Source organism: Hypomesus nipponensis, chromosome 19 (assembly GCF_054491055.1).
Source record: "Hypomesus nipponensis isolate SF chromosome 19, ASM5449105v1, whole genome shotgun sequence".
Lineage (NCBI taxonomy): Eukaryota > Metazoa > Chordata > Actinopteri > Osmeriformes > Osmeridae > Hypomesus > Hypomesus nipponensis.
The window spans coordinates 10,312,041-10,374,970 of NC_140379.1; the positions used below are offsets into that span (position 1 = coordinate 10,312,041).

Below are 62,930 nucleotides of genomic sequence, written 5' to 3' on the forward strand. Positions count from 1 at the left end.
GACAGACTTTCGCAACAAAGCGATTCTATTTCACAGTCATGATAGCCTGCCATTGAAAAACGTTACATATGTAGTGAAATATAAAATCATAAATGTATCAACTTTGAAGTTAGATTAGCCAACACTATTGGACAGGCAAATTCTACGTGGATGTCCAAGTTCCTTCTTCAGTTTATTGTTATGATTAAATTACCAAGTAGGCCTTATTTTTGGAAAGACAGTCAACTATGATGGTAGTGTGTGCTACAGATGTTTTATGCCTTATTCTGTGCAAGTACAAGCGAGTACCCAGGGCTAATATCAGTTCCTCTTTGTTTGTGATGGTACAGCATAGAAGCAAGCAACCAACTAAAACCGAGAGAGATCCAGGGATTGGGTCGACGTGCACTCTCCATCGCCGTGGACTAGGCTTTGTCTGACTGCTTGGGTTTTACAGGGAGGGGTGGCGGACAACCGCTACTACACTCGGATTACTCAACCCCCCACCCCCCGTCCCCCACCCCCCGTCCCCCCATTTCCCACTGAAAAAGGATACACACAACATGTATCCACAGGGCCGGCATCCGGTAAGATGAAGCACTTGTTATAATGGTGTTTGTAAATCGTATGCTAATGAACCGCTTTTAGAGTAATTAGCTTGTCAGCAAGGAGCTCGCGATCTCCTGCACCTTAACCTAGTATTTATGGTTCCCATGTCGACTGAACTGGAGATGATGCAAGCAATTGACAAAAGGTTTCGACTGGATATAAACTGAAAACACCTAGGCTATTCACTTCTTCGAATTGTGGTAACAGATTAAAACTCGAGCAGAATAGACATGGTGTAAGAAAATAATCTCCCCTGTCATACATTACTCTCAATTATCAGAGTAGTTTCCGTTTAAGCAAGCGGATGTTGTAATAATTGCGGTACATGCATAGAATTCTTCCAAGCGCAGGTTGTGACCCCCTCCAACGTGTTCTTTTGAGGACGCATGCAATGATCCGCTTCTGTCAGCGCGCTCTGAGTGATAATGGGTTCTCCCAACAATTATGAAAGCAGCCACCAGGAAGGGCTCAAGGGAACGAAAGCTTGGGCAACGTAGCTGACAAACCAACTTTCAACTCGAGCGAAAATCATTTTAACATGAAAGCGGCAACAATAGAAAACGAGATGTCGTATTTGTTAGGGATGTTATTCTAGATATGGCACAGATTAATTATGGGTGTGGTGGTATTGCCGTTTTGTGATAGTCTTATTTGGATCTTTGTTCGTAGGCACCTCATCAACCGGGGCAGCCTGGATTCAAGTTTACCGTGGCAGAGTCATGCGACAGGATCAAAGACGAGTTTCAGTTCCTTCAAGCTCAATACCACAGGTAATGACAAGTGCACTACTCTTGCACTTGTTCTTTTCCGGGGCAAACAATTAGTCCATACCGTGTGAATGTGTGTGGGGATATATATGGATGTCTGCTTTGTACATAACACCTGCAGTATGCAGGTTCCATTGACAAACACATTCTGATAACTTATTAAGAGCATCTTGGCATGTTTAGAAAGTGTGTAATTATTGAAATGAAAAATAATGTAAAATAATCTCTCCCAGTTTGAAAGTGGAATATGACAAATTGGCCAATGAGAAGACGGAGATGCAGCGTCACTATGTCATGGTAAGAACACAACCTTCATGCCTCATAACATTTACATTGTCATTTAGCAGACGCTCTTATCCAGAGCGACTTACAGTTCGTACAGGGACATTCTCCCAGAGGAACGTAGGGTGAAGTGCCTTGCCCAAGGACACATGATTCGGCATACTATGGCATGGACGGGAATCGAACTAGCAACCTTCCGATTAATAGCCCGACTCCCTAACTGCTCAGCCATCTGACCCCCATAATTAGTCTCATCTTTGTGCTTAAGCACATTGGCACATTTAGCAGTGTTGGCTGTTGCAATGTTAAACTCCACTCAAGATGGTCAACTTGGTGCAAGTGATTACATGAGGACAAGTCTGACTAACAAGGTGATTGAAGAAAATGGTGTGTGGTGTAGGACTCCAGCCAATGGCTGGTTGATTGCAGGGTGTGATGAGGCCCACATTATTGAGAAGGGAGGATGGCTCCAGTGCCAAATTTACGAGCCCCACCCCTCCCCCTTACACACACCCTTCCCCTGACCCCCTAGGGGTTAATGACTGAGCTGCTGGCTTTGTGTGTGAATCATATTATTTAGGGCTTATTTTACTCTCCTGGACTGATCTGCAGTGCTCTCTGGCTCCTCCCTGCTTTATTTAGAGTGAAGTGGGGCGGGTAGAGAACACACACACACACACACACACACTTAACATGGTCCCATGACAGGTTCGTGAAAACACTACATGGTGTGAAATATTTATTCAACATCATTTAACTAAATTGACTTGCCAGTACAAAGTATTCAAAGTGTACATGTTTACTTTACACCTCAATCTAACAGTGTTGAAGAAAGGGGAGGGGCAAGGGGCAATTGTCTCTTGTTTTGAAAAGCACTGCACATTGTTGTCATACTGACAGTGTTAGCATTTCGATGTCTTATGTGAGGTCCTACCTTTCTGTCCCCCAACTCCCAAGTCATGTTTCCTGTCTGTACCTATGCTAGCCCAATACTTTCTATACTTACCTAAAGAGTTTAATATCTTCACATACATGCAGACACATTTTATTTGTGCAAAGTCATTTTAATGACATTTTCAACCAAAAGAGGGAGGAAAAACTGGATGAAAAGTGATGAAAGAAGGAGAACTAAAGAGCAGAGTAGAAGATTGTGTCAATCAGGAACATTCCAGCTGAGACAGCCTGCCCTTGTGAACCTGACATCACTGACATATAGCAAGTCATGAAGGAACTAGGAACTTTTTTTTTTTTATATATCAAATGTGCATATTCATCTCACTGTTCATATGTTGAATTAACATGTCAAATATATATTTTTTTTTTCATAGTACTACGAGATGTCCTATGGGCTTAACATTGAGATGCATAAACAGGTATGTACTTTAAAGCAAATATTTCTAAATGCTCTTTTTTCAAAGCAGGGTTTTGGGACTGGGGTTGTCATCAGCGGCCTTGGGGCTCCTTTGTGAATGACGTATGTTTGACCTGTTTGTCTGTGTTCGTGTGTGCATTTACGTGCGTACATGTGTCTGTCTTTAGGTTAGGACTGGATAGCAGTAGCAAGGACCTTTTCTGTTTGTTCAAGAGAAGGCTTTCTTTCAAACACACCTCTGACCTTAGTCTATAACCATATCCCTAAATGCCTTACACACACACACACACACACACACACACACACACACACACACACACACACACGCACACAACCACACGCACACAACCACACGCACACACACACGACTCCCTCCTGTCTATGAAAACGCTGACAGGCTAAATAGTGTGCAGAGCAGGCAGCTTGATGGGGCTGCTTTGATAAGATTAAAGTGAAGTCTTTGGCAGGGAGTCTGAGGGGATGTGTGCGCGCGTGCACAAACACCTGACCTGTCTGAGCCGCGCGTGTATAAATTCCTGAAATAAAGTGCTGCTAGTTTACTAGGCTAACACTTTAGCACAACCACCAGGCCTCGCAGGAGGTGTTCATCAGTATTGATAGGTTAGTATCAATAGGTTAATGAGAGGGCCTGTCAGGTAAGAGTTCACATCATCCCACCTGTTCTACCAAAGAAGCCATTTTGATAGAACATCTGTATAAAGGGATACGGTCACAGCAATTTCTTCTGGCTAATCATGTTCTCTCTGTGTCTTTCTCTGTGTCTCTCGCCAGCTCACCCCCTCTTTCATGCTTCCTCATTTCTACATCTTTCTTTCCCACTTCCCCTCAACCCCCCCCTCCCCCCTTTACCCCCTCTCTCTGACTACGTGATGAGAATGAAAGCCTGCACGTCGTTAGTGGTGTGATGGTGATTCATGGGTGTGCATGAACGATGGGGGGTAGTATGTGTTGGTGAGGACTGGCTGGCCTTATGATTCTCACTCTCAGGGGGGTCCTGCAAGGTTAATGGCATCTGTTTGTAGATAGAGAATTGGAATAGCCACTGCCCGATTTACCAGATGAGGACTGTGTGTGCAGTGTTGAGTGTGATTTTGCGAATGTGTGTACATCCAAACTAGCATCTCCACTCCCCACAGTAAGGGATTCTTTCACCATTTATCGGGTGTACAAAGTATGATGGTGGGGGGGGGGGGGGGGGGAGGAAGGAAGGAAGGAGAAGGGAAGGAGAACAGGTTAATCGACTGGCTGGGTCCCAAGCTTTGCCTTTTGTTTATCAATAAGCCCCACGGAGTGGAGTGAGCCATCTGAATAATGCATGATCCCACTCCTTCCCCTTCATCCCTCCAGCCTAGTGTTTGTGATGACATCAGCGAGGGGTAAACAGACAAGCCCTCGACTCTCCCCATTATCTCGGGCTGCTGAGGAGGAAAGGGGGGAAGGGAGGCTAGGAGGAAGGGATAGAGGGGAGGGAAGGGGGTCGGATTATTGGATGCAGGCAGGCATATTATTTCCCAGCTAGAGGGATTTAGTTTGTAAAGGAGAAAACACGGCTATCCATCAACACCATCCCCCCCTCCCTATCAAAACCTCCATGCTCATTTCCTTTGAGATTTGAGTGGAGCTGTGTAGAAGCTATGTAGTGCAGGTGTTAATAGTGCGCTAACAAACACACTTTGACAGATGTGTGTGGATATATACAATGCTGCATATCCCTTGCCACCACTGATCAGATAGCTTCCCCCCTTCCCCATGCATTGTCTTTTACACACTCCCAGCCCCACCTCAGCACCCTCCCGTGCGGCTGGTAGCAGAGCACAGGGCTCTCTGGAAGCCAGGGGGGTGATTTGTTTTGACAGCGTCTTGTATTATGCTGGAGCATCAGGCGGAGGTAATCACCCTCGCTCGCTGTCAATAAATGATTTTAATTAGAGCAGCTCATTAGGCTTCTCCTGTAACATGCCCTGTGTGTGCAAGTGTACAGCTGTTTTTTTTCTTCTCTCTCCAGTTATGTGCATTTTCTTTTAATTTTTTTGCTCTTCATTAATCCAGTTGTGTCTCAGCCAGTTTGGGTACAGTTCATTGAGAACCTGTGCCTTTTCTCATCATAAGACCATTTTCTTTGTGTGTGTTTCCTTCCTCTGCCAGTCGATAAACTAGGTTTTCCGAAGCTCAGAGTGCTTATTAAGGGAAGTCCTGTCTGTGTCCGTCCTGTCGGTGGGTGGGGGGGGGGGGGGGTTGGGGGGGGGGGGTTGGGGGGGGGGGGATATAGATGGAAGGAGAGAGGTGTGTGAGCGTATATGTGTAAGAGAGAGATGGGGGAGGCTTGTTCAAATGAATAATTTATACAGGATTCCAGGAATTGTTTGCCAAGGTGATGATGGTTGACTTGTCAGTAAGCCAAAACAAACTTACTGGGTGAACACACATTCCCCAGTCTAGCTACAAGGAGGGTAGAGTGGTTACCAGTGGTTGTGAAACTTCATTAATAGCCAAGAATGATCAGATTGAAGAGTACAATACAATCATAGCATTGTTGAAAATGTGTGTGTTCACTCAAGCATGTAGTGCTCTTTGGTGCCTGATGTAGACCTATGGAAGAAAAGGCTGTCTGGTTTCAAAAAACAATTCTGGGTCCTATCCTGCCTTAATGGAATTGGAGAGGGATTTTTTTTTAATGACAAGGGTTTCTATAATACCTAGAGAAGGGAGGGAGGTGTGTGTGTGCATACACATATGTGTGCTGCCTGTCAGGGCCTGGTAGTGTGACCCGGACCATTAGAAGGTTCTGGTCTTTACTCTGCACAGATCTATAGACTAGGTGAATTCATATTTTTAATTTAGCAGACGCTCTTATCCAGAGCGACTTACAGTAAGTACAGGGATATTCCCCCCGAGGCAAGTAGGGTGAGTTGCCTTGCCCAAGGACACAACGTCATTTTGCACGGCCGGGAATCAAACTGGCAACCTTCAGATTACTAGCCCAATTCCCTAACCGCTCAGCCACCTGACTCCCCTATATGAATAAATAGGCTACTTTATTCCTGGATCTGCACAATTAGGTTGTCAGCAGAAATGCCAGGTAGCATATCTGAGTTGATGGTTACTGGCAAGATTTGGCTTCAATAAACAAGAGTGGGTATTTGACTCTAATTGTCTAAATATCTGAGCACTTCCTGCAAATACAGAGTGTGTTTGCTTTTTCATGCTAAACAGATGTTTCCTCTGCCCCCTCAGCTTCTGCTCCCCCAGTATTAACACCAGGTCTCTGGGCAATGATGGGAAAGGGGTAGAGGTTGGGCATCAGAGCAGCCAAAGCCCAGGACCGCCAAAACCTCTGACCCCCATTCCATCAATGCCTTGTTTTCCCGCCAATTGAATCCTCATCAGTCCCACCTCCCTCCTTACCTCCACTCCCCAGTATGCTAATGCCCACAGCGACAAACAGCCAAATGGCTTTCAACACTTGCCACTGACGGGGCTGTGGCATAGAGGGCCTCTCCAAGCGAGCGCTCAGCAGCTCTGAGTACTCTGTAATTATGGAAGCCCGGTGAAAAGCCTCAGACAGCTCAAGGGCTCTGTTTTCATTGGCTTTAAGCGACAACAACCCTATTTTTAGCGGCGGTGGCTAGCAGAGGCTAAAGGCGCCCTTTCTGCCACCGCGTTGTCATCAGGTCTCCTACTAGGGACGCTTACATTGTAAACTGAGAGCCGTTCAGGTGCTCTTTCACACGTTTGTTTCCTATTCCACTTTTTAACTTGTGAAAGGTTTGACTGTTTCCAAAATAAGTCTTTGTCACTTGTCAAATTGTCAGAATATATGACTGCACCAGACTATTTTTTGTAACTTTATGAAGTTGCAAGATTACCGTAGAGCTTGATACGGACGCTTTTTGGGGCAAAAAGTTGATGCTCTTTTCTTGTGAAGTCATTTATTCAGTCCCACTAGCAAGCCAAAGTTTTCAGGGAAGCCCTGGGGACCACCGAATGCAACCTCTGGGAAAGGGTCAAAGTCTCGGCTGTCCGAGCACCTGGCGTTCCAGCTCGCTTTTCACAGACAAAGCCGACCAGCCGTGAAGAGCGAGTGCTGTGTATACGCTACTCCTGCCGGGGGCAGGTCTCATGGCCCCAAACACACTGAGAAACCCACCTGGATTTCATGCATGGCTTTAAACCCTCTCCAAGACCTGTTGATAGGAGGGGGAGTAGCATTTAGTGTCATGGCAAAATAACTGACTTACTGAGTATCTATGGTTAGTGTTTAGTGTAGTTTGAACGGTGAGAGTATTTTGAATGTGAAGATTGGAGTGGTCAATCGATTGACTAACTGTTCAAAACTTCCCAAACAAATAACAGGTGGGGGATGTGTGTGTGTGTGCGCCGCCTCAAATCCACCCTCCCATCATGTCTAGACATGGAGCCAAGCAGCCTCGCTCCCATGTACCCCCCTTTTAATCCCCCATAAATTTCCTGTGCCGATCTGATCGACAGGCCCAAAATTCAATTTAATGACCTGCCTCTGTGTGCCTAATATGATTTTACAGGCAGTTATGGTCAATCCCAGACCCAATTTACATAATGATCAGCCCCAGATAGGGCCTGCCACTGTTGCCCAGGCAACACGGGGAAAGGGGCTCTGGAATGAGACATGGGGGGGGGGGGGCACTACAAGGAAATAGGGTTGGGGTTATGTCTATGGAAAATAAATACATGGTGGATAGGTTAGGAAGAAGGGAAGAGATGATGGAGGAGACAGATTTGGCTTTTTGGTTCTATGATCCAATAAGTTTCATATATTATCCCAATAACATAATAAATCTAGTTTTGATAGTATGAGGGATCAGAAATTGTGTCAAAATGTATAACGGTCACAATCATGTAGAAACATCCTAACATGAAATATTTGCTGTATGCAAGATGATCTATTTCTGAATGGAATGATTTTTGTGGATTTTCACAATTTGCTGATTTACTTTTTGTTAATTAAGGTTTTGTCTATTTTCTCCCTTTCCATTTCAATTGTCTCAGACCATTACTCAGAACACTCACTCTCAAACAAGGTTAATGCCAAACCAAAGAAAAAAAAGTGCCAACTGGTTAAACCTCCCCTCCCCCAGACCTGTAGGGCTATGTCTGCACCCACCATACACACTCACATACATCCAGTACTTCTCACCCCCAGCACAGTCAAATCAGATGACCTTAGTGTCAGATCAAGACGGAGCGCTCTCCTCCACATCATCCTTATTTGTTCATGTATTTTTTCTTCTTTTTTTTGTCCTCTTCTCTCTCATTGACCCTCTTGTCCTGGGATGGATCATCTTAGTCTTCTGCTAAAACCGCTCCATCCACTCGATACAAATGATGTTCATGATGGATACTAGTAGTCAGCCAGCCATCCTGTCTCTCCGTCTCCCTCTCTATCTTGGTGCTAATTGTGAAGAATTACCCTCATTTGGCTTCTTCTGCCCAGCTGCTATTAGCATATTTCAGTCTCCTAATGAAATCAGGGGGGGAGCCTAATGGATCTCGGGGATGGGGAGGAGGGACCAAATTTGGTTTGTGTTTAGGTGGTGCCCATTTAGCTAGGAAATGGATGGGCCTCCAGACAAACTGGAGGGGGGGTCATTACCATTAGAAACGTTCAGGTGTTTAAGTGTGTTTCGGATGTGCATGCTCTTGAGTGAATGACACCCTGTTTTGTTTATGTTGGCGGTGAGATGAATACACTGTCTGGTAACAGCGATTTTACAAGGACACCTTGAGAGACAAATCTGCATCTGGAAATCTAAAAGGATTATCGGTCTCTCTTTTTTCCCCCTATCAGACTGAGATTGCAAAGCGGCTTAATGCGATACTCGCCCAGATCATGCCTTTCTTGTCACAAGAGGTGAGTGTTTGGAACAACTTCGTGAGACTGCTGGTCAGAGTTATGTCTGGCCAGCAGAGCTAAACTGATATCATTACTATATCCAAGAATATCAACTGTAAGATTAAACTCAAATACACAATCTTCTACAGTGCAGTGTATTGTAAACAAATGCACACACCCGCCTCTACTCTCTGCTACATTCATTGTGTTTGTTTGTGTTCCCTCAGCACCAACAGCAGGTGGCCCAGGCTGTTGAGCGTGCCAAGCAGGTGACTATGACCGAGTTGAATGCCATCATCGGGGTACGTGGACTTCCAAATCTGCCCCTCACCGTGTGTATACCCCTCTTCTACCTCCATCTGACCTCAGGCCAGGGGCAAACCTGCACGCACAGTGGGAGGTTGTCAGACTACTCCTCATAGAATGTAGACCTTTATGCTCTAAAGCTGGGGTTAGGCACTTTATAGTGCTAGTCTGTAGTCCTACGTATCATATCTATACGACATGCCGCGGGAAATGGTGAATAGGCATAATTATGTTGGAGGTTCCATTGTTCCTCCTTTAAACTATAACATACACTCATATCAAAGTTATGTTTTCTAAAAACTCATGTTCTTGTGTCGCTTACCCCATCCCGTGTGCAGATTTGCCCTTGCCAGTGATGGTCTTTATGATTTGAGTTTGTGATTTGAGTATGTGATGCATTATTGATAGGATTTATCTACTGTTTTTGTTTGTTTTTTTTTACACTTGACATTAAGATTACAATAACTACCATGTGACTAGCAATACCTATAAGAACAACGTTTTAGTTATATAGGAAGTGCTGTGTAGGTGCACATCTTTACGATTTAGCAGTAAGTTATGACACAAGTAAAACTTGGTGGGACAGAGGTTGGGCTTTTCAGAGAGGGCTTTTCCACTTGACACCCTTACTCCTAACCCCATACTGTGCCTTCCTACACTTTTATAACAATCTTGACCGGTAATACATATTTCCATTTGATTACATAGTAAACATTGTAGGTATATAGAAATTGCTATGTAGTCACATGGTACATAATGTGTCCTAATGTAAAGTGTTGCTGAATATTTTGATCATCATTATTGATGTGACATTCTTAGTGGTAAACATCCAGTCTTTAAGAGGGCCTGAAATGGATGTTATGAACAAAGTGGTTGTAGACAGAAGGGTTAATCCCAAGTCCAAGTCCATCAGGCCATTATCAGAACCTTGGCTTTTTTGCTCCAATTACACCTAACTTTAATTGTATAAGGTGCTACAGCAGGTAGACCCAAACTACTGCCTCTGATCCACATATCATGGCAAATATGTGAAAAGCATAAGATATGTGGCCTTGTCTATATTCAAAATGTGTGTGTACTGGTCACACATTAAGAAAGGGATGGGCCAGTGAGCTTGGTCAGGGCGTGGACACACACGCAAACACTACACACCTGGAGAAGTGTGTTTTGTCAGGATGTTGATGAGAGCCTGGCTGGCAGGCTGTGTACACACACACACACTATGAAAAGGAGGTTTTATTAGTTGGCGGGAGCAAGGGCAAGAGATCAATCCCTATGCTTCTCCTCTGTAAGGGAGAGAGGGTGTGGGCAGACAGGGAGAAAGGGGTGGAGAGATGGCTGCCAGGGGGATCGGTGGAGGAAGGCCAAGGCCAGGGGGGGGTCATTATCCAATGATAATCTGAGACGGTCAGTATTTGGCATCCTGCTGCTTTAGTTAATAACAGAGATGGATGAGTGTGGGACATTTGACACACACACACACACCCTTAAAATAAAAGGGACACATAAAACACCCAAACAAGAATACCAAGAAAAGTACTGACTGTGCCTGATGGCAGGCAGTAAGCACAGTATTACTACGTTGTGGTCTGGGACAGCAAAAACACAGACTCACTCACTCTCTCACACACACACACACACCTTGACCTCTGTCCCAAGTCCCAAAGCCCCCTCAGCTGTTTCCAGGTGTTCCTGGAGACCTAATCAGTCTTATCTAGGGATATCTACAACCTGCTAATCTGTCCTTCAGACAGAGGTTATCATTGACCAATAAATACTAAATACTAACTGAGACTAGCGGTGCTAATGGCACCGCCAGTCAGTGTACTGGACTGTATTTACACTGGGGGCTTTCCACCATGGCTAAGGATGATCAATCTCCAAAAGCAAGTTTATCTATGGTGATAAAAACCAGAGCCCAATCCCATTGAGACTATGCACTTAGTCAATCTCTTCATTGTGCGATGTGATAAACGCGTTATGGATTTTGACTTAATTGCTTTAGCACACACCCAAAATGGTATCTTGAATGTACAAAGCCTGTAAGGCCGTCATAGGATGCAAAGGGATGCTCTGGAATATGGCGTTAAGTTACTCACAATGTCCAGCTTATGAGTCACAGTGACTAGGTTTCAGCACATGGTTCCTGCTTAGATAATGGTTAACAGACTGCTGGAACGTTACTTATCTAACACAGTAAACTCCTTTGTAAACGCTAATCTGCAAGAGGCGCAAATCGTGTTCTTGTCAAACATTAGTGTCTGGTTTGTTATTGGTCTTCCTCAGACATGTGCTCGAAGTCCATTTTGAATTTCTGTTTTAAATTCATAATACTATTCACTGACTGCCATTTGCCCTCCTACTGCGTAGGGGCCTTACAGAAGACAAAGTAACAGTATTGATTTGTTTGCCACGTTAACGTTTTAATTTACAGCCATTACAGGTCCTCTTTCGTTTTTGTAGGTCTCATTTCTATCCAATAAGTGTTGACTGAGTGAGTACATTTCACTCTGTCATCTGCTGCCATTTGGGTACAGTACTTATTGTTTAGCATTAGTAGTACATGTTTTAGCTTAGCATTAGCAGCGGCTGTGGTTATCCTATCATAATTATGTGTTTAGCCTAGCTAGCATGACTTTCACTAATAGCCTAGCTATATCAGTACCTGTGGTAGTACCTGTTGAGCTATGTTGGGCTTTTTCTTACCTTCCTCTCTTTAACTCATCAGCAGCAACATGCTGTCTACCCAGCCTTGATGGTCAGTGTTTGGGAGAGGGTGGGAATGTAAAGATGTGTGGATGTGTTGACATTTGTTATAACTGCTGCCTACTAAAGCATGCCAAGGGCTTTGCAACAAGAGATGATATAGTACAGTTGGAGTGAAAGCATGCAATGAATGACACTCAAAACAGGCAACCCCATTTTTGGGGGTTAAGAGGCTGGACTTTGATGACGCCTGAACGTTCAGTCAAAGCCAATCAAGAAAAAGAGAGGAAGAAAGATTAAAAGAATTTGGTTGCATCCCAGTCAGTTGTTGCCATGTTTGTTTGGTTGTCTGCCAGTGAGCTTTGCTAGTGTAGTGTACTAGGACGTTAGTTCCACCTGACAGTAATGATGTGTGGGAGCTTAGTTCGCTTTAATGGCCTGTTTCCTGTGGCTCCCACAGCAAGGGGCCACAAGCTTTGGTAGACATTTACGCAAATATAAAAAGATAAATGGCAAAGAGAAAACCTTTTTTTTATCCAGGAATATTGCATTAGAAGTCATTTATTTTGTTCTTTTTTGTTAGCCCCCCTCCCTTGGCTTGTTAATGAGGCTTCTTGATGTTCTCTGCATGCCTCCTCATTAAGCATGCTCAACAGAGACATCCATGCTCTATCTATACACCCCTCCTTCTCTCTCATTTCTGTACACTCCCTATTCTTCCTTATTGCTTTCACTGCAGTCACATTTGGGTAATAATTTTTTTCCCTTCCATCACACAAATGGGCTTTTACTTCACAGAAGACCAGTATAATATTGATTAACGACCCCTTGTCCATGTTGGTTGTGTTTGTTATATGATTTTACGTCCCTGCCTCAAGCTAATGAGCAATACTAGGTAATAGGCCTGTCCTTAATGGCAAGGCTAAATTAACTCTGTTCTTTAAGGCCCAAGCCCTATGCACCTTACATGTCTGCTTTCCTGATTGGACAAAATGGACAAAGGCAATGCTAGCATAGAGGAGAGGGATTTTTGGGGGACTGTGGAGTAGGGTGGCAGTTGATGGATGTGCTAAGTGTTATTTAACCTTGTTTTAAAGCACTTGCTTCCCTTTTGGCTGGAGGCCATTTGACTCCCTCCATAGTCTCTCAGACACTGACAGGCTCCTGGGAGGGCTGAGTGTGTGTGTTTGTGTGGGTATGTGGGGGGTGGGTGCTGCGTTGCTTTGTCAGGGTGTTGAATGATTTTCATATGCCTTTAGAATAGCATATACATGTGGGGAGCATTTTACAAGAGGCCTTTAACCAAAGTGAGTTTTGTTGTGGTTGCTTTACTAATTATTAATGTGTAGTAGTTAAAAAAGAGAATTCTGCATGAAAGCCATGATACTGTTTCTGAGTTGGTGTCTTTTGTGCCTTTTGAACATTTGTGTTTTAGTTTTAGGAAGTTTGTATTGCTGTAGTCAATGGGGTGCTAGTGTGATAGTTGACATACATTCCTCAATAGACATTACATCTTGAATACATGTGTAGAATATTTCTGATATCAGTACAGATAAATAACAGTTACTCACAATGTTGCACTCAACTTAATAATCACCCCCTGAAAGTTCTGAAGCCCAATATTAGCCGGTCCTGGATCCTTTTCCCAGCCAACCCACTGTTGTTTTCTCCAAACAGCAGCAGCAGCTCCAGGCACAGCACCTCTCTCACGCTGCCCACGGCCCTCCCATCCAGCTGCCACCCCACCCATCAGGTCTCCAGCCCCCGGGCATTCCCCCAGTACCAGGAGCGGGCGCAGGCCTACTGGCACTAGGCGCCCTGGGCAGCCAGGCCCACCTCCCTGTGAAGGACGAGAAGAACCACCACGACCTGGAGCACAGAGGTGAGAATTGTGAGAATTGTGTGGTGGCCATTTTGGTTATGCCACATAATGGTATTGTCATGTTGATTCTGCATAAAGGGATTTTCTTGTTCACAACTGCCCATCACTGTGTCTCTACAGTGGACATAATGTATAGTGGCTTATATGATATGTCTCTTTATGTTCCATAAGATGTAGAGTGAACTGATGAAAAACCGAATACATCAGAGTGAATTTCTGCTTTTAAATGAGATATTTAACAAGCATTCTAATCCTCTGTTTTGTCTTTTCTCTCCCATGGCCCATCATCCGTTCCCTCCCTCCTGGATATTCCTCTGGTGACAGAGCGGGAGTCAAGCACGGTAAGTTTCCACCTGACATCTGTCAACCTCCAGTCTTTTCCCAGCAACACATAACTTGACATTGGTTTTGGATCTGTTTGATGATTAGGTACATATTGCATAGACTTTGAGCTCAGACCCCTTGTTAGCGATTTGCACTCGGTGAGTCAAAAGCACAGTCATTTTTTTTTGTTGCAGCGTTAAGCCTCCTTGAAATCAACCGATGAATGGAAAATGAAGTCTTGATTTAAGCTGGTGGCGTCTAATCCTGGTGGATAATGACTTGAACCACAGGGTGTGGATTAGTATCTCTCATTTCATCACAATTAAAAAATACTTATTCTTTCCTTCCAACTTAAAGGATTTACCGTAGCCCTGTCTTTTCTTCTACTATTTCAATCACTCCTTTTCTTATAACATGCATTTAGTTTTTCCATCTCTACCTTTTAAGTAAATACCTCTTTTTTGTTTCCTTGTGCATTCAGCCCACGTTCTCTACGCCTCTTTTATATCTCTTTTTTCATCTCTATCCCCTCTCTCTGCCCCCTTTCCACTACATATTTATGGAGGCAGAGAGAAAATCGTCCCCGCTGCCTGCCTTGTTAAAGCTCCTGTTTATTAGACTGGCTTAAATCTCTCTGATAGCCCGGAGGCGAGGGGTGTGTGGTGGTGTTGGGAGAAGGGGGTGGGGGTAGCGAGGGGCACGGCTCTGTCCGATTGAGTTCCCATTGACTGGCCAGCCTGAATGGGTGCAGTCATGTCTGAAGGGAACTGAACCCTCCGCCCCACACCCCCAAAGCAACCTAGCGGTTAGCAGCACTAGCACTAACTAGGCCCAGCCAACCTTCACTCCACCCCTGCTCGTCTCGGGTCACCTGATAGGGGCCGTCTGAGGCGAGCGCAGGTTATTGAGTCGCTGGTAAGCACGCCTTAAAAGGTCACAGGATTAGACAGGCTGGGTGGCTTTTTTTGTAGACAAAGGCAACATTAATGTATATATTTAGAGCCCGATTAAGGGAGGGAAAGAAAGAAAAAGGGGAGGTCTGGTTTGGCTTCAAGAGTTAGGAAGACTAGCATTCCACAAGAGGAGGACACACTGAGGAGGATACGCTCGCTCAACCTGACCCAACCACATCCTCCGCTTCCCTTTCCCAAATCTTAAGTTCATCCTTCTCTGTCTCGTTTTCTTCCTTCCCGTTTATTTGCACTTCCTAATACTCTCCCTCGCTCTCAGCCAAGTGGTTTCTGTCAAGAGGCAAAGGGTTGAGACGGGCCACTCCCTCTCTCTTTCTCCTGCCAATGAAAACACAGGGCTGTCAAACAGGTTGAAAGCATTGGTCTTGGCACGCATGCGCACGCGCGCACACAAACACACCAGCTCTGGCCTCAGGGACTATCAGGCTGGCAGTGCCACGGCTCTGCCCAGCCTAAAGCTCCACTGCCTGGCTCTGAAGGGATGCCAATCTGCCAGCCCGTCCAGGCATGCCCAGAAGTGGGGAACTCTGCTGGGCTCTCATTAGATGCCAGGTTCCTTTCCTCTCTTTCTCTGTTTCTTCTCTCTTGCTGTTTCTCTTTCACCCCTTCCCCCTCTGTAGGCACCTTTTGTATCACCCATCTCTTTCTTTTTCATCCGGTTGTTTTGCTACTTGCCCCCTCTCCCTCTGTGCCCCCTCTGTCTCAGATTTTCATTTACTCTCTCTTGTCACTCATTCTTTTTTTTTTTTTTTTTGTCGTTCAGTCACTCTCAGGCCCTTTGTTTATGTAGAACCACAGGGTTGTCCTGGCAGTGTGCCAACCTGTGTGGGGTCAGAACACACACTCACAAACTCCTTGGCAGTCGTCCGTTCAACCACAACAGCCTTTGAGAAAGGGTTAGCTTGTTAGCTTGTGTTCTTTTCTTGTGTGTGTGTGAGTGTGTGTGTGTTATGAGGAAGGAAAATAAATCAGGACATACACTCGCTAGGTTACAATCTGTATATTTCTGTTTGCCATTGTTTTTGTTAGATTGTTTGTGTCTGCTCCAACCATTTAAGTGTGTGGCTTGAGAATAGATTTGGGCCGCCTTAGCTTTTTACTTTTACGCCGACTGTATCAGACATCATGGTGATTTTTGAGGTGTGTTTTTATTGTCCTCCAAGGTTGGTTTGGGCCAGTCCAGATCTGTATATGTGTTTGAACTTGTGTGTGTGTGTGTGTGTTCAGATTGTCTCTCACAATTTGCTCAGCTGCCCCGGCTGTTTCCTCGCTCCATTGCCTTGGCGACTGAGAGGTCTTCCTAGAATCCCTGCCCTGTCCAACACACCCTCTCCCCCTCCCTCTGGGCCAGTTTGATCCTTAGTCAATATTGTGACTATTTCACCCGCCTCAAGATTTGCAGGGCATGTCTGCCCTAAGCTCGCTCTTCCATCTTCGAAAAAAGGGCATGGCACTCACTGCACTAAGCCCCATGTCGGATTCACTTTGCTTGGTAGTTTTTTTCTCTTCAGACAAATCAAGATCTGAAATGACGGGATAGGTGCAAGGCTGCCTGAGAAATCTACACAGCCATTTTATAGGCTTACCGAAGCAATCTGGAATACTCCATCAAATGATGTTACTTAAAATAATACTGCGATCATTATGCGGATAACCCAAATCACAATAGTGGGATCGTCCACAATTGTGTGAAAGGGTTCAGTCAAACTGTTGGCCTCACCAACCGTTCTGTGTGTGTTGTTGCAGAATAACTCGGTGTCGCCGTCAGACAGCCTGCGGGCAGCCAGCGAGAAGCACCGGGGCTCCTCAGACTACAGCATGGACTCCAAGAAACGCAAGGTGGAGGAGAAGGACAGCATGAGCCGATACGTGAGTGGTAGACACACACACACACACACACACACACACCATGCACTTACCTAAGTGTTCACACAGACCTGTACTACACACACTCGCAGTGTACACAGACATCGTTAAACAGTTGGGGGCGCGCGCACACACAGACTAAATCAACTGTCTGCTTCTATAGGACAGTGACGGGGACAAGAGTGATGACCTGGTTGTGGATGTATCCAATGAGGTGAGAGCAACTGTGTGTGAGTTAGTTTGTCTAGTCTATGAGGATGTGTGCATTTCTCTGTGTGAAAGTGCATGTGTCAGATTTGTAGTTTAAACTGTGGAGCCACAATCTTAACATTGTGCAGTGAATGAACGCTGCTTTTGTTGTGCATTGAGAACTGACAGAACCGATTTACAACCGCCACACCTGTTATGTCTCAACCCAAACACTGGGTGTGTGTAAACCTTTTGTTTTGCAAGTGTTTTGTTTAGCATTTTAATCAAACACTTTTGTCTGAGTAAACACCACCAAATAAACACCACCTTTTAAAAGGAACGCTGAAGCCAAGGACAGTGGTAGAATTCAAACATGGTTTACAAAATAAATACATTGGTACATGGCCCTGGCTTGTTTGACCTATATGTTACATGTGGTCTCTCTCTCTCTCTGTCTCTCTGTCTCTCTGTCTCTCTCTCTCTCTCTCTCTCTCTCTCTCTCTCTCTCTCTCTCTCTCTCTCTCTCTCTCTCTCTCTCTCTCTGTGTCTCTGTCTCTCTCTCTCTCTGTCTCTGTTTCTCTGTCTCTCTGTCTCTCTCTCTCTCTCTCTCTCTGTCTCTGTGTCTCTGTCTCTCTCTCTCTCTCTCTCTGTCTCTGTGTCTCTGTCTCTCTGTCTCTCTCTCTCTCTGTCTCTGTGTCTCTGTGTCTCTGTCTCTCTGTCTCTCTGTCTCTCTCTCTCTCTCTCTCTCTCTCTCTCTGTCTCTGTGTCTCTGTCTCTCTGTCTCTCTGTGTCTCTGTGTCTCTGTCTCTCTGTGTCTCTGTCTCACTCCTCCCTCTTTAGGACCCTGCCACACCTCGAGCCAGCCCTGCCCACTCCCCCCCAGAAAATGGCCTTGACAAATCGCGGACCCTGAAAAAGGACACGCCCAACAGCCCCGCCTCTGTGGCCTCCTCTGGGAGCACACCCTCTTCCAAAGCCAAGGACCATGCCCACGTAAGTGTCTGGTAGGACTGGAGATGACGTGTGTGTGCAGGCTAGTTGGTGCTCTATTGTGTGTGTGTGTGTGTGGGTGAAGCTTTGAAGGGAGAAAATTGACAGGCAAAAGGGGGGGGGGGGGGTTCCTTAGTAAAGTGTGTGTGTGTGTGTGTGTGTGTTTGAAGGACTAATACATGGGATTTTTTGCTGCTGACTGCTGAAAGGGGGTTAGAAGCTAGTGGGAAGGAGAGGGGGGGGGCACATATACTGAAGATCCATAACCCTGTCCTGCTCCTCTCAATCTCTTTTTATGAGTTACGAAATAAATGTCAATTGCTTTCCCAGCCAGTGCTGTATATAAACCAGGGGCTATGACAGGGAGATTGCTCCTGCCCACCCGTGTTCACCCCCCCCCCCCCCACCACCACCATCTTTGTCTTCATCCTGTCATCTCTCTCCTTCCATCCTGTCTTGCTGCCCCCAGACAGGCTCAACCCTATCTGGCTGATATGTCGCTGTGCTTAACTACAGACCTAACTAGAGGGATTTGTCACTCCACTCCTTCCCTCCATTCATCCCTCTTTTTTTGCCTGGGTCGCTTTAAGCATCAAATTCAGGGAGAGAGCCAAGTAAGGCTTCAGTTTTTCCCTGCTCTCTGGCCTGTCCTCATAATCTTCCCTCAATTTCTAACCTGCCTTCCTTCTCCTCCTCCTCCCTCCATCCGTTCTGTATCTCCCTCCTTCCCTTGACTTTCCACAATCCCTTGCCAGACTTATGCCCCATCTCTTGGCCAGATATGTCAACATGCTTAACTGGACCCGGCTCTGTCTCGAGGTCCTGGAGGCGGCCTGGGATTAAATGCTAGAAAATGAGGGATAAATGCCACTGGGGCGGCCATCTTGCTTTCCAGTTCCAGCCCTGTGATGGGGTTAGCGGATTTTGGCTCAGAGAAAGAGAGGTTTATGTACCAGCCAGGGCCCCGCAGGCTGTAATGAAGTGTCAGTGTTAGATTGGATTACCTTGAGCTTGCCACTCAAATTGTCACACTGGATTTGACCCACCCTCCTTGCATCCTGATAGTTGGGATTTAGACTCACTTCTAAGTCAGTTTCTCTCTTTTACTACTTCTGCATCACTTCTTCTGTTCTATTTTTGGTGTGGGTCTCCCAGAATGATAAGTCGTCAACACCGGGCCTGAAGTCCAACACGCCCACGCCCAGGAACGATGTCCCCACGCCGGGTACCAGCACCACTCCAGGGCTTCGGCCCATAATGGGGAAACCCCCAGGCATGGAGGCACTGAGTAAGTACACTACTCTACTACTCTAAATATGTTGGAGAAGATATCATTTGAATGAAATGAACATGTCCTCAAGGCTGAGTGTTTCCTCAAGTGTTAGGGAGAAATTAAGTTTTCCATCCCAGATTCCTAATTTCTTCCCTCTCCCTCCAGCTGCTCCCGCCCTGCGCACCCCTTTGATCGCCGGCTCCTATGCCACGCCCTTCGCAATGATGGGCCACCATGAGATGAACGGCTCCCTCACCAGCCCGGGTGTCTACGCTGGCCTCCACATCTCCCCCCAGATGAGCGCAGCAGCCGCGGCTGCTTACGGGCGCGGGCCCATGGTACAGCCCCCGAAAGAAACATTAGCCAGCACACCCTCCCCTCTTGGCTGTAAAGAGGGATCACTATGTGCAGATACATAGACAGATCCAAATGTACATGAACATGAAACTGCTTCGTCACATACTACATCTTTCTATTTGTTTCTTCCCCCTCTGTTCCTTGCAAGTACTTGTTGCGTACTGTTGTCAACTGTGTGTTAGTGCTCTGAATTAATTAACTCCGCTCATGGCTAAAATACTTTCATGTTATATTACTTGCAGCTAGCATTTATTTCCTATTTCAATAATTCACTCATTCAATATTTCTTATTTTTATGGCTTTGATGTTGGTTAGCAAGATGGCTGGAAGGGAGAGAAAAAACGAACAGTCCCTGTGTGTTTGAACATGTTTTAGGCTCTCATTTGCATTAGCAAGTGCGATGTTGTTGCTTTAGGTAAAGCCACTCTCCATTGCCATTATGCTAACACTACAAACAAAGCAAGGGAATCTGAACCTTTTGAACAAATGTACATGATCCACTGCCATGTTATGAAGACGCCAAATGTGTTCTGAATTTAAATGATGGCCAAACCTAGTTTAGCGTAGCCACACAGCTCAGCTTAGTGCCGTTTGTTACTCAACATGCTAACGGCAGGTCCTCCATGTTTCCTCAGGCGGGCTTTGATCCTCACCCTCACATGAGAGCCCCAGGCCTGCCAGCCAGCCTCACATCCATCTCTGGAGGAAAACCGTGAGTTGTGATTCATAGGTGTTTACATGTGGCGCTCTGATTAAAAGGGACATGCCTACTGCATCATCCGTGTGGGTTCTGGTTGTTCACCTCTCCATTTCTCGCAGGGCTTATTCTTTTCACGTGAGCGCGGATGGTCAGATGCAGCCGGTGCCCTTTCCACCAGACGCGCTGATTGGACCGGGTATCCCCCGGCACGCCCGCCAGATCAACACGCTGAGCCATGGCGAGGTGGTGTGTGCCGTCACCATCAGTAACCCCACACGCCATGTCTACACTGGCGGCAAGGGCTGCGTCAAGATCTGGGACATCAGTCAGCCGGGCAGCAAGAGCCCTGTGTCTCAGCTGGACTGTCTGGTAGGGAGCCTTCATACAGAGCTGCTATTACAACCTTATGAAGTGAACCCAATGAACTCTGCTTTATTACTGTTTTATTGGCTTTACCACCTAGAGATGGCTAATAATTTGCTCATTGGCTTTGTATGACATTGGAGAAATATAGTTGTCAGTTGGTTTTATTGCACCAGGGCTACTTCAGCTATTTATGTTTACAATATATGTAACCTCTTTGAGACATTGAAGTGTTGATTGGCTAAGACATAGCATCCATCACTATACATTTATTAACCTCATTGAAAGTTTTTCAAGTACTCAGTGACCTCATCTGAACCCCACATCCACCTCCATGCCCCACTTTAATTCTAAACCATCTCTGTGTGGAGAGGAGTTTGCTAAATAAATAAATCAGTTTGACCGCTGGATCGAACTAATCCCAATGGGAAAACATCCCTGAAGAACTATCTTCTTCTAGCCCACCCTCTCCTGCCATTATACTGGCTGTTAGTCATTTGCTGAGTTTTTGATTCACTCGTGACATTTTGTACTGTCAAGCTGCTCCTGCCGTGCTTCCTAAGGGCAGACTAGGAGAGACCTGGACCAGAAGAGTGCTGGTGTTTTGATCTTATATAGCCATCAGAGTGATGTTTAATTCAACTGAGAGCGGCCCGACAGCACTATTGATCTCTCATACACAATCTCAGTCATGGACCAAGGCCAGGCCTGGTCTGTCTTTCCTCCCTCCTTAAGAACAAGCCTCCCTTCACACTCTGAGGGAGATGTATTCAAACCACTCACTTTGTCAGGGAAAGCCACTCTAGTTTCCAACAGGAGATCGTTTAAAAAAAAAAAAAAATTAGCTTTGTTGTTAATAAAGGGGTTGGTGGGATTTTTGCTTAAAAGGAAATCTGTCATGATGATTGTCAACTCGCTGACTGTGAAGCACAGCTAAATCATTTTCTTTTTTGTGTCTGTTCCAGAATCGTGACAATTATATCCGCTCCTGCAAGCTACTGCCGGATGGTCGCACCCTCATCGTGGGCGGTGAGGCCAGCACGCTGACCATCTGGGACCTGGCCTCCCAGACGCCACGCATCAAGGCAGAGCTCACCTCCTCTGCCCCGGCCTGCTACGCCCTGGCCATCAGCCCCGACGCCAAGGTCTGCTTTTCCTGCTGCTCCGACGGCAACATCGCCGTCTGGGACCTGCATAACCAGACGCTGGTTAGGTGAGAAAGCGCATCAGCAAGAGGGGGGGGTCTGAGGATCAGGTTAATGTTGCCCTCATGACATGTTTTGCTTGAGGAGCTCAATCTTGTTACAGCTAATCTTGAGGGTGATTTCTATATCTGTGATGCTGAAATAAATCTGTCTAATGTATCAGGGGTAGTACATTGGGCATAGGTATCAGTTGTGTGTAGATTTCATGCACTTTCCAGATTCTCACCAGGCATGTCTAACCTGTGTCTCCATGGTGGGGGTTTAGGCAGTTCCAGGGCCACACAGATGGCGCCAGCTGCATTGATATCTCCCACGACGGCACCAAGCTGTGGACTGGTGGGCTGGACAACACTGTGCGCTCCTGGGACCTCCGGGAGGGCCGGCAGCTGCAGCAGCATGACTTCACCTCCCAGGTACACACACACACACACACACACAATCTTTTCATGATTACATCTTACCCCCAAGCAGACTGACATCCATCTTTTTTTCTTTCCTCCACCTCTAAGATCTTTTCGCTAGGTTACTGTCCCACTGGTGAGTGGCTGGCAGTGGGCATGGAGAGCAGCAACGTGGAGGTGCTCCACCACACCAAGCCTGACAAGTACCAGCTGCACCTGCACGAGAGCTGCGTCCTCTCCCTCAAGTTCGCCTACTGTGGTAAGACTTTGATTTCAACTTTCAACTACCTACGGGTAGAGGAACCCGTAAGGATAGCCATGACCCTGTCTTTCCTTTTCACACCATGTCCACCGATTCCTCACGGTCCTTCTCTCATTTCATGTGTCAAAAGGTAAATGGTTTGTGAGCACGGGCAAGGACAACCTCCTCAATGCCTGGAGGACTCCCTACGGTGCCAGCATATTCCAGGTAAAGTCAATCAATATCTCCTCTACTCACCCGGGCAGTAAGTGGAAAGTTTGTGTGTGTGTGCTCCCAATGTGTTTGGTTTCAAAAGGGCATACACACAAACAATTTTAGGAAAGCAGATAGGGAAATGTTTGTTTGGGTTTGCTGTTGGAATTCGTTTAAAATGAAGTATTGATGTTTCTCAAGCGAAATGGGAGAATGAACAGAAATATGCATTAGCACTATCTGGCTTTCATCTTTCACATATTCCAGATGATGGGATTAGCTTGAAGGAGCAATGGGGAAACTACGGAACTGAGGTATCTGACACTTTATTTCCTCTCCTTTATCTCTGCAGTCAAAAGAGTCCTCTTCTGTCCTGAGCTGCGACATCTCAGCAGATGACAAGTATATAGTGACAGGCTCCGGAGACAAGAAGGCCACCGTCTACGAGGTCATCTACTAACTAGACAGCCTGCAAGAATAGTTCAGCTTGAGCACTTCTAATGACAAGACAAGGGAGCTGCGAGCCCTCCTGTGTGTCCTCCTGACTAAGCCTTCATTCGCTCCCCCCCCCCCCCCGTATAGACTACCCAGGATTGGACTACTACTTCTTCTACTACTATAAACAATGGTCGGATGCTGAGTCATTCTACCCTGCCCTGGATTAGTCAACCGTGGCTATTGCGATTTTGTCACTTCGATTCAGGTTGAATCTGCCCTCGCTGTTCTTTTGTGTCCTTCCTAAATTTGGGTCTGTTGCTGGGCTTGGTTAAGCGTATTTTTTTAATTTTTACACTGCAATGAAAATGTGTCCGTAACGTGACAAGATGGAGCGGTGCTTCATCTGAAACTGTTGCTCCCTGGATGACTTGTGAAAAGTGTACATATTGGAGTAAATAAAAACATTTTATAAATATATATTATAAATATATATATTTTTTGTCCTGGTGTACTTGTGATGGATTTTTCTTTCGCCTTTCCTTCATGCCTGACATTAACAGGAGAAAAGACTAGGGTTGTCCGTTGTATATTTTTGCAATTTCGATCCAAATTTAGTTTTTTTTTGCTGTTCACATTCTGCAGAGTTGACCTTTTATGGTAATTGAGACATCTTTCGGAATAAAGAGAAAGAACAGTTGCAAATGTAACATTTTATGGACTCTTTTTCGGAGGACAAAGTGAGTACCTCCTGCCAAACAAGATACTCCTGGAGAAGTCTTTTCGAGGATGCCATGATGGACTGCAAGAAGGGGAGTTGTAAATGAAAAAAAAAAAAAAAAAAAAAAAAACGTTTACTACTTGTCTGTGCCCTTTTTTGCCGTCTCGTAAAATTTGGATTACTGAAGAAGTCTGTTTCTGGACATCATTTCTATCATTGGACTTAAAGTTCCACACAGTTGGAACTCAGGTGTTGACTGTATGACAGGCTTTTTTGGTCAGCCTGACACAATTTGAATGAGATATTGAATGCTCTTGATATTAAATTATCTTGATCATAGACTAACATACTTATCTTATTGCTTATCATTATCTATGATGGAGATCCTGAAATGGCTTGAGGGGGAGTTAACTATTGAACAGCTTGAGCCGTTCCTAACCGGTTGCTCAAACATTATTCAGTGCCTGTGATAAGCATTTGGGGGCATGTGGGAGCAATAGGCTAAATCAAATGTAACAGAACACACTTTTTTACTATATGGTGTGGCCTGGTGTTGTGGTCACATCATCAGCGTAATACTCAATGTTCAGTTCAAGGCGAGAGTTCATGCAGCTCTCAAATCTCCAGCACCCTTCCTGCCTTTCCTTTTCAGTGAAAACAAGGGGTGGGATGAGAGAATTTCAAATTCACACCAAAGTATGTAGCAAAACTGTGTCAGCACTGAACATAATGTACAGTTGTTAATAATTCAATAAAACTTTTTTTTTGTAGAAAGACTGAGTGGGTTTGTAGTACTATCGTTGAGTTGCCATTTCAGCAATAGGTTATGATGATACAAAGATGCATTTCCTCATAATAGTGAAAAATAATTTGTATAATTCATATGCGTGTGAGTGAAAAGGGTGTGTGAGTCTATGGGCTGCTGTCCAGACAAGCCTTTGCCTCTTGAAATGACTAATGGTGGGACATGAGACACATAGCTTGGGATCAGGAGTGTGTTGCCAACCCTCTCTACAAACATACTGTCACACACAGAATCTCCACCTTCTCTCCTAAAACCAGACCAGTCATGCTGCTATCTTAGCTAACACCACCACAGGCTCCAGCTATGATGCAGGCATTGTCTGATCCTCATGCATGCCTCAGACCTAATGTGTCAGTAGTGACTCTGAACTCAGAGGTTCACTTTCTAACAAGACTACTGTATGTATGAAAGTATGAATAATGTGGTAGTGCTGGACGCGTTCTCCCCTTTCATGTAACACTACACTCAATTGAGTCACCTAGCTGTGGATCCATCTGCTAGTGTTTTTTGTCTCTCTCTCTCTCTCTCTCCACCACCTCCATTCCTTCTTTCGGTGCGCGGCTCCCACCACAGGTGGCCGCTGATTTCATTTGCACTTTTGCGGGGGTGCTGGCTGCCAGCTCGTGGGTGTGTGAGAGAGAGGGGAAAGAGGACAGACATGGAGTCTATGCCTTGCCAGAGCATATGATGCCAACATACTGTGTGTTCATGTAGCCACATAATGCATATTATGGGCAATGTGGTTGTCTCCATCACTACATAACTCCCACTCGCAGGCACACACACCAATAAATGAGTAGTAAGAGGCTCCAGACATAAGTCTTCAGGCTACGTCTAGCTCACCGGTGACCCATTAAAGAAAACTGAGGCAAGTTAATCAGTTTGAAGTGGCTGGATTTAGCTTATTGTAATGCAAGAATGTTGCTGCGCAATTTGGCTTGAAATATTCTTGGAGAAATAAACTCAGTGCTGCATCACAAATCAAAATCTCTGTGTTCACAAATTCCACAAATTAAAAACATCGCGAAGGTCAAAAGTTATTTTCATGGAGAATTATGTTCTTCAATCTTTGGGGGGGAAAACAACAGCTTTTAAAACAATGAGCTACTACCCTGCCATACATCTAATATAAAACTGATATAGTAGACTTTTCAGATGTGTCTGTGATGTTTTTCTGCCCCCAAAATCTGTAATATTTCACCCATCTGCTGTCTCTCAGTCTAATGTCTCTTGGTGCCTCCATGTTATGGTGGAGAAAATATAATGGCAGCTCTGCCCCCTCCCTCCTCTACGTTTTTGTTGCAGCTTCCTCATCTCCTCACCTCTCAGTCTGTCAGCTCAAAGGGAAAAGACCTACCATTCTGCTCCAGTCCTGAAACATCCTCTGCCCCCTCACGCAAGACCACTGGCTCGGAAGATTAAGGTCTGAGCCGTCTACTTTCATTGCAGTCTTTCTCTCTCCAGTAATACTTTTTTTTCTGCACTCCCCACAATATCTTTCACCACCTTTCTCCCTCTCTACCTCCCCTATATATTGGAACGGCGTCTTCCTTTCAACCTCCCTCTCGATCCCCCTCTAGTCCTCTCTCAGCCTCCTTCCCCCTCTAGTCTTCTGTCAACCTGACTCTCTTCTTGTCACTCAAGTAGGCAGTTCCTAAGTACCCAGGCTTTGAAGAACTAAGCTTGGGGAGAAACAGAAAGAGTGAAAATAAATCAGAGAAAGGGGTTGAGCGAAAGAGGAGGCATTGCTGGATATCTAGAGAGTGAATGAATGAAAAGGTGGAAGGGGGGGGGCTTCTCTTGCTAAAGTGGTTGAAGGAGGACAAAAGTTTTACGTGAGCTAGCAAAGGAGAGCGGAAGAGACAGAATAAGAGAATACTGCCTAAAGACATGGAAATCTCTGATGTCAGAGTGGTTTGGGGTGGTTTACCGATAACCATTCTGTATCTTCCAAACTCTCCATCATTCCACCATGTTTTGTTTCATTTCTCCATCCTAATTCCACTTTTGTCCTCTTTCAACCTCCCTTCATTTTTTCCCTATAATCCCTCCATACTCCCCTATCACTTCTCCAACCTGCCTCCCTCCATATTCCCCTATCATCGCACCATCTCCATTTTCTGACCTACCCTTGAGATGAGTGGCTTTCATCAGGCCCCAGGAAACACAAGTGGCCACTTTAAAACAGGGTCCCAAATTAGACAGAGAGAGAAGAAGGCTGGAGAGAGGCGGGCTGGAGAGTGGGTTAGAGGGAAGTTGAAATGAAGCATTCTTTGCCTTCTTTCTTTCTTTCTTTGCAACTGAATGTCACTCTTTACTTCCTCTATTATCATATGCCTTCCTCTTTCTTGATATCTATGACCATTTTCTCTCAGTAATAGTCCAGATGATTGTAGCACTCCTTCTTACTGCTCCCATCTGAGTGCTTCATTGACCGACACGCGATTTGCCCCGATGAAGCCTTTCCATAGGCATAAAGAAGCAACAGTGTAACTTTCTACCAACACAATTGACCACGAGTCACTGTCTGAATGAGACTGTGAATGCATAGACTTTTTGGAACTTGTGTGAGTGTTGTGTAAGCTAACTTAGAGCATCACATCAAGTTTGCCAACCCAGACGAAGTATGATTACACAAAGCAACACACGCAGCTGTAGTCACTAGACTATGGCTGTGTTGTTATGGCCCAGCATGCCACTCAAATCAATCAAGAAATTATCTAAATAACTATTTAGCATAGCAAGCTAATCACAGAGGCTACCGCAACAAGCCCAAACACCAAACAAAGACATGGATATTTCTACTCTAATTAATGAGCCTAAGTGCCTCATTGATCTAATAATTGCATTTACTTTAGAAATCGATATTAATAGACAAGGCTGGCGCAGGACCAAATTTGAAGGCCTTCCCATACTGTCCCAGTAGCCTACACAAGGTCATAGGTCATTTAAAAAACAGACTCATTGGAAGGAAAAACCAACCCCACTTCAATTACACATACTAAGACGGTCAAGCTGCAGCAGCCAAAGGCCTACACTTTGTCACACAGATCATTAATAACAATATCTATACAAAAACATCAGTGCAGATCTTCACAACCCAGAGACAATACAAATTCACAACATCCAACAAATACTGGACTTGTAATCAGATCAGACAATGGATTGACCATCTTTTGATCTTGACATTGTGGGCACAGTTGGGAGGCGTTTGAGATGAATACCACCATCATTCTGGAGGTGAATAGAGAAGGGGGCTAATGGATTCAGCAAAGCAAATAATTGCTACAAATAAGTCATTAAGGGACTCTGATTAAATGTGAAGGAGTACTAATTTAACATGATTATCAACTTCTCTCCTTCCTTCTCGATCAAATTGAGCTGTGATGATGGAGCCCTCATTGCTAATTACGGTTAGTGGGATATAGAAATGCTTTCACGACAACCTGAAGTGTGTGTGACTGAGTGGTGAAGTGGAATTCTCACTTGTCCCTTTAATACCAAGAGCGAAAGCAGAATTCAAAATGTACAAAATAATGAGCAGATAAAATCCTACTCTGTGTGCAATGTGAAACACGTGATGAATGTCAAAAGTGTATCAGCATGGGCAAAGTGTGTATGCAGGAATATTACATATGCATGCACGCATATAGACCATCTGGTGACAATGATTGGAACGGTAATGATGATGACAGTAACGCTCCCTGTCACGTGTGTCAGAGCGTGGAGGGGGGATGTGAACAGATGGGGGTCACTGCTGTGTTGAAACACCCTCTGATGACACTGGAGACCTGTGTGGCTTATTGGACCCCCACCCCCCACGTAGTGGTGTGTTGATGTGTGTGTGGTGTGTGTTTAAGGGGATTCAGCTCAGAAAGCCTTTAGTCTGTTTGTTTGGCCTTTGTGACCATTGATATGTCAAAGCTGGAACTCCCTATTGTTTAAAGACTACACACACAGTCATCATTAAAGCAAACAAAACTGAATGCTCGTGTGTACACAACTTGCTCCGTGTTGTGTACCGTCTGCTATGGAGCAGATGTTGTAATTTGTGTGTGTGTGTTTTCCACATCGTGTCTTGGGGCGGGAGGCCAATCCCCAAAGTCTTGGCTCCCCCTCTCCATCCTCCTCCACTTGCTAATGTCTACGTCTTGCACCTTCCCTTAATACCTGGCACATGCATCTTAAACAGCACTTTTGAGCATCCAAACATGCACTCACACAATAACTGCTGAGAATTAGTTAATATTTATTTAGTATGGACTTGTTTCTTTAAGGTGTGGAGATACTTATACATGATGAGGTGATGTCGGGTTGGGATTGGGAATATATCATATTGATTTACAGTATGTGTAGATGGATCTAAATCATTTCCCCATTGTTCAATTCCATGGATTTAATTTCCGACACTTACCAAGCAAAATGAATTTCACATGCCATCCTCATCTTTACACAACGCAAATCTTTAGGATGGACGGAGATGGAAAGCGGGAGGATGGAATGAAGGATAAGAAGACGGGGTTGAAAGAAAGAGACAAGGGATGAGGGAGTAAAACACCAGCTGGCTGGGAAGGAAAGAAACACTGGGCTGAAACAGCTTGCTTGCATGCAGGTCACGGCAGCAAGATAAATGGTTAATGTGACAGGCAAATCAGGTTGACCGCGTTCACCAAGGACCTCAGCAGTGAATACAAGGAGGGTGGGTGGGAGGGGAAGCCATGGCCCCCTGTGAAGTTGTAACAAGGCATCAGACACCATGACGCCAGTGTTCTGGTGTCCGTTCGCTTCAAAATACTGAATGGAAAGCCAAGATGGAGGCCATTTTGTATTGAAATTGTTCAGTAACTACTGGGGACATCAAGGTGGATTGACAAATAAGAGAATGAAAATGTACCGTGTTGTCAATACTGCATAACGGTGCCATCGTAGAGTTGCATGTTGGTGGTAGATGTAGAATCACAAGCACAGCTCTTGGGAATGCATATGCACCCGTAAGCAAACACGCCCCGCTGCTCACACACACACACTCTGGAGTCGGCCATGTGTTGTCCATGCATGAGTTCATACACTCACTTAGACACATATTGTGATATGGGGTTGGCCATGCATGAACTCACAAACACACATACACACACTGGGGCGTTACTTGTATGCAGCAAAGCAGTGTGCTTTCTGCATGACTGCAGCATGGGGTAATATTGTCACGCACACCCACACATAGAGATGTCTATACATACACGCATAAACTGTCTCATCCTGTATGCATGCACTTGTTTATCTTGACAAACACACACTACTAATATGTATAATTAGTCCCATCAGTAAAGATTTTTGCATACTATCATTCCACCCTGTTGCATTATTGCATTCACACGTGCAATTTAACCACTCGGAAAATAAGTTGATGTGGACAAATGGTCACATAGCAAAAAAGACACTAGTCTATTCCAGGAACAGTCTGCCCTATGGAAGCCCACACAAAGCAGTGTGTTCCTTCCTCCCTGTATACAGTTGAACACACACATGCACACACACAGACCCTCAGTCTCAGCCTGTCTCACACACGATTACCTCTGTGAGGAGAAGAGACAACCAGGGCAGGCAGGGTATTGAGAGAGAAGGAAGGAGAGAGAAGGCGGGGGGCGGGAGGTAGAATTAGAGGAGGAAAGAAAGAGGATGTTAGAGAAAGGGGATGAGTGGCCAATCAGAGCTAATGTCTGTGGACACATGTCAAAAGTACTGCCTGTGCCCTGAAAAAACTGTATGTGGCCTGACAGCAGTCCGCCTGCCAGTGTCCTTCTCCTGTCCCCAAACACAAAGGGTGCTCTTAGAGAGAGACAGAGAGTGAGAGAGAGAGAGAGAGAGAGAGAGAGAGAGAGAGAGAGAGAGAGAGAGAGAGAGAGAGAGAGAGAGAGAGAGAGAGAGAGAGAGAGAGAGGGGGGGCAGAGAGACCCTGTTTTAAAGAAAGAGGCTTGGCTGATTTTTGGAGCATCACTGCTAATCTGTTGAAATTAGTGCTTTTTCTGTTTCACATTACTGCCCACCCCTGGAAAAAATTGAATGTGTGTGTATGGGTATGCAAATAGAGGCGCTACAAATACACAGTACATTATTATATGCAAATCAGCTCCAAATTCAAAACCCACAAACTTCAATTTAATCACCACCTCTACATCATGACACCCTCTCCAAACCCAAACTAGCATTCACACTGCCCCCAAATAGAGCCATGTGCTAATCCATGGTCATTTCACACATTGTCTCCAGCCCAAACCGAATTATCCCTTGCTATTCAATAGCTAAGTACCAACCCCCACAGAGAAAGGCCAGCTAGCTATCTGAAACGCTAATATGGCCATTGTGTAAATATGCTGGTTGTTGTGGAAATGAGCTGTGGCATAGGCATGAGTTCTCTGTACACAAATCCAGCTGCTAGGCTAATCCACCGTCGCTAGGCTAATAAAGCAATATTGTCTCTTTGCAAGCAGTGACAAATAGTGCTGGATTAACCATAATTCTACTAGAGTCTGATCTCAGATCAGATACAATGAGAGGAGAATTTTGTTCTGATAGGAATGTGTCATGAAGTAGTCTCAAATGGGAATAGGAATGTGTCATGAAGTAGTCTCAAATGTCTCAAATCAGATATTGATATGTAATTTAGTCATTAGAAATGCAACGGAAATTCATTTTTTATGGTGGTTTTCTATGAATCCCATGATCTAATAGTTGTCATCTTTACCATGAACATGACTGTTACAATGTTTTTCACCTATGATACAGCTGAATTTCTCTTATCCTTGACATTCAGGAGTTTGTAAAGATGCAAACAAGCATTTCACCAAATGTAAAAATTATTCTTAAGGAAGAGGGTATCTTTTGTCACATTCTCCGGACAGCCATAGTCCTCCGCCAGCTATTCATATGTTGTTATCACAGTTACCATGTCAGCTGCAGTCGGTCACACCGTATACAAGTAAACCATTGCTCTGCCAAATAGATTTCTTATTCTAAATGTGTACGTCTTGCTACTCGGTTGTCCTTACATGGCATTTCACCTCGGAGTTGTGTCACAGGCTCTTTGAGAGTATTCTCGGTACCTGAAAATCTCCCATATTTGACTGTGTAAATAGAATGTGCACCGAGATGGACACACCGCAAGTATGACTGGATGAAAAGTCTGCTGATTTTCATCTTGTTCCAATGTGTATCTATCGTCAGACACATTTCCCTGGTATGATATGCAAATGAGAGCAAATGCATTCAGATCTACCATTCAACTCTTGTACAATTAGATATTGATATCAGTCATGGAAACAAACCAAAATATTTAAATAGCTTTTTGCTTTTGGTGCATCATTTATGGATTTGTGGACTGGAGAATAGTACTGTGAGACACAAAGGCACACACACACAGGCCCACGCACAGAATTTAAATAGGTGGAGCAGTGGAGTAAAAACACACCAATAATATAAGACTGGATGATAGTCAATAGAGAACGTATATGGCCTTTTTATTCATGCAGTTCATTTGCATGAGCCTGTCAGTATTATCAAAGTGGTTAGAGAGGAAAATGGTCTCATCCACTGCAATGCCCTGGATGCTGGCTAATGAGACACACGTTTCCAGGGTGTTTTTTACACTCAATTAGGCCTCTGTGTGTGTGTATGTGTGTGTGTATGTGTACTCGCGATTGTAAGAAGAAGCCTGTTCTTGCTGGGCAAGTCCTGAGGGTAAAGAATCTGGCAGACATGCACTAATTGCTTCTTGGGATGGACTTGGGGAAAAGCACTTTGTACTCAAAAGTTTTACTGTCACACTCACTCACTGACACATACAGACGTACACTCACTCAGTATAGTATAAGAAACAGATTGGAATAATCGATGCACGTCACCCTCTTAAACACACTTTTAGATGTAACAGACAAAAGGTTATTCTTTAGGGTCATGGAGACCATGCAATGACAATGTTGACCACTATTAGTGACATTAGTGACATATAAGTCACGAGGTACCCAACTGTGTTCCGACCATTGCTGCAGTGCACCCCATTTACTTGGAAATTGTTGTTAAATGTACTTCATGACAGTGTATTAGTTGTAGCTTGAGCCACAAGGTTGAAATCCCACTCTTCAATGTTCCTCTTGTTCACAATATGTCTTTTGTAAGATGTACCTTGAGGCCATATTGACAACGGCTCTACATGATATACCAAGATTGAGTGGCAATTTCATTTTCATCTCCCAGAATAAAAAAATATAAATTTCTAAGGCTACTGACACATGGTTGTATGTTATAAACCATGGGAAAGCAAAGCATTTAAGTCAAGACTGTTATGTCCAACTTTTCTAGAGAAAAGTTCTCTGAGATTCTCTGAATGCTCGCCTGTTGTTCAAAAAAATACCAATCTTCTTTGGCCAAGACAACTGCACAATGACCTCAGCTGATGGTGAAAGTGCTAATTCTCTTATTTTCAAAAAAATGTATTCAGAAACATAATGGCTGTTTGCCTTGGATCTGAGTCAAACACATTTTGGTCTGTAGATGCCTTGTTGGAAGAAAAACTAACGATTTATTTATAGATAAAGCTGTTGAGGAGTGTAAAACCTTAGCCATTGTGCACTCAATCTCTCAACGTTGAGATTAAAGCCAGAGAACCATTACTGCAGACCCAGGTAATTGGCCCCAGAGACTCTAGCAGACAAAAGTCAATGTTCTGACAATTCCAAGGGTAAATCGTTGAGAGGTAGTCAAGGATTCTTTAAGCTGACGTAAATTGTACAGCCTACCTTTTTCAAACTACCAACCTCAGGACACTATGGGCTTCCTCACACACCCCTGTTTATCCCCCTACATAATAGAGTACTGCTGGAACAACATAACTTAATTTTGTTCTCTTTATTTTTATTCTATTCAAGTACACTTGATTCAAGTACACTTGAATAGAAAATTGATGTCTTGGTTTCTGTTCTTCTATTTCCCTTTTCACCCCCACGCCGCTTGAACATGCAATTTTATTCACGTTGTGCTGTTTTAGTAATGATTATCCAGGGTGAAGTGGTGTTTTTTCACTTTGCTTCCAATGATTGTTGCTCTGGGTGATTGCAACCTAAGTCAGTGAAGGGTCCTTGATTTTGGTCTAACAGGGCACCACAAGTTTTGTGAGTAATTAATAGGCTGTATTCCATCCCTCCTGGAAAGGCATGGTGGCTACAAATGATAAAAAGCTTTTTTTCAGGAAGCGCTCTTTTCTTTCTGAAAAACGTCCACTCTTTACCTCTTACTTCATTTTTTTTATCTCATGCTTTCTCATTCCCTCACTCTCCCAGCTTACCGCTATCCGTCTATTGCTCCATTTCTCCCTCACTCTTTGTTTGAGGACACTTTCATTGGCATTTTAATCTATGGCATTGTAATAGGAGGGGAGGATGAGAGGGCGGGTGGGGGAGGACGTGGTGTGTATGTGTTTGTGCATGTGTGACAAGCTTCCGTAGTTGAATCCAAGGGAGAATCGTGTCAGTGCACATGGGCCCCATCAACCATGTCTGTGTGTTCCAGTGGTCGTCAAGGAACAAAGACAATGTTGCACACACGCACTACGTACATTTTTTTGGGGTGTATTGCAGCACTCCCTCTTCTAAACTAAGCCCTTTCTCCACCACGTCAAACACTATGTTAAGGGACACCATCTAGTTATTTCTCTTAAAATCCCACAGACTAAAACTAACAAGCTGGAAGGAACTGGCCTACGCCGCATAAAGAAACCCCAATGACAATTACGGCCCCGGAAAAGTGACTGAAAGATGATAAGACAGAATAATGCCCCATTTCACCCTTACCCATCCAGTGACCCATGATATGGGGTCCTTATGCCACTGCAACCACAAAAAGAAAAAAGTCCAAACCAAGTAACTTATTTACATGTGAAAGGAGGCTTAGGCTTCTGAGTATATCTGACAACCAGAGAGCCGCCAAGCTCTGATTTCAAGGGATATTTAGCCCCTATTCAACTGGCCACAAAGGACGGGCATTCAGTCAGGCAGCCGTGGCTCTTGGCTGATTGAGGCGGAGGGAGGCAGTGTCTGTCGAGCCGTCACAGACCTCATTTGTTCCCTTCTGTTTATTTAAGTGGCCTTTTTTCCTGTTCCCTCCAGAGTGTTCAGGGATGGATAGGTGGTTGATTGGGGGGTTGGGAGGGGTGGGTTGGGTTGGGGGGTGGGGGGGGGGAATGGGTGGTTGAATGGTGGGCTCTGAAAAGGTTTTGATTTGCATCCGTTAGAGGTCAATCACAGTTGTTAACGTCACTGTAAATGATTGGTGAAGGGGTGTTAATTTCTCAATTTTCTCAGGATTTTCTTAAAAGCGCTTTCACTTTAGTGCACTACGCCTGTGTGTCAGAGTGTGGGAGGAGGGACTATGGTAAGGTGCTACTTACTAGTATGGCTGTTTGTGCATTCATGTCTCTATGTGCATGCTTCTATGTGCTTGCATGTGTCATAGCAGTCTTTACCATTCTTCAAGATCAGATAAGGCAACATTTGATGAAGCTCAGGCCTAATCTGATTTTCGTCTGACTCCTTTATTCCCTCTCTCCCTATCATTGCTTGGAGTTTGACCAACTGCCTGCTGTCTGAAGGGGGTAGCTGTAATTATATTGAGGGATTAGAGGCAGTAGGGGGGTTGGGGTGGGGGTCAATTGGACAAGCTTTGCTGTGTCTGAGAAGTCGGGAATATTAGTAATGCGAGTTGGGGGCGGGGTTATGCTAGGACGAGTAGGACTGCTAAAGCTTTAGCCTCAGATTAGCCTTCAATAGAGATGAGGAGGTGAAGAGAGGTGGAGCAAGCTGTCAGACCAGTGCAGTGTGTGTGTGTGTCTGTGTGTGTGTGTGTGTGTGTGTGTGTATGTAGGCGAATCTGTGTTTAAGCTAACATTATTGCTGTTTGGATGAACTGTTGACTACATAAATTCCTGTTCCCCTGACACATGAGTTCAATTAAAATTGATCAAAATTCAAATGTGTGATGTCTAGCTTTAATCAAGGGCGGTTAAAGGAAAACCAAACAGACTACGGGTATCAGTCTTTAGGGTCTTCATTTGAAGCCTGGTATATGCAATCATATACTGCACAGCTCTGGACATGAGACCAGTGTAAATGCAATATTCACCCAGAATGTATGTATGTTTTTATATGATTCTGCCCCTTTGTATATTTTATATGATACATATTTTGTATTGCCTGTGCCTGTCAATGTGACCAAAACAGTGCAGTTATTGGACCATAGTGTAACAGCCATTGCCTTGGTTAACATGGTGTCAGGGGCCCAGAAGGGCTAGTTGAAATCCCCTAACAACAGAGAGCTGAAGTGTCTAGTCCATGGCAGCACCTCCCCCTGAGGGGACTTTATGATCTCTCCTGTGAGTTGTTTGTTCTTAGTCTTCTTTTGAAGGTTTAGATTAGTCATCTTAGTTCATGCAAGATTTACTTTCTCACCCATTTCTCTTTTTCTCTCTCCACTTCCCTCCATCCCTGTTTTCAGTACTAATCTGAGTTGACCTGTCTCTCAGTCTGTCCATCTATATCCCCACAGCAGAGAGTAATCTGGGGAGAAAGGGCAATCCACAAAAAGACTTTGGGATGAAAACCATTCTGGCCAGATCCCTGAACAGGAACCTGTTTTCTCCGCAGCCCATTAACATCTGATAAACTGTTTACAGTATAAAAGGTTGAAATAGTTTAGTCAGCTGACCTAAGATGCATTAGCTCACCCTCCGTCGTGAAAAAATATTCTATGTCTTCAACCAATTCTCAAAGTGTGAAACAGCACTGAAACTCAACAAGGTCTGATGCAAAGTGTTTATTAGAATTCAGAGTGACAGACATTCCAACAAACAGTGTGTTCCCAGGAGCAGACTGGAATTTTTCTCCGGACATTCCTCTTATATATCAAAACCTTATCAGTTCTGTAATTTTGCTATTGGTACAATACTGTTTGTCACAGATGCATTATGCATTTCTCACACTATTGGTCTCTTACCCTAAGGGCTTCAGATTACAGTTACATAGAAAACGCTCATATTTTTTGGGCTTGCTCTGGCCTTGAAGACCAGCTGCACTAGATTCCTGGGCGTAGGGTCGTAAATCTGTCCCATGATATCTGGGCCTTGTAGTCCATGATATCTGGGCCTTGTAGTTTTCTATGAGAGAACCATATACAGTCTTCTTTCGCCCTCAGCCCCTAAATATCCAGATTTGCACTTTGGGCTTAATATCTTCTACATATTAGTGGCAATACTAATCAGTCAACAGCTTTGCATCGGGTTTTCAATAATATAGCATATAAAAGTAGAAAGTGATTAAGAGGTTCATTTTCAGTCATATACCGGTAATCCATAATCATTACCCATCTTACTACAACAATGTGGATCTGAGAGAAATTTAAGTGCTGAAGATTTAAGATATTTGGTGCTTGAACAACATGTAGATTAGGATGGCTTGGGCGAATGCTAAAAAGTTAACAGCAAGTCCTGACACATTCATATGCTTACTGCTGCAAGTGCAATTTGAGTTAGGGTGAAACTAGTTCATTTGGTGATGGGGATATAAACAGTGCTTGCTGTGGAATGGCTTTCCTTGGATTGAAAATGTCTCACAACAATGCAGCAACAGACTGTTGGGCACTATTGCAAAAAAGATGAAAGACTATATATTTTACATAAGCATGTGTATCACACCAAGGTTGGTCTGCCAGGAGATCTAATGTTAATATTTTATACAACTCAGTGTGTGTGTCCGCATGTATGTGTGTGTGTTTTAGTGTCTCCATTTGAACAAAACTATCTATTTCAGACAGAGATAATGACCTCATCCACCTGCACTGGCTTCTGAATGTTGTGAATCACGAGAGGACGTGTGGTAGAGGGGCGTTATGTTCCTCTACGGGAGTGGTTATCACTCCCGGAACATGATGGCTGCTGGGAAAACTACATCCCCCAGAATGCACGGCTAAGACAGGTGCAAATGCCTCAGCCCTCTGATTAACGCCAAAGCTTAGATGTGGGAGAGAGAGAGAACAAAAGAGTTGACCCACACTCCAAGCACAGGGCATCGTATGTGGCACAAACTTCGTTCGACGTCTGAGGAACTTTGATTTTGCAACTACCGTTGGTAGGATTCAAGTTAGGAGCGACTTTATGAAGCCTATGCTTTGCCTTTGAAAAACTGTTATGTTTGCTTTTTTTGTTAGTGTTAGTGAATAAACTGGATTCTTTGTTTGAAACACTTTTGCCTGCTCTGTACTGTTGTGATCCACTGCCCTACACCCCGCTTACTGGTAAAATCTCTCTTGATACCACAATGTCCTCTTCAAACTGGCTAATAAAAGGTCACTCTGAACCACTTGCCTTTCAAACAAAACCACAGTCTCATTAACATCTAAGCCACTGTCATTCAGCATTTCCAAAGAAAAATGCTCCTCCAAACACACTCATTTAAAATCATTTTAATATATACTTGATATCACTACTGACAACCGTCCATCAAACTTGTTGCAACATCTGAATGCTTCCTTGATAACTGTCCATGCATTACACAGTGGCCTCTGTGTGGTAGCTTGGATGATGTTATTATGAAATGGCAGCCACATGAGAGAGAAAGGGGGAGGGTGGGGGGTAATTTAGCTATGATTGATGTGCCCCTGAGGGAGCAGTTGGCAACCATGGAAACCAGAGGGGAACGATTGGGTATGATGAGGGGAGGGCTGGCAGGGACTGTAAGACAGAGAGGTGTGTATCTGTGTGTAAGTGATAAATGAGGTTTGTGTGTGTGACAAATACAAAGAGTCTGTAAAGGGAAGTGTGTGTGTATGTGAATGAGCATCAGCTCATGCTAGCCAGTCTGTACCTGTAACAGTGTCAGATCTCCAATGCGGTTTAGTGGCAGTTTACAGACACCACACTGTCAACCGCTATCTATGCAAATGCGCTTCACCAGTACCTTTTGATTTTGCATTCTCTTTTCCACTGAACAAACACACTACAGGTCATTGTCATACGGTAATGTCCATGTTACGGCTGGTAATGTCTAAAACATAATCACTTTGTATAAATGTATATTTAAATTAATGTATTAATACAATGCATATATTTTAGTTAGTCCACCTTTTATTTAGTCTCATAAGAGGTAGATATTTAGAAGATAAAGAGAGACGTTGTTACAAACAGGAGACATTCAACAACCCTCCTTAGTTTTAAAAACACAGAAGTTTCCAAGGACTGTAACAAACCCTAACATTTACCCAGAATGGGTTGTAAAACATCCCATCGACACAAAGAGATAGGTAGGGGACTGTGAGAATGAGAGGAGAGAGAACGAGAGATGGTGTGATTGTGATGCAAAGATCAGAGAGACCGTTTAGACTGTGTGGGAAGTGAGATAGGCGTAGAGAAGTAAAAACAATGGCACGTTTGTGCTGCGTGTTGATTTGCTATTCTAATGCTCTCAACATGGTTATCAGTGAAACAAAGGGGAGGTTTGAACTACATTTGAATAAAGGGGCAGTGGTCTGGTAGGGAGTACTGGTGCAAACACATGCCTGAATTTAACTCAATTTCTGTCTGCCTGTGTGCTGCTGTTGTTGTGCTTTTGCTTCAGTGCCCCTCCTCACCCCACCCCTATCCTGTCAACATGTTAGAGCTCAGATCGTGTGCTGTTGAGATGCACACATGTGCATACTATACACACACTGAGAAACACAAGCATATACAAAACTATGTGCATGTACAAACACACAAAGTGCAAGGTTAGCCAGCACTTGACCTGTGTTGCTCTGACAGCTTCTCTGAGCTTGAGCATGTCTGTTGTGTGTGTTGATGCCTTTGCCACAGTAGGGAAAATGCTTTTCTGAAAACTAGGGGAAACTGAGGCACACTTGCCACAAAGCAATTGCAAATGTGAATGCCTATGTGACTGCCCCTGGCAATGTATGAGAGCAAGTAGTGTTACAACAGTGTGCGTTGGCGTGTGAAGCAGATGAGATGTTCTCTGTCCCAGATCAAGGTAAGGATATCATTGGCATATCTCAAACCACTTTGATAAAGAGCTTGATAAAAAGCTAAGCCCATGTACACTAAACCAGGACTTAATATACACCAACATAATAAGATGACAACTCAGAGAGCAGAGCATTTGGAGAAATAATAAAGAATAAAACTGTGTAGCTACTGCATTCTTAATCCTTAGTGTGTGTGTGTGTTTGTGTGAGAGACAGAGAAAGATGGTAGAGCTTGTGTGCATGTCAGAGTGTGTGAACAAGTGTGTCCATCAGTCTGTATGTGCATGTGTGTATGATGAGATTCCTTAAACACCTACATATGGCAAGCTCCAAAACAGACGTCTTCGCCACATCCTCTAGTTAATCAGCTCACTCTTACATCAAACCCCCTGTCGTGAAGCACTTAGGCGATCCCCTTTCTCTCCCCAATGTTCTCGTTTCCAGGCTCCCTCTCGCCTGTCTATTTTTTTTGCAAGCGAGTGAGTGAATCGTCTTGGAGGATTACCTTTTCTTATTGTCTGTTCAGCACAGCGTGGTAAATCTCTGAGCTCCACACGCGGTTGCTCTCGGGCTGTCTTGTTCACTGTCAGATACATGTAGGCTGGAATGTAAATGTGACTTTGATATGCACCGACAGTATATTGGTGTGACAGGCTGGGAGGTAATGTCGGGTGCATTGCTGGGGAATGTACATACAGTATATGAGCAATAACCTTCACCATACCATAGCCCTGGTCCTGCTACTGTACATCATCTAGGTTTTACAGAATGTGTAAACGTTTTGTGTACAGAATGTGTCTCAGTGTGTCCAGCTTATGTGTGGAATTCACATTTCTTTCAGATTTTCATCTGAAATTAAATGAGCCAACAAATGGGCACTGCTGTTTTTATGCAATCCTAGGCCAATAACATGGTATGTAAAAAGTTTTACAAATTTTAGTATTAAACCATACAGGAAGCAATCCTAATCTGGTTAATTCACATGGTATGTCACATTAGATTAAACCCACCAATTATATTGCTCAGAATTACTTGGTGACAAGGTTGTTCACAACTCCACATGGCCAGACTCTCTTAACCATCAACTCTTGCTAATGCTAATCTACTTAAACCAAGTCCTGAGATTTAAATCATCCTAAATGTCTTGACAGGGGTCAGGGGAAGACGTAAACAACCTCATGATTCGGTTCACACATTAAGACCATTACTTTAGATGAGAAGATGACGTGTGGTGAGCTTATCCCTGGATAACACGAGGAATGCTAATAATGCTAATGCTTAGAGTTCTGTAACTAAGATGTTGTGTAATGAGCAGCTGGTACATTAGGAGAAGTCTACAGACAGTCCTGCATTCCACCATGTGGCAGAAATATTTACATAATTATGAGGTGTATAATAGGTTTGAATATCTATATTATAATTAGTAGATTAGTCATATATCTATATTATTTATAATTTAGTAAGAAATAAGGATTTCCAATTATGTTTTGTGGAAGTGTGCCAAAGCCTCTGTCTTTATAAATGAGATATTGTCTACTTTGATTTCACCGACAGAAATTATTTAGATTTGTGACACTTCAGTATCAAGAGGAGGAATTCTGATACCAAACGCAGTGCAGGTTTGTGTTGGGGGGAGTGGGTTTGTTCTCTGTCACAATTGCTTGCTGTCACCATCCTTGAGCATGATCCAGTGCTATCAAATAACTAGCTATAAGATTGAGGGGGGGTGCCCTGAATCATTTAAATCCTCAACTCAATATTCTTTATCCTTTAAGGTTTTTTATAATTTAATAAACAGGATTAAAGTTGTTGGGTATAGAGGAGCCAAGTGAGACTCGTTCCAGATATTCTGTTTTACTCTGCACTCCACACAGTCTTATTAAGCCCTTGCAAGATTACAGGGCCTTAATCTTTAGGAACACATGTTGCGAAGAATAAAAGCTATTTTATTTGGGAGACGAGGGTCCAACTTTAGCGGACATTTTCTTTCTCAATGATATCACATTTTGCTTTTTCATGTAAATGATAAGTCCAGTTGGACAATAGAGTGTCAGTTTGTCTGTCTCTGTGTGTGTGCGCGTGAGTATGTGACTGTGAGTATTCGTGTGTCAGATGTGTGTACAGTGTGTGTCCGAGTCTCTGAATGTATACACAGTAATTGTGTTATGCTTTTCTGTGTAGTACAGTATGTGTGAATGTGTGTATTTGAACAGCAGGTGTACAGGCATGTACACACACACACACATCAGTCAGTTTGTTCCTAAATAGCTCAGCAGAAGGCTAGGTTTTACTGGTAGCCTTTGATTTCTCTTGGATGTAAATCCACCTGTGTTTGGAATGACAGGTTTTCAGATGGATGTATTTATTCTCATCTGCCTCCTAACACTATCCATCCTTCCCCTCTTCTACTTACAGTCCACATGCTGCAGATTTATGGCCTGCTTGCTTGCTGCACTTTGCTGAGAAAGAGACCACGGTGTGAAGATGACGATAAGCCAAAGCTTTAAATCCCTGACTTAGCTGTCTTATCGAGAGCTGCAGCAGCGAACAGAGTGCTTTAATGGAGGATGTGTGTGTGTCATCTAGGCCTTACCAGCAAATGCATTTGGATTCTTTTTCATTTACGATGGCATATTTTTAAGCTTAAAGTGCTTTGCAGAATTAGACACTTTCAACTCCCAATAAAATTGATTGACGATTCACTGTCAGCATGCTGTCATGGATCATTTTTCAGAATGGTGAAATCCATCATTTTCCATACGTACGGATGTGTTATTTCCCTTGCAGTGTTTTAATGCCATATTTTTCTGCTTTAGTGTTCAGATGCTTATTAGTGAAGTCTTTGGAGAAAGAATTTCTTCTAGCCATGCCAAAGCACTCAACAAATCCATTTAAAGGGTACTTTTGCTTTGATAGCTTGGGATGTTCCGTGAACAACAAAGCAGATCTATTTCGTAGCACAGTAGGGGACATGAGCAGCTGTGAAGCAAATCTGCTCCCATAATGCCCTGAGAGCCTGTTTGTTTTCTTGACGGAAATCCGTCCCGATACACCCATATCCAGATTGGGTTAATCGTGTCGGATGGTGAGATGATTTCAATTTAATCTCCACCAAATGACTTGTTTACACAGATAACATTAAGCCACCAAAACTTAGAGATAGCAAAAGGGACTGAAATATCAGAAGGCTCTATGCTAGGATTCTAATACAAAATATGAATGTACTGCTATGTTACTATTCTTAAATACCAGCACAAAGCACCCTTCAACCTCTCCCCTCGTCCCTTTTGGTCGCTCACCCTGACCGTCCTTCCTCAGAAGAAAACTTACTGTATATTGCCAGGCAGATGGATGCTAATAATTTGTTTAGGTGTTATATAATGGCAACAACAACAGATTGACACACAAAATCATATCAGTTACATGAATCAACAATTCACATAGAACAAAGTGCTTAGTAAATGTTTATACAATCTGATAGTCATCATTATAATTATATTATTACTTATGAAAATATTATTATTATTGTTATTACTATATGATCAAAAAGTCACAAGAGGTGTTCCATGAGCGCTGATGTCGAGTTTAACTTTTATTTGTGCATGTATCAATCCGCTTTACAGGTGTTCTGTTAACCATTAATTTAAAACATCAAAAGGTACAATAGCTAATAATATAACATAAATGTTTCAAGTAGAAAAAAGTTTGAATAAGTTCTGTCCACTATAACCATGCTGTGTAAGTTATTGAGGCCCTCTGAGAGGTGTTTTGCACCACACACAGCTCAGTGCCAGTGCCATTTCCAATTTTTGGAGAAGCCACTACTTTCCAGCCAATCATATTCAAGCAATCCTGTTCCATACAATCGCCTTTGGCAAGGCAGGCCAGCGCCTTGGTTTATTTAGTAAACCACTGTCAATCAAACTGAAGCTGGAGGAAAGCATGACATTTCAGACTTCTCAAAATTGGGGGCACAGTTACCCATATTGAAATGTGATTTATAATGTTACCTATTACCGCTTTAACCATCGTTATCTATCTTAGATGGTCAAAATGTTTTACATCACTTCATGTCAAGACCACATATAAAGTAAAGCAGCTGTATGTTGGCAATGTCCAGTCCACTAGGTCCACTTCAGTTAGTTAAACTCTACTTGAACATGACAAACAGACATCACAGTTAAGTTACTTAAACTGATCTATCAGTGCTAAGCACGGGCATTCTCAGTAAATGGCAGTGTCCCAGGTTCAGACTGGCAAGCAATATCCTGTCTTACGCCCTCAAGGATGGCACCTAACGACAGTGCCCTGGGCCCTGTTATCTGTGTTCCCACACACGTTTACCCCTCCAACCCTACCCCTTTCCCCCCACCCCTGCCCCGTACCCCGTAACTGTGCGCTCAGGTGCACACATAGCATCGTAATGAAGTCCTAGGTACACTTTAACACTTCACCGGCTCCTCGCAGACAAAATGCCAAAACAAATCTTGTCATAATTACTCGTAATCCAGCTCATTACCAGCTGCTTAATTATCCTATTAATAACACTTCCTGGGAGAGCCTGCTTGCAGCGGGCGGGCAAATGTTTGTTCCTAAATGAGCAAACAGGGAAGACAACAGCATTGTTCAAACACGGGGGCATTGACAATGCAAAACAGGGCAGGATTAATACGCAGTCATTGCTAATGGCTTAGCCATGCTCTGTGGTTTCCCGTTAGTCTGGCGTTGAAAACCCAGGTAATACACCACTCACAGACTCTTAGTGCAGAGGTTATGATAAGAACAGGCAACACCATCATATATTTATGGACTAAATACCCTCCCCTCCCCTCCCCCTCAAGCTAGTCATGTGTGATTGATGTGCTTAGGTGTCCACCTGGAATAGGCTAATGATTGTTCCCATTTGTTTTAGGTTGTGGATAAATTGAAGCATTTAAGTGGAAAGTGGAGGTATAATGGCCGTGAACTAATTAAAACAACATTATGGTGGTTTGCCCTCTAGGATGCTCGAGTTTTCTCACCTCTTTTGCGCTTATTTGGCATCCCTTTTTGTGCTACTATACCATGTTCCATTCCCAACATTGTCAAGTAGCAGAGGCCCCTGACCACAGCCACAAAGCTACTCAGTCTGCTGTAGGTGGCCAGCCACACACATCCTCACTTGGCAGTCACCTGTTCAGACTCCCCATGTTTCATATTGGAGAAACCATCATCTGTTCATTCTGTCCCTCTTCTCTTACTTTTCCTGCTCCAGTGACCGAGTAAATAAACAGTTGAATTAGTGCACCTGACACTGTAAATACACTCTCCCTTCCTCTCCTTTTCTTTGCCTCTCTCTGCCCTCAGCCTCCACTCCATCATTGCTGACAGAGTCCAGACCCAGATCCCCAGAGGCCTTACAGGAGCGGGCCAACAGAAGCAAGTCCTCTCTCCTCAGAGCGGAGTGGCGCATGCAAGCTGTATAAATAAACCATGGACCCTTACCACTAAGTGAAACCCCAGCCATTGTAAGCAGACATGGCTAGGACTGACACAATCCAGACCCCATCTTGCTAACAGTGAGAGCAGGGCTGGTCAGACCAGGCCAGAGCAGGCTAAGCCTTCCTGGACTAAGCTAGACTTTTTTTATAATTGAAGACTGTGACTCTCTCAGTCCATGAACATGAACACTCTCTGATAGAGTCCATGAACATGGACTGAGGGAGAGTTTTCTCCTCTCCTGTCCTCAGGTGTTCAATCCTTACCAAGGTGTAGGATTCTATTGCTTGTCCCCAGGAGCACAGAACACAATCTGGAGCTTTAGTGTTACAGACTTGGCTTGAAATCCTTGTACACAAACACACTTTCCACATTAATATTTAATGGCACCTTTCTCTGGTACACATCGCAGGACAAACTAAATCCTCCCTCTGTGAGTTGACTTTGTTGTTCTCTCTGGTGTCTGGGCTTTCTCTAGTGTTTGTAGATTTGATTGTTCATATGACAGGCAATTCTTTGAGGAAATATTTCAAAAGACTAAAAAACATTGAACATTGAAAGTTTCAGGTTTTTTTTATCTTAGATTTCATTAACATCCTCAGATGTCAGTTGCCTGAGAAAAGATAAACATATGTATATAAAAAAGAAGAAAATTGTGGTGAGAGAGATGAGAGGCAAAAATACATGAACCAAAATAGGATAACGGAGTGTTAGTGTGTGTGTGTTGGGGGGGGGGGGGGGGGGTAATAATATATATGTTTTTTTCTTCAGTTTGAGGCTTTTTTGTGCCTCCTCAGATGTTATTACCAGGAAGTTGGAGCTTGAAAAAGTATGAATGATTCAAAGGCAAACCAGTGAACTGCTTGTGTACAAAAGGAGTAAATGATCTATTCAGAGGAGAGTTGGCTACAGGCACAAAAAATACATAAGGACCACAGTATATACTCAGAAGCACAATGGACACAGACACACAGGCTACACATTCAGGTATTGACACTGACACTGACACTGATTTCAGCATCAGACAAAAAAGACAGAATGATTGATGGTCATGTCCGACTTCTCCTGTAAGACCTCAGTTTCACCAGCTACAGGAAAGCATCATGCCATGTGAGGTTGAAAGAAACTGTGCACACCTGTACAGCAACCTCAGGTGTGCCACTGAAGCGTTTCAGGCAGGCACAGATTAGCTAGCTCAGGTGGGTCCTCAGGGGAGGAGATCCCCTGGTGTACTGTCTCATTTAGCTCTTATCCAGAGCGACTTACAGTAAGTACAGGGACATTCCCCCCGAGGCAAGTAGGGTGAAGTGCCTTGCCTAAGGACACAACTTCGTTTGGCACGGCGGGGAAATCGATCCGGCAACCTTCTGATTACTAGCCCGACTCCCTCACCGCTCAGCCATCTGACTCCGCCCCGACTCTCTCGTGTTTGAAGGAGTAGTAGGGTTTACTGAGTGGATAATCACTGAATGATGGCATTAGTAGCAATACCTACACTAGTACTGGCTGGTAGTTTTTGGTTAGGGTGGACTAGTGAAAGTTTTGTAAGTAAGTGAGTGTGCACAGGGATGCATAGTCACTCATGTATAACCACCTTAGTCACAACCACGTGATATATTTATTGTTATTGTGATTTATTGTCAGTTAAAGAAGCATACCTGCCTTTATATACCCTAAATCAGTCCCCCGAAATCCCTATTTAAAACAAGCTGCAGAAGTCATTACAGTTGAGGCCCAAATAATCATTATAATATTGTGGTGGCATTGGCCACCAGCGATAATAAAAAGCAGTTATTGCTGCGGTCAATCAAGTGTAGCTAACAGCCAGAGTGTACTGCTGTGTATGCCAGACAGCACGCCACAATAACAAATAGACTGCAGTCTTTCTTCATAATGAGAGACATGAACGGAATAAAAGCCCAAAAGTTGCTATAGAGGGGGTACAGGGATGGTGGTGAGGAAGGGAAGGAAGCCTAGCACCGGTAATTGCTTTGTTGTTAAAACCCAGTGGATGCATTTGCATGACTGGAATTATGTACACACATTGGACATCTCTTGTCAAAAGAAAATATACAAGCAAGTAAGTGGGTAGTCAACTTTACTAACTAAGATATCTGTTTAAAATACAAGACATGTGCCTGACCTTGGCAAAGTTGTCATTCTTGTCCCTCCTTCCTCCTACCTTTGACAAATAAACATCCAGCACCCATAATGCACTGGGCTTGGTGGGCAGAAGGCAGATGGGTTGGCTGGCACTCCCGGATGGCAGGGGCCCAAGGGTTGCACCGGTTGTGTTTTTGATGAGCTATGCACATATGAAACCAGCACATCTGGTGCTGCCATGTGGCACCTCCATTTTGGCAATGACCCTACAAACCATCCATCACAGACATACAGACACACCTTCTGCAGCTGCATCTACAACACCACCATGTGCTTAAGACTATGAATGATGCATGTTGATGGAAAGAGGACCCGCCTACTGAGCACTCATTGGAGGGCACCTCTATCAATGACTTTAATTAGAATCCCCAAAATGAATGAATATGTATGTTATATCTACTGTATATAAGCTCAGCTGGGAGCGACTGGTTTGTCAGTTGTCCGTGTTTTGCCAAGATGGAGGACAGCACCTCAAGAGTGCTATAATTGAAAGGCAAAAAAGAGCCCAGTTTGACACTGGATTGTCATGTTATCTTAATCAGGCTCTTCTGAACCTTATTAACGCATGGCAAGGGTTTTGGAGAGAATTAGCTCTGATTGGCTGTCGAGGTGCAAATAGAGTGAAGGAGGCATTCTAGAGAGATAGACAGATGGAGACAAAGAGGCTGTAGGCCATTCAACATGGCTGCCACTGACTTGTCTATTAGATTGCTTTAATTAAGCTTAATAAGAGATGCGATTACAATGATGGGTTTGATAATGGGTATTAAATCAATCGGCCATAAATGTTATGTTAAAATGTCAAAGGAAAAAAAGGGGGGGGGGGGTTGATAAGAAGAGGATGGCTGGCAAACTGCCAGCAATTAGATGAATGTGCTCAATTACAGGAAACCTCTGGTGTTGTGACTAAGGTGTTGGATATGAGTTATTTGTGTCAGGGATGACACACACACACATGTACACACACACTAAGACACAAACGCAGCTCCTCTTCCCCAGCTTCCAGGATCAGATATAAATCAAGAGAGTTTATTGCCTCGGTCGGCAAGAAGATGAAACTAGACACCTTTTCTCCTCCCCATCTCCTCCTCCTCATCTTCCTCCTATTCTCCTTTATAGCAGTTGTGCAGACAGGCTGACTGGGTCATTTTTAAATGCCCTGTAAATTTGTCAGCCACATTAAGTGCTCATTAAAAGGTGCAAATCCAGAGAGATAGAGTGAGTCGGAGAGAGAAAAGAAAGAGGGAGAGGGGTACAGGGGCAAGCTGCTCAGATGGCCCACACACAGTCCCCTCAGATCTGGCACAGTCTACTCATTTCTCTGGCCTAATGGTCCCCTCTCAGCATGGCATTCTGAGCAGCCATATAAGCTGTGGTGTATAGGTGTGGCATGGACGAGCCCAAATTGGCATGGAGGACAATGCCAAGCCGAGCCAAAGGGCCCCAGGTTGCCCCAGTCTGGGAACAGGCCTTGTTTGGTTGGCTGCCGCCGTGCCCTGGCAATACAATCATGACCCTTATGCCAGGCCAGTCAGTCTGGGGGGGTGTGCTTTCATTAGCAGGGGTGGGGCATATGGATTGGAGACATCTAAAGATCTTGTGACATCACCTTTCAGGAATCACTCACATAGAATTGACTGAGTTTATATGGTAACACTGCAATTCAAATACTATTTACATTTCCAATTTTTATTGTGAAAAACAAGCACTTGTGGTCAAACCTCCCAACATTAGATACAAGGGCCTTCATCTAACAGGAACCAAATGTACAGTCAGTTCAAAGGAGTAAGACAGGGAACATTGTGTACCTGTACAAGTAGATTCAATAAGACTAAAAAGGTAAAGATGGCAATAGCTGTATATAATATGCATAAAACTCAAAGGTATTTCATGAGCAAAAATATCACACACAGAACTGAATACATGTTGGACTTTCATGTAAAGGAATGATTTCATCATTCAGCTGCATAACCTTGTTGAGTTGTGGCTGTGTCAGTGATGTGGTATTTTCGATCCAAACCTCAGTTGAACACAATATTCAAAATACTGTTGCATTATTATGGAAAAAGACAATTTAGAAATAGCTATAATTAACAAAATGTGTTGAGGTGGTATTACAACGCTAATGCATTTTTGGCTCCAATTGCACTTTAATTTGAACTGCTTTGGGTGATCTTCAAATTTATTGTTCCCTTCATGATGAAAGTGTAAGGGGATGAGTGAATAGGTCTGTTTGCGAGCATCATTGCAAACTGTACGTGAACCTTTCTCGTCTCATCTACATCAGTCGTCTGTTATTCACTCCCATTGTTAATGCTAATGAAGCTCTACAGACCAACTCTCCAGACCCCAGATCTTCTCACCGCAGCCCAAGATGTAAAAGTAAGCACATAGGAGAAATCCCCAGCATGGGGGTTCTCTCCCTGGTACTAATGAGTTTACGGTTTAAATGCGCTAATTAGTTCATCCATAACTCTAAGCACTCAATTACTCCCCACCAGAGAGAGCTGAGGAAGCAGATAAGACTTAAACATGGCTGTTCTGCACTGCATCCACAAATCTCTCTTTTGCAGACATGCACACGTGCACGCACAAGTGCACGAACACACGCACACACACACACACAGCTTAATGATTGAGACACAAAGATCTCCCTCCTACTACTATTTAGACATGAGAAATGCCATCCAGACTAATATATTGATCTTATCACACTCTTGCTCGATTGTGGCACTGGCAGACCCATACAGTCAGGAGGGAGGGCACGCAGGCTAGCTGGCAGCGAGGTAAGCAGGAAGATGCATGTAAACACACACACACTACCTCTGCTACTACAAAGAGCTAAGTTGGATTTTAACGATTTTACAAGATATGGTGCACACAAGGCACACTACAGGACAAAAGCCTTATTACAGTGAGACACCCAGAACCAAGTGATTCACAGTTCATCGAGACTTTATGATCAAAGGCATGATGTCAAAGATTTTATTCTGGCTGTGTTAGTTTTTGCCCTTTTTTGTTCTCTATGTTCTGTGTTTGGCCTGGCTCAGAGTGCTTGAGGGGATGCTACCAAACCACCTCAGGTTGTTAGAGTCATATTGAGGGTTAAACAGGCCTACAGTTTCATTCAATATGTTGACTATAGAACTGTACAGTTGATGTACAGATCATCCATATCTATCCATGTGTAGAAGCTTCCCTGAATCTATGCAAATCACCAACAGGTAGAGCTGACCACCTCATTTGTATGTGTGAGCTGGTGCCTACAACCAATGCCTGGGCCCTGACCATAACCCTCCACCCACTACCATATTGTGTGCTGTGTGCTGACATGCAAATTTCAGGCTGCGTCGTCAACGAATAATCCCGTTGGCCTTCAGCCATGTTTAAACATTAATGAATGCTCCCTGTGCCCTGTGAGGAGAAAGAGGAAGCAAGTTTGTACAGTTGAAATATTTAACCAATCAGAGGGGTGCATGAAGAAGGGATATGTCAGGCATTTAGCAGGGCAGTAAAGCAGACAGGTGAAAATAAAAGATTAACCCAGCTATCTACGACAGGCTCTCACACAGAAATGTATGTGCATCAAGAACATGACTACACACACATGCATATGAGAGTACCTTCCCTCAAACACACAGACACCCCCCATACACTCTGTCCCAAAGCCTTCTCTAAGTTTCACACACACAGTGACCCGCAGCCAACAAGAACCGAGGCAGAAACACCTGGTGTTTCCAAGAAACCACTGAGACCCTCCTTCCTCTCTCCAGTCTCCATTTTCACCAGTAAGAACCCTTTACCAAAGAGCCCTGAAGGGGCTCACCAAAGGTAACCATCAAATTAAAGCCAGTGACAGGTTCTGGTATCCCTGCTTGGTGGCTTGGCAGTACGCGTCTGTCGCGTTAACCCCAAGCCTGGGGAATGGGGTTGGGGGAGGAACTACAAAGAGGCAGTAGGGTTCCTTGTTATTAACTGTGCTAGTTGGGGGTGGGAGTGGCGCTGGAGGTTGAGATCCTGGACACTGGGATACAGGTGATACAGGGTTTAATGTGTGAGTCAATGTTTGTATTCAATAGCTTGGTGTGTAGGTGCTTAGTGATGTTGGGGAAGGTCTGGAAATGGATACTAGGAGTGAGGGCATAATTGTGGGCTTGATATCATAAGCGTTTGGTGTTTTTCTCCCTCAACACAAGACTCATAATTCTTTTTTTATTGTCATCCGTCAAACCCCTGCTAAGCATCTGAATATAAACCTAAATTATGCTAATGCTAATCCCTGGTACATTGGAGTAAATAGGCAGAGAGGCTAACCGCTAACTGTTACTTTGATGTGCGCCTGGTTTGGCAGGGCCACTCGAGGAGGCTGACACAGGTCTTACTTTGGACCCCCGATCACCCCTGGGGCTTACGCAAGGAAACAAACTCTGGTGTGGCCTGTTCCCTGACTGATTACAAGGGCTTAGGGAACTTCCTTTATCTGGGGTTTTCTTTTGCAACCTTCTACCGAAGCCCGCCCACCTTCACTGCCAATGCCATTCACCACGGTTCTGCTCCTTGGCTTGTGTCGTTTTTGTCCTGGCTAGGTTGTCCCTCCTCAGAGCTTCTTCACCACAGTTTCTCATGACCTCAACCTGATCTTCTCTTTTTGGATGGATGAGTGAGGTCATTATCTTTGTTTATGTCTCTCTTGTTGATGTTCACACTTTCTTTCGGTGCATGTGACTTTACAGTTCTGTGGTGATACACGCAGAACCAGGCCCAGCTCATTATGGTCAACAGCTCTACCATAGGTCTGTAGTAACCATAAGTAAATGATGCGCTCTCAATTTTGGTAACAAGAGAGGTCGTAGAAGACTTTTGACCTAGCAACCCTCTGAAACAATTAGACTACCGATACTTTCACTTCACAGAGACAAAAGCTTGTCATCGCAGTCAGTGCTCAGTGAGACAGAATAAGTGATTACACTGTGCTAATCATGTGTGCTGTGTTTTTTGTGTACTTTTTCCCCTTTTTACTTTCCCCCTGCTCCATTTTCCACAAGGCTTTTTATTTATTTTTAATCCTGTCATCATGAGAGGAATGAAAGATTATTGGAGCAAATGAGCAAACACTGAGAACTATAGAGAGTTTGCGTAACAAAAGAGATTATGAATATTTAGAAGAGATTTGGAGGGGTAGTGTACCAAGGCTTGTTTTCATGTTTGAGGACACCAAGTGTAAAGCGTAGACACAATCTCTGAAGCATTAGACAGAGGACACAAAACCTTAAAGGCATACACAAGGGCCACACTCGCTTCTTTCTGTATTTCACAGATTCTTTGTACAGAAATGGTTTTAATGTGCTGGGAGGTGTTAGCGTTGAATCTAGACAATTGTGCAGCTCAACTCTATTTTACAGTAATCCTTGTTTGTTGTGTCAATTCAAAACCGGCATTGTGGATTACAGTCAATAAAGATGTTGGAAAAACTGTTTGACATTGGAGAAACTACAGTATTTGTTGTTTAAGATGCCACTGGATAGAAATCGTGTATGTGGTCATGCTACTACACTTGTTCAATTACTGTGTTTCAAAGACACTTGTGGCAAGACATGTACACAACAAAACGCAATCTTACAGTTTTTTTGTTGATTTCTATTCAGGTTGCCTATGACCTTACTGTTTGCTGCTGCAGTGAATACAAATAATCTGAACAGACATTATTGACATTCTTCTCTGTGGATTTACTGCATACTACCTCCAGCTCACCTTGAAGACAACATGCTCTGACAACATAACAGAGAACACACACATATTTACATCTCTCTCTCTCCCACCCCCCTCACCCCCACACACCAAAGAACATACACAGAGAATCACATCTCCCCCACATCATGCAAAGATACAAGATGTCCCATATGAGCTCCTTGCAGCCAACGCCTACAGAGAGAGACAGTATTAATAGGAAACAGTTATGCAAGAAGCATTTTGTGCTCGATGCACAGTAAGCACATGGAACACATCAGGAGGCACACTCAGGGCAGGGGGAGAACGGGCCGTGATGCCCAGGTATAATGATTCTAAGTGGTCTTATTGATACTTAGGACTCAAAAACATTCATTTCCATCCTCCACAACACAGCTTGGCTTCCACTTGATCCTTCTCATTTCCTCACATCCCCTCCATCTCCTCAGCTCATCTAGCCTTTCTGCTCAACTCCCATTTCCTTCAAGGTCAGGGATTTTAATGGATTTTAATACTGAAAAGATATTGGATAGTTGGGTTCAGGGTCACCGCGTCCTAAAGAATTTCAGATCATGATAGGTCCGTAATATTTGAAAGTGGCTTCCTGTGGTCTTATGGACCAACTTTTGTGCTTTTTGGAAAGCTTGAACGAGTATTGTCTGAGGTTCTGTTTGCATGTGTGCTGTTTACTCCCATAAGTCTGTTCTCTTTCAGGAGAGTGTGTGTGTGCGTGAGAGTTTCCTCACTAGCATGAGTCTACATTGAATAAACCACGAGTAGGACTAATGTGACGGAGGGGGGTGGCGGCCATGTTTTGGCAGCATGGGATTGGAGGTGACAGGCCTACACCGCATCTCAATTTCCAGACGAGCAGCACTGATAGACGCAATGACAAACAATTATCCTCGTTGACAGCATCAAGACATGCAAATTAATTGGAAGTGCTACGCTACAGTGGCAGCAGGTAGCTTGCTAGAAAGCTGGGACATTGTTGTATTTTGTATGTGTGCCTGAGGAGATGAATCCTACGATGTTGTATGCTGAAATAACGCAGCGGAAAATATTTGTCTTCAACAAAGGCATGACAAAGGACTCACTGAATGCAAAACAGTTCTACAACATAAATTGAGAGAAATATACAAACTCCAGTGTTTTAGCAGTGGCTTCAGCTAGTAAGCTAGTAAATCTTAGTAGACAGCCAGACTGGGCATGAAGCAGGTGCCTCTGACGGCATCCTCCCTTCTCCAAATGACAGTTATCTATACTGACATCTTCAGTCTCTCCCGTCCTCATTTCCCCACCCATCTCTCATGTGTTCCTCCCAGTTCTCTATCACACTCGGCCTGACTCGCCTCCGTCTACCTTTCTTTTATATTGTGCTGGTTACCACCCTTCCTCACTCCCTCCTTTATTATCTCATGTCTTTCTCCCTCTCATCTATCTCTCTACCCACCGGCTACATCCCCGTATCAACCAACAGTGGGCGAGAGTCAAGCAGAGGGAGATGGAGAGGGAGGAGAGGAGAGTGGGTGAGGATGAGCAGGAGGGCGGGAAACAGTACACGTGTTAAGTGTCTTATTACGAGAGAGAGAGTGAGAGGAGGCCAGAGTTAAGTAGGGTCCTCACGCCCGTCATGCCGTCAAGTTGTCATTACGATGAGAAGGGAGGCCCTCATCAACGATGCTATCACATTTTAATCCCTGTTACGTTATGACCTTGTCAGGCAGGGTCACCACTCTGCAAGGTAGAGTAGAAGAAAAAAACCCACACGCAAACACTACTGGGCAGACGCCGACGCCAAAACGGTTCCTCATGGGAGCAGGTGTGTGTGCTTTTCCCTCGAGTTTCCCCTGAATGTCTGAGGCAGTTCCTGTGTTGCCCATGTTTTCATCCACTTCTGCAGATGGTTATTGCTCAGACTGTTGGATGTGTGGGTGTGTGTGTGTGTTTGGGGGACGGGACGTGAGAGACATACTGTACGTTGTGTTCTCTGGTTGTGTTTTTGTGTGAGGGACTGAGGCAGTGAGATTTGCGTAGCGGTTATTTCTAGAAATACCTGCACACTGGCATGAGATGCAGATTCAGTCCATCACTGATATAAAGCCAGTCGCACGTTCATGCGGGCACACACGCTGTGCCGAAGACATCGAGTCAATATGGTGTCCGTCGTCTATTCCAGTCCACTGCCGCCTAAATTGAGCTGAGTTGAGCGGATGGGCACTGTGTGATCATTATGGGATGCCACCCACCCTGGCGACTGATGGAAGTTGGAATTAGTTTTACCTTGAGATGACATTGTCCCCCGTGGAGAGGAGACAGGGAAATGATGGGCCAACCACGGAGCCTCTCACTAACCCCCTCTCTTGCTCCAGGTTACTATGGAAACGGACGCTGTCCGCATTGATCCAAGCGTGTTTGAAGAGGAGACACATCGACCTACCAGCTAATGGACTGTCTGATCTGTCTGCTCCGAGCCATTTTGGAAAATGCTACTTTATGTTGAGCATCCCTGCGGTTCCACTGGGAATAAATTGCACCTCATGAAGCCTTAAAATGAACGTCTCCTAGGAGGCCCACAAGGATGGTTCTCAAATGATTCAAATTACAAACCAGTAGCATTGCTAACAGAAAATTGTCACTGAATGGATTAGCCTGCTAAGAATTATGGAAAGTTAATTTCGACCATGTCTTAGAACATTTACTGCGTATCTTTACATAGATAGACTGATATTCTGAAGCAGCAAGAGGGGTGGGACTGCAATAATGTTTATGTCAGTCTTAAAGTGTGGCATTACTTATACATTTGTGTTTTTTTTATTTTTTTTACTTCGGGTTAAGTGCTGTTATTTATGAACAACTTTGCTCAAATCACTCATCATGCCACTAGCTGTTATTGCACCCACCCAGCCTATACAAACACAAGCTCATGAGTACTGCATAGGCTCGTGTTTTACGTGTGAGATTAGTGTATCAATTATTGCTTGTATGCGTGTGTATGTGCATTTGTTGTGTGCGTGCGCGCCATTAGGGTCCGGCTACACTGGTTAGCATGGCAGTAGGCTGTGGCAGCCTCGCTGCATTTCATCATGTCATTAGCGGTCTAGTGAGCCAAAATGACTTTCTCTACACCTGGGACCAGAGCGTTTCAAATCAATGCTTGTGGCGGTTCTTAAATCAATGAGCGCGTTGTAACTGGGAGGACTCATCTGTGAAGCGAGCCCTGGAGAAAGAGAGAGAGAGTGAGAGAGAGTGGGAGACAGAGACAGTGAGAGAGAGAGAGAGAGAGAGAGAGAGAGAGAGAGAGAGGACAGGGGTGGGGCAGAGAGAGATAGAGACTGGAATGAAGGGAGAGAAATGGAGTAAAGAAGGAAAAATAACTGATTCTGTGAGTGTCTCAGAGAGAGAGTGGGAGCGAGGGGGGAGAGACAGATGGAGCGAGAGGGAAGCAGGCGAGGGAGAGAGTGGGAGCGAGGGGGGAGAGACAGAGGGAGCGAGAGGGAAGCAGGCGAGGGAGAGAGTGGGAGCGAGGGGGAGAGACAGAGGGAGCGAGAGGGAAGCAGGCGAGGGAGAGAGTGGGAGCGAGGGGGGAGAGACAGAGGGAGCGAGAGGGAAGCAGGCGAGGGAGAGAGTGTGAGCGAGGGGGGAGAGACAGAGGGAGCGAGAGGGAAGCAGGCGAGGGAGAGAGTGGGAGCGAGGGGGGAGAGACAGAGGGAGCGAGAGGGAAGCAGGCGAGGGAGAGAGTGGGAGCGAGGGGGAGAGACAGAGGGAGCGAGAGGGAAGCAGGCGAGGGAGAGAGTGGGAGCGAGGGGGAGAGACATAGGGAGCGAGAGGGAAGCAGGCGAGGGAGAGAGTGGGAGCGAGGGGGGAGAGACAGAGGGAGCGAGAGGGAAGCAGGCGAGGGAGAGAGTGGGAGCGAGGGGGGAGAGACAGAGGGAGCGAGAGGGAAGCAGGCGAGGGAGAGAGTGGGAGCGAGGGGGGAGAGACAGAGGGAGCGAGAGGGAAGCAGGCAAGGGAGAGAGTGTGAGCGAGGGGGGAGAGACAGAGGGAGCGAGAGGGAAGCAGGCGAGGGAGAGAGTGGGAGCGAGGGGGGAGAGACAGAGGGAGCGAGAGGGAAGCAGGCGAGGGAGAGAGTGGGAGCGAGGGGGGAGAGACAGAGGGAGCGAGAGGGAAGCAGGCGAGGGAGAGAGTGGGAGCGAGGGGGGAGAGACAGAGGGAGCGAGAGGGAAGCAGGCGAGGGAGAGAGTGGGAGCGAGGGGGGAGAGACAGAGGGAGCGAGAGGGAAGCAGGCGAGGGAGAGAGTGGGAGCGAGGGGGGAGAGACAGAGGGAGCGAGAGGGAAGCAGGCGAGGGAGAGAGTGGGAGCGAGGGGGGAGAGACAGAGGGAGCGAGAGGGAAGCAGGCGAGGGAGAGAGTGGGAGCGAGGGGGAGAGACATAGGGAGCGAGAGGGAAGCAGGCGAGGGAGAGAGTGGGAGCGAGGGGGGAGAGACAGAGGGAGCGAGAGGGAAGCAGGCGAGGGAGAGAGTGTGTGGCAGACTCAGCCACAAGCGCTGACCTCTATAATTATCTTGTCCCGCAGCCCAATTCAAATGTGTTTGAGCTGAAATAATTGCCCATTTGACGGGGCAGGTGAATTTCATAGAGGCATGCCCAGCCCCAGTTCCATGGCTCAGTGCTCCGGAAATCAGCACACTGTACTACACTGAGCTGCCTTGAAGCAGTATGAGTTATATTCTGCTATTCAAGCTCAATTGTGTCTTAGTGTGTGTATGTGTGTGTGTGCTGCAGGTAGACTAAGTGACTGCGTAGAGGAATAGGGGGATAGAGGGAAAGGGCAGCAGTCAGACTGAATAAATGGAAAGGGAAGGGGGGAATGAGGGAGGGGGAGAAGAGGCAAAGAGAAGAGCAAAGAAGGAATGGAACAGGTGGAGGAGGGAGGGGAGAGGTGGAGAGCAGAGAGGCCAGATGTATTTATCTGGGTAATGATAGTCATCTGGAGCAGGCGCTCAGCAAGGGAGGTGGGTGCGATAGTTTGTGTGTGTGTTTGTGTGTGTGTGTGTGTGGCGAGGAGGGGCGTGGGGGGTTCTATGGAAAGGCCTGACGGGCTGGCTGATTCAGTGACTAGCAGGAGAATATTCTTCAGGTCCCACAGTGCTCATTAAACTACTGTAGATTGTCTTTTGCATTGCCCTTCCTCTCTCACTCTTCTTCTTCCCTCTCTTCTTTCTCTCCTTTCCTAGCTTGCTCATCCCCCATGCCTCCTTTACCTCCCTCCACCAAATGTCCTTTTATTAATTCATAAAAACACATTGCACAAGGGATTGAGTTGGAGATGCAGTGGAGCAGCAGAGAGAGAGAGAGACAGAGAGTCCAGGGAGATGAGGGGTGAGGAAGGGCTCTCTGACAATGTGTCATGCATGGTTAACCTAACCCCGCAATCACCACTCAAACACACACCAAGAGATCAACCCCACAAACCGCTCTGTCTCCCTGTAGCAGGGAGAATGGAGGCGGCGATGGTGGTGGAAAGACACAGATGTGCTGTGAAACATTAATAGCTACTGCTGCAGCTCTTTCTGGGCCGGGGGAATGAAGGGCAGCAACAGCCACTGTGTTTCGCTTCCATTTTCCTGCGCTGCCTCGTTTCTCTCTCTCTCCCTTTCACTCCAGTTCTTTCTCTCTCGCTCTCTCACTTGCTTTCACTCAAGTTCTCTCTCTCCCTCTCTTTTATAACTCCTTTCTATTTCTCTTCTCTCTCTCCAGTTCTGCCATTTAATTGTTACACAGATTAAGTTGTACAAACATGTCTTACTATCTTGGCTGGGTGCGTGTTGGACTGTCTCATTGACAAAAATATGCATGTGTGTATGTGTCTGAGTGTGTGTGTGTGAGAGAGTGAGTGAGTGAGTGAGTGTGTGTGTGTGTGTGTGTGTGTGTGTGTGTGCATGAGTGTGTGTGATTGTGTGTGTGTTTGAGAGTGTGTGTGTGAGTGTGTGTGTTTGTGAGTGTGTGTGTGTGAGAGAGAGTGTGTGTGGGTGTGTGAGTGGGCTGGCTGGCTGGCTGGCTGGCTGGGGAGGTGACAGGGGTACCAGGATGCATGGCTGCTCTTATCGAGGCTTGGCAGCCATGCTCCTGTGGGGGTGGTTCTATCTCTTTCTCCCTCCTTACTCGCTCTCACTTTTCCAGAGGAACGGAAGCAAAAGAGAAAATGAAAGACAGAGGCAGGGTGGCATGTGTGTGGTGGTGGTGGGGGGCAGGGGCCACATATGGATTGCAGTGATTGAATTAAAAACATTTGCTTTGGGGCGAACAAATGAAGCCTGATGATGTGGGTGGCTGGGGAAAATGGGAGAGAATATGTTTGGCTACAAGAGCCTTGAATGCCCTCACTAATGGATTGGTGAAAGGGTTGGGAAGATCTGGAGAGAAAGGGATGGAGGGGAGGAGAGGTAGCATGGTGGAGGAGGGACATTTCGGACAAAGATGAATAGAGAGACAGTGACTGAATTTGTGTGTGGTCAGTGCTCACAAACAACTATGTCTGGGTGTGGACATGTACTTTTATACTTGTGTGTGGTAAGCACTGTAGACAGGGGGTGTGTGTGTGTGTGTGTGTAGGTTTGTGTATAAGAGATAAAAACTGAATGAAATGAGTGTAGCTTGGCCAGAAGGCCTCAAATTAGCTATCATTACTGGCAACCCCATGAATGCTACCCTTCTGGTCTGGCAAAGAGAAGTGTGTGTGTGTTTGTAGGTACGAAGGAGAACAGGCTTGTTTCCAGACAAGAGGGCTGCGAGACCTCGGCAGCTGCAGTTGTAAACTTCCTGCAACAATAATACGAAAGTAACACAAGTAACCCAATTCAAATGTTGTTTTTTAAACCTAATTCAACCTTGGGATCTTTTGACAGGCACTGCTACAGCTGGGTCAAGGTGAGACTGACACAACACGTTCCACATTGTGCTCCACTTCAGTGTGAGCCAGCACGCTCTTGGAATATAACATTTAAAAATAAAAAGAAGACACATGGTTTGGCTGGTGGCGCTGAACCCCACTTTTAAACATGTTGACAAAGCACCGTGTGTCATGGACCTGGGTGGAGTGCTATCAAGGTAGACTAGAGGTTTGAAGAGATGAAAAGAGATGATGTCTGTGTTTCTACTTTTGATTGTGAGGCGACTGTCCCTCCAGCCCTAATGGATACACTGATGAGAGTTGGAGGGAGCGAGAGGGAAAGAGAGGGGACGCGGCAGGCAACCAGTAATGAAAACTGTAAACACAAAACCACACCAGTCCAACCCAGCCGTGAAAGAGAGAGAGAGGGTGAGAAAATGGTAAAATAGAAAAAACAGATTCAAAATCAGTAAACAGACCCAATTTGTCTTCTTGCTTTGCTCCCTCTTTCTCCTCTCCCTCAATCTCTCTTTTCCTCTTCCAAACAACTTTCTCCCTACTCTCACTGCTGCCCTCATTACTGGTTGCAGTGCGGCGACAGCAAGATGGCAATCAAAGGGATGCGTGGAGTGGTGCAGAGATGAAAGGTGGAGATGGAGGGAAAGAAGGAGGGCCACTTAGTCCACCTCCATCAGCCTGTCGTTAAGAGGGTACTAAACCTGGCAGTGCAGCCACCACTGAGAGGAGGAACGAGTCACTTTCTCACACTTGCGTACACACTAAAATACCCAAACAGAACCATATATGAACTATACAGCACCCACACTCACACAGACATGCGCACATGAAGACATGAACACAGAAGCAACTGTGCACAAGATCGACAGACACACATACACTCAAACCCACATCCCCTGGCAATTACTGCAGTGTATATGCTAAATTACACACACACAATCACAATAAATATGCCACGGGCAGTTACAACACTATAATGCTTGTTTTACACCAATATATCATCCAGTTTAGCACCCAAACACAACGTCAACTTCAATCACAACCACCACAAAACATGTCCTCTGACTTAGCTTACTGAAAGAAACCGAATAAAACGTACATAATACTTACCTAATGTGTCTGTGTGTGTGTGAGAGAGAATGAATGTATGTGCGTGTGTATTTGATGTGCTATAGTGAGGCGGTGAGGAGGAGGTATTACTGTAGGGGCAGTGTTAACTGTCAACGACTTCACTTCTTATTTCTGTCGAGGCCCCATTTGATTTGACATACCAAGTGTGTCTGTGTGCATTCTGTATGTTAGGTGTGAAGAGAGGAAAGGGTGGGTACGTGTTTTTATGTGAGGGACGGGGGTGAGAGAAATAAATAGTGGGAGGAATACAGAGAAATAGAGACTGGAGACAGATAGACAGGACGGCTGTGGGCTGGGGGTCTCTGGTACAATCTGTCCCGTTAAGGAGCACATCAATCTGTTTGAATCATAGCCACAAACCTGTGCCTGTGTGGTCCAGCATGGTGGACATGAGGTCTGCTTCTGACCACATGAGTGGGGGGGTAGCAGATGTCAGACTGGTGGGTGGGCAGGATGCCAGGGATTTGACCATAGTGTGGTGACAGATTCTGAGAGGCTGTGGCCCATTGGACAGCCATAGGTAGGGTTATGTACTACAGTGGCACCTCCTTCAAGGAAGGCTAAGACTCATTGACCGTGTAAGATGAGCTTTCCTTCTATCAGGCCAACGGTGGCCATTTTGGCTTTTGTTGTGAGGAGCAGTGTGTGGGGGGGGGGATTTCAGACAAGGGCCTCGTGTGTCTGACTCTGTGTGTGAATGTGTGTGTGTGTGTTGGGGAGAATGTTCTTTATCCATGAGAGGAGTCTTTGTGAGGCCAGTCACTCAATCTTGTGTGCTACTTGACATCCCCAGGCAGTGGTAAACAAGTGCACAGTGGGTGTGTTGTGTGCAAGGGGGGTGGGCTGGTGGATGGTAAGGACAAGGGGGTGAAGGGGGCAGAACAGTTGTGAGCGCCATCTACTGTGGGTCGACTTGCGAGTCATTTATTTTATCTCCAAATAAGCCATCCAATTAGACAATATACCTTATAGATGTAATAATACTATACAATTATATATATAAATACATTAATTAATTCTATAACTATAATCTAATCTACTGCCACTAAAATTATTATTACATCTATATAGATATACATCTTAAACTTGTGAAAAACAAAATCTAGACTGGAAAAGAACACCTAGAAATATGCTTGGTTGCCCTGTTTGTACTGCATGGCACTGTACAGTATTATATTACATGTTCATCACATGAACCATATGCATGTATGTGCAGTAGCGGTTAGCCTGTATGTGTGTGTGTGTGTGTGTGTGTGTGTGTGTGTGTGTGTCATCGGCGGCTCCCAGTCACCCTCTCTACCAGGGATCCCTGAGGATGTGGGTTGCACTGTCAGCCAGAGTCAGAAATCACACACACAGCTTGATGCTCCGTCACCTTCCCCGGAGAGACTAGGAAGCTCACGGCCCGCTGCCTTTCAAATCTCCCTCCGGAGACTAGCTGGCCCAGCCACGAGTGTGTGAGTCTGTGTGTGGGAGTGTGTGTGGGAGTCTGTGTGTGTGAGTCTGTGTGTGGGAGTCTGTGTGTGGGAGTGTGTGTGTGTGAGTCTGTGTGTGTGAATCTGTGTGTGTGAGTCTGTGTGTGGGAGTGTGTGTGTGTGTGTGAGTCTGTGTGTGGGAGTC

At 44.8% G+C, this 62,930-nt stretch overlaps 1 protein-coding gene across 6 annotated transcripts; it reads left to right on the forward strand.

Moving 5' to 3' along the window:
- Positions 1–500: 500 nt before the first annotated feature.
- tle3b (TLE family member 3, transcriptional corepressor b) lies at positions 501–23,814 on the forward strand. Of its 6 annotated transcripts, none has more exons than XM_084681808.1 (21): positions 501–566; positions 1,258–1,358; positions 1,589–1,652; positions 2,966–3,010; positions 8,855–8,917; positions 9,127–9,231; positions 11,934–11,963; positions 13,589–13,793; positions 14,118–14,134; positions 16,835–16,957; positions 17,118–17,168; positions 17,984–18,136; positions 19,289–19,421; positions 19,572–19,744; positions 20,399–20,475; positions 20,583–20,832; positions 21,792–22,039; positions 22,297–22,444; positions 22,541–22,691; positions 22,825–22,901; positions 23,239–23,814. In XM_084681808.1, the coding sequence occupies exons 1-21, from the start codon at positions 543–545 to the stop codon at positions 23,344–23,346; spliced, it is 2,346 nt and encodes a 781-aa protein (XP_084537934.1). In that variant the 5' UTR covers positions 501–542; the 3' UTR covers positions 23,347–23,814. The 6 variants fall into 6 exon arrangements, with proteins under 6 accessions (XP_084537934.1, XP_084537935.1, XP_084537937.1 ...); XM_084681809.1 differs by having other exon boundaries at positions 13,592–13,793; XM_084681811.1 differs by having other exon boundaries at positions 9,127–9,201.
- The last annotated feature ends 39,116 nt before the right edge of the window (positions 23,815–62,930 follow it).

Bases quoted from the DNA above. Each gene is read 5' to 3' on its own strand.
- tle3b (XM_084681808.1), top strand. From the start codon at position 543: ATGTATCCACAGGGCCGGCATCCG. The intron at 22,040-22,296 runs GTGAGAAAGCGC...GTGGGGGTTTAG, and splicing joins CATAACCAGACGCTGGTTAG to GCAGTTCCAGGGCCACACAG. The intron at 22,902-23,238 runs GTAAAGTCAATC...TTATCTCTGCAG, and splicing joins ACGGTGCCAGCATATTCCAG to TCAAAAGAGTCCTCTTCTGT.